The sequence below is a fragment of the Falco peregrinus genome, chromosome 3 (genome assembly GCF_023634155.1).
Source record: "Falco peregrinus isolate bFalPer1 chromosome 3, bFalPer1.pri, whole genome shotgun sequence".
Classification (NCBI taxonomy): Eukaryota; Metazoa; Chordata; class Aves; order Falconiformes; family Falconidae; genus Falco; species Falco peregrinus.
The window spans coordinates 78072169-78144257 of NC_073723.1; the positions used below are offsets into that span (position 1 = coordinate 78072169).

The 72089-nt window shown below is 38.6% G+C and overlaps 1 protein-coding gene across 3 annotated transcripts; it reads right to left on the reverse strand.

Moving 5' to 3' along the window:
- Positions 1-636: 636 nt before the first annotated feature.
- Positions 637-46594, reverse strand: RPRD1A (regulation of nuclear pre-mRNA domain containing 1A). 3 transcript variants are annotated; one of them, XM_055798330.1, is made up of 7 exons: positions 46258-46594; positions 35253-35382; positions 34457-34563; positions 34284-34378; positions 33228-33354; positions 32953-33128; positions 637-5283 (listed from the first exon to the last, which is right to left on the reverse strand). In XM_055798330.1, the coding sequence occupies exons 1-7, from the start codon at positions 46406-46408 to the stop codon at positions 5134-5136; spliced, it is 936 nt and encodes a 311-aa protein (XP_055654305.1). In that variant the 5' UTR covers positions 46409-46594; the 3' UTR covers positions 637-5133. The 3 variants fall into 3 exon arrangements, with proteins under 3 accessions (XP_055654305.1, XP_055654307.1, XP_055654306.1); XM_055798332.1 differs by lacking the exon at positions 637-5283 and adding an exon at positions 29794-29876; XM_055798331.1 differs by lacking the exon at positions 637-5283 and adding an exon at positions 29794-29888.
- Positions 46595-72089: the final 25495 nt, after the last annotated feature.

Sequence of the window (72089 nt, forward strand, 5' to 3'; positions counted from 1 at the left end):
CAGACTTCGTAAAGCCAGACCAAGAAGGTTCTCCGTTAAGCGTACACCCCTGCACACAGGCCTTGAACTACAGTGAGAGTCATTTCCCAGCTCATGCACATTCTGTTTATGCAATGGTATGTGCATCATTCACAGTAATAGCATCACACCACATACAAAGTATGTCTTAATATAACCAGCTCAACTAATGCACATTTTATTTTAAAATATCAGTTTGAGCCTGTTGTGAAATTACTCCGTTCCCCTTTAATGCAACAGAAACATTTTCCCATTTTTAAGTACTGGGAAGCTCAAGCTAGCATATTGCAACTCGTTCCCTCAGCCCTGGCCAGGCCTCTAAAGAAACGCAAACTTCGGCCAAAGCAGATGGTGTATGAACAATATTTCTTTTTAAGAAATTTACAATTCTATAGATATGACCTCAGACTTTTTAATGCACTGCTTCCTCACTTAAACTTTTCACACAAAATACAAATATGAAGAGTAATAAACTTCAAAATCAGTATTGACCGTTTCCCCAGCATTCACTATGAGATTTTGGAAGATACTGCTTCCTAAGTATACGGAGCAGTTTACAATAAAGCCATTTCACACCACACGATTGCATAGGCAAGCAACACACATTGATTTCAAAGATGTTTTTACAACAACATTTTATTCTATTAAATATGAAAGAGCGTACATACAGGTGTTATTCTGAGGACATAAATTACACAAGGATTACACGTTCTGTCAGAAAAGCACAATAATGAAACATCTTTACATTTCAAACTTGTTAGCTTTTAATAAACGAGTCTATTTCTGTTGCAAACAAATAATGAGTGCTATTGAACTTTTGCAAATTCCCACAAAAACATCATGCTTAGTAGGATACTTTAAATATTGTAAAGATGAAATCAGATTTCTAAATAACAAGATGGAAGAGATTTACTACTTAATCAAGATAAATGACACACTGAAATAGGAGCCGAGGCAAAATTGGTCATTCATTAAAAAAAAAAATAAATTCCACTTCAGACACTATACTTAGGTCTGCTTTCTTTACTTGCAGAAATAGTCACTGTGATCATATGCATGAATGAGCAGAGCTCGCCCTAAATATTTATAAATGTAACCATCAAATTTTAGACGTGCTGGTTGTCTACTTCAGTAATTTTTCCACTGAAAACCCCCCACACTTGTGAATCTATTCGCTCACATTTGAAAAGGCTGAAATCCAGCTCTTCTCTAGAGGCCCAATCCAGCCTATCCATGTCTTCCACGGTCATCTGCACAGGGGGCTACTGCATCCTATGTATGTGTTTTGGGTCATTATTGAAGTACCAGACTGAGTAACCACTGACTTGTGAGAGCAGTATTAGTCTGTGGAAGTCCTAACACATTGTCTTTTTAAGTTTCAGGTAAACAGGAATGTAATTTTATCATAATGAAAGCTCTCAGTTTGACATTCAGACTACTCAGATAAAAATACATAATCATGTGGTTTGGGTTGTGTTACTGGGGATTAACGTGGGTAGTTTAATATATTAATACAAACATTAATGGAGTGAAACAGACAAGCTAATGTCACTGCAGGCTGTAGTTTATTTTTCAAAAGGAGTAATGAAACACAATTTCTAAGAATGGTAATTTTTGTAACTAAGGACTTCACATTTATTTTTAAGACCACAGAAGTGGGGTAATATTCCTGATATCTTTCAAAACATTCTGCAAAAACAGCCTGAGCCTGCAAATGCTAGAATATACAAGCAGTCCCAGTGACCTCCAAGGTAAGCATTCTCACATGGCAAATCTCTTTGCTTTTTTCAGAGAACGTTCAATAAAAGTGCAATATAGTGAAGCAAATAATCTAATTACTAGGCTTTTATTATGAGATAAAAAAGTTCAGATATTTTATAATTGTGCCTTTTGCAGAGTGGGTATTCTGGTTTGAGTAGAGTCAGACCACATTAGAAGAGACCAGCAGGGTACACCCACACATTTTCTTTCCCAGGGTGGTAATGCCCCAAAGCAGTTCTATTGTCTAATCCCACCTACAGCTAAAACATGGTGCTGCCCAGTTTCACACTGTTAACTTCTGTTTTGACAAAAGTTGACATTTGTTTTGCTTTTCATTTCCAGCCGGGGGTGTTCTCCTCCCTTCCAGCTCCTAGGCTCCCTTCCTACCCCCACCCAGCCCCTTTTCTTCCTGAGACATCAGAAGTACGTACGTTAAATTTTGGAACCTGAGGATTTGGAGGTATTTTTTGATACTACAGGGCTGCGTTTGTATCATACCATGTTATCTCCTGCTACACTATTACAGTTACAACATAAATCTTCTAACTAGTTGATACCTGATGCCTTTCCCATATAAATAAAAAACCAATGTACCATTGAGCCACTAATATATGACACTTGCCACAAGAGTGACCGCAAGTCCTCTTTTCTAAACAAAGTTGAGGGATCATTTCCAAAAACCCAGCTATGAAATATTCCTTGAAGTAAACAATTTCACAGTAAAATAAAGTAAAATATATCCAGAAAATAGCACTCTCTCAAAATTAAAACTTATATACATCCAGAAGAAGTTGAGATTTTTCCTCATTCTTTTATCAGTTCCACATTATCTGTAGATAAGCGACATTACCACAAAGAGTTATGTATAGAAAAACAAGTCTAGTGAAGTAAGTGTTGTGTCATTTTTGATACTCTTGAGAGATCAAGGAAATTCAGCATTCAACTTTGTTATTATAATCAATTCTAATTAAGGTAGCAAAAGACTGTTTAAGCTTAATTCCCTATGGTTCTGAGTATCCAAGACTTAGATCCTTCAATGCACTCTAAACAAGTCATGCTGCTGCACTTATAATCACCTCTGGGTACAAATTTAGTTTTCCATGGGTGGGATTCAACCATGAACTACTTATCCTTCTTGTTTTACAAATGGTTCTGTAATTCTTAATAGATTAAGCTGGTTTAATATTTATCACAAATTTGGTGCTATTCTTTAGCAAGACTGAGCTTTAACTGCAGCTGTAATGCACGTACATGTCTATAAGAATTCAGGAGCTGAATGTAACCTACTAGAACAGAAATATTTTACACATTAAAATTGTACCTGAAAATTCCTTTTCTTATCAAGAACCTACACTGAAAGGATGCCAATAAGTGTTACTGAATTTTGCATATTAGACTTTAAAGAAACACTCCTCTGGATTCATTATAGTTAGCTGTTTTTTCCTACAGAGTGGAAAATTGCCACTCAAAATGTACAAATTTTTGGACAGCTAGTGAGCTGTGATGAACTATGTTCAGCATTCCTATCTGTCAGAAATTTTTGATGAAATTAGCATTTTACATTGCATGCTATGGAACGTTATGTCAACAGCTTGTATTTTTATCTTTTAGGGGATTTTCTATACTTTACTGAGGTCTAATTCATGGCAACTTCCATGAAAAAAGGTAACTGGACTGAGGTGCTTATGTCCAAGTCTGTCCATTTTAATGAGAAAGGTTATTCTCCATTCACATCCAACAAGTATTCTAGTGATTAGCACTGTAGAAGTCAGTAGCTAGTGACAGATCACCATCCAACAATTTCACTCCAGAACTGTTTTGAATTGTGGTTTTTGAAAAGGAAGAACAGATTTTCCAAAAAAAAAATGTGCTTTCATGTGAGGAGCATTAAACTTGTAAACTGTGTACTTAACTGATGTAAAAAAAAAACCCCAAAACTGACAAGTGCAAACCCAGGAGCAAAATGCAATCATTAAATACTCCGATGATATATCCGACTCAAACAATTGTAGCCCAGGTTTTTAAGGTCACCTAAATGCCAAAGGTACAGGTAGGTATCTTTTAAATCACTCAACAGTTACGTGCCTCATTCCAATTGACTGAAAAGCCTAAACTTCCTGGCAAACTGCTAGATGCCTGTATCTTTAAGTTTTTAGGTGAACTTAAAAGCTGGAGCATAATATGGTAAAAAGGACTTTTCTCAACTTCAGCTAGCGACCTGTAGACAAATACCACGTTTGTTCCATGCAAAGGACATTTTTATAAACAGACACTTGGCAATAATTTTCCACTGTTTGACTTATATGTAGGCCTGAACTGTCTCCTCCTGCTCTGTGAGAAAAAATGATCAAGATCTAGAAATGTTTGCCAGAGCAGGTCGAGGTGGGGGGCTGGAAGCCCATGCTCGCCTCTGGGGTTTCTCAGTGGAAGAGCATGTACAGCATGGCTGTATCATCCTGTTGCTGCATATATGGATGGTACATAGCATTGTCAAATTTTAATAAAGGGAATTTAACAATTGGGACAGTTTTGAGAATGACCTTTCAATTTAATTAAAGTTGTAAAATGGCTTCACATTTCTGGGATTAACCTTTTTAGATGGAGACAGAGGTTCCAGAAAGGGATTAGAGTACAAATGAATGGTCCCTCAATTTAGAAATTAAGCAGCTGTAACAAGAAAGTTAAATTTTTGAAACATAATTAAACTGGTCGACTGTATAGTTTCCTATGCTAACTTTTAAATGATACTGGAATATTGCAATGTTTTGAGTTATTAAAAGATCTGCTCAGTGTAACGTGGTTTATATCTTCCAATACAAAATTAATTACTAACATTTACTTCAAAAAAACCCACCTGACTTGTTTTGGGAGTGGGCAATTTAAATGTTAATGCGACAGGAAGATAATTTTTAATTTTGCATTAAATTGCATCAACCTTCTTGCAAGCATAAGCTTGTGATTTCCACATTTCACTCCCTCACTAGCAACTGAAATGTCTCGAGTTAGAAGTATGTGTTGAATATATGTTGATCTACATTTAATACAGGGTACATAAGAAAAATCTTAGCATGTTTTTTTACAGGGCACCCAACTAAAATCTTTACAAAAGATAAGATAATTATCCATTCTTCAATGTAATAGACACAGTGCCACTTTTATAAATGTACCCTTATCTTCACTCACCAATAAAATAGTAAACAAAGCAACTTTTTAAACCATTTTTTATAAATTATTAGAGTATTTTTACTGACAGTCTCCAACAATATACAAAAATAATACTACAAGAGTACCAATCAGTCTGACCTACCCCTCATTTCACAGAAAAGTAGAGGTTATGGAAGGATATTTTTGTAATCAATCATCGCTGTAGATGTCTCCTGCAAATGGTAGGTGTACGTGGCTGCCCGTGACATTGGGAAGTCGAGAGAGATCAGGCAGGTTCTGGATGCGTGACCTGAGTTCTTTCCGTACTTGGGACACTCTGGCTAGCTTGCGTTTGTACTCCTGTAATGCAGAAGAATTCAACATGAGGCTTTTTTGCTAATACCATCTCTACTACTTACTGCACTTGAGGTTTCCCAAAGAAAGTATTCCTTCTGCAAGTTAGATGACTAAACATCCTTTAACAGGTGAGAACGGGGTATTTTGGAGGCAGAGGCATCAGCTCTAGCATTTTCTCAGCATCTGGCTTCAGAAGCATACCTATGGGATTATTCTGTTTTGAATTGTATGTACATAAAAGCTAAACAAGGAAGACAATCCTAGTTAACACAGCTACACACATTTCTCCATGTGACTAGTAGAAAGGCATTATTCTTAGAAATTGAATTAAGGATAACTGATACACATACTCTGCTACCACTCACAAAGTATGGGACAATAAACTTACTGATGTCAAAGAAGATACTTTCAGCTCATGCTGATGAAAGAATAAAACCCAACCAAATACCACCTAACCAGAGCTGTTGATCAGTCCCACCAAGCTGATCAATTAAGTATTTAGCATTAACTTTTACAATAAAAAAATATTGCATCAGTACATTTATGGATCTCACCACGAATTTTCAGAAACTTTTTGAATTGCGGACTTACAATTTCACATTGTATTGGAATAGAGCTCACATCTCTCATAATTGATATATTTGATGATTATGAGGCACTTTTCACATGAAACATTTTACAAAATGAAGTATTCAACACTGTAAACCAGTGCACTAGAATATAGTTAGTGCTCACCTATTAAGAATACGAGACATAATAGAGAATACCAGCTTGTATAAAATGAAAAAAGTTACTCCAAAATGTAGGAAGATAAGGGTACAATTTACAGGAATATTAACATTTCAAAAACTTGGAAACACATTTCTTTGGAGAGCAGAAGAGACTTAAGCGTTAGCAGGCAAAGCAGCACTTCATGAAATTACACTGTAATTGACATGTCAAATGCAGAGACTTTCTAGTGCAGCTGCAGGTTTTGCTGCAGCCTGGGAATGGCTGGAAATAATAAAACATAGTTAACCTACAGCTTGGATAATCAGCCCATGGATAACCAAGATCTCATGATTATAACCACTTCTAAATAATAGTGGGGAAAAAATCTACATCATCTTCTAAAAGTGCCAAATATAAACACTTGAAAGTTCCAGCGAGTATAAAACCACTGTGCAAATGTCTATAAAAGGTAACAGCTTTTTACAAGGTCTAAACATAATTTTAAAAATTTTTCTGTACTGTTAATAGCAGGGAGTAAAAAGGAAGGCCAATGAAAAGAGCTTTTGGTAGTAGAACCCAACACAGAAGTACAAATGTTAAATACCTGGGGCGTGATCAAGATTATTGGACAAGGTCCAACACTCATAAAAGCAAAGTTCATGACTATTATCAGCAGCGTGGCCTTCTTCCCAAGGACGGTAAGAGAACCACAAGAAAACTTAAATTCTTAATTAGAAGGTAATCACAGAATGGTCAGCTTGGAAGGGACCTCCAGAGATCATCTAGTCCAAACCCTATTATGCATAGCTAAAAAAAGTAGTAATGAAATTTTTACATAAAAAAAGAGAAAAAAGTGTCCTTGAATTAGGATAATCAATTCCATGATATAATTTCTATTTTAAAATTAAATACTACATAAAGTTCAGAGTCTTATGAGATACTAAACACAATGAAAATACTACAGATGCCTAGTCAGCAGAACTGTAAATGCCTGGGGACAGCACACAGGGCAAAGCAGTGTTCCTTTTATGATACAGGTCACCAAAAAAGCCTTACGACTGCGGGTCCCTTGGTCCTAGGAAAACTGTCGCTTGCTCACACTTGCCCAAAATGTTCTCTCTGGTGTAAGTGACTTGAGAACATGGCTGTGGAAATGAAGGGCTGTATCCTGAATACTGTAGCCTTACAGTAAAGCCCAAAGGCCACAAATACTTTACAGCTTCATAATGAGTATTACAGCAGCATCCAGAGGCCTCAGTGAGTTGATTCTGTATGTATCATAGTCCTTTGTCAGCATGTAAAAACCCACTAAGAATACTTCTTCCCTTTTTCACTATTTTAGTCTGGATTGCAGACATATACTCCTGACAATTGTTTTAGGGAACAGATTTTAATGTCAGAGGAAAAGATAGGTTTCATTGTTTAGTAAAATAAACAATTTGGCAATTAACCAGAATGACTATTCTCAGAAGCAGGATGGCTGGAGATTGAGCACTGGGCAATGAGGCCCTTGAGCAAGCTTGAAGCTGAAAGACCAGGCATCCGTCATGAAAGACGCACTGCTGGACAGAAGAGGATGAGCAGAACTGTGAGCAGAATCAAAACACTCATAAGGCCCAAAGTCAGTAAAAGAAATTAATGATAAAATCACTCCAGCAGTTAATTCTTGCAAATGGTGTTTGATTCAGCTGAATCGTGAGAAAATTCATTCTCTGTCAATGAAGAATGCGAAGCAGAAAATGGGTATCACTTTGTTAGCTCAAAGCGTGATGCTAGGCAAATGCGTGCAGATCACACTTAGCAGCTTTATTCTCTCAAGACTTTACTCCAAAACCTGAAATGTTGTCTTGCACTAGACTGCCAGTTGCTTGACTCCATTAAAATTCCCTTTAGCTGACAATAAAGCATTTCCATAATAACATCACATTTCTGACATACAGCATTTTCCATATAAATTTTGCCTGAGACTTGTTGCCTAGTGAATATCAGCTTGATCAATATTACTGACAGTAGGTTCCTTTTTCTCACTAAGGAAAATACTCTCATAAATTCAGTCTCCCATATGACACAGCCTTCTTCCTCTCACCAATACTTTAGGATAAAGCACACTCTCAGGGAGTCAACATTTGCTCCCTGCTTCTCAGAAAGGGAGACCTCTGAGAAAGTTTGCTTAAGGTTTTTACTATAGAACCAAATAAAAAATTACATAAAGTTTTATAGTTCATTATATTATTGATGCAGTAGAGGCTACAGAATGCCATTTAAATATGATTTTGGTAATCCAAAGCATATATGAGATCTGCAACTACAGGGTCAATATTCATTATAATCCTCCCCCACAAGCAGAAACATTATTCACCTATCCACAGCACCTCATTTTCCATGACGCTCTCAAAATCATTCTAGAAATCGCTGAAAATATCTAGTTGTCATGACTGGTGAGCAAGTTCAAAAGAGGGCTGATTTTCAGGTACAGTGACTTAGCAGTTTTGAAGTACTTTCAAAGGGGCTGCTTTTCACAGTTTGGTTCTATTTAAAATCACTAGTCACTTCTGAAAGGGTTTGCTTATATATTTTTAAGTCTGCTAACACAGTCTTGGCATTACCTAAGTAGCCCTGGACTGCTGGAATACAAGTATCAAGTACTCTTTATCAACAATACTCGTATGTACACCCTTTATTATTTTAAAATAATAGCATGCACACGTACCTACAAAGTGTGACTTAAAGCCAAGAAGTGGGAATGGAGATATCTAGGTGTTATTTCTGATATTGTCACTCCATTAGAAATACTGTATATTATATAACCCAGTAACAATTTAACCATACAGTTGACACTTCTAGCTGCAGAAATCCTCATGGAGAATTTAAATTTCATTATGTTGATTCTTACATATACTTAAAATTATCCCTGCGTAAATGAGACAAGATTCAAGCTATTTACTTCAAACAGTGAAGGACAGGCAGAAGTATCGTGTTTTCTTTTGCTACACTGAGCATAATTTGCATTGCTTGCTGCCTATGGGGAACCTTACTCTTGGGATCTACGGGCAACCTGATGTATGGAATTAAAATCTCTTCAATTTCTTCAGCAGTCTAAGATAACACTACTTTCAAGCAATAATTTCTTGTAATTCCAGTCATAATAGTAGGTTTATGAGATAATTAGAAGAACTTATTTTGCGCATTAGAATCCCACTGATTACTACAGTTTCCATTACTTGACAGTGTAGAATATGGATATTTTGTGAAAAAAAAATGCTAGTAATATATGGATTCCATGGATTCCACACCTAGATTAATAGTAATTCTCTATCAAATAAGTACCAGGCAAAAAAGCCAAATAATTTTTGATTAGACACTACGATCATAATGAATAACAAAAACGTGGGCAGGCCAAACTGGCTGTGCACTGCAGAGAATATTTTCCCTTCCAACTGAAATAGGCTGAAATAATACAGAGTTTCTGCAATTACCCTAGAGTGGTGCTACAGCTGAAACAACTTGGTACTTCATGGATATGCTTTCCCTTTGCAATATGAATATGACTTTGAATCCTCATCTGATCACTAAGGCTATCGCATGCATCAAAATATTGATGGCTGAAAATGTATAGCCAAATGAAAGAAACAAAGTCTGATTCTGAAGCAAGAATAAAAGGTTTGCAGAAAACACAAATATTTAATCTGTACCCGTTAGCTACAGAAAGGAAGTTAAGGTGGAAATCAGTACTCTCAATACAGAAAAAACAAAACCCAAAAGGCTTAAAAGGCTTTTCAAGTGTTAAGGTCATGTGTGTACACCAACATCCATGGCCTCTATGTACATCATCGTATTTACAACTGAGATCTCTGACTTTCTAGGTCTGTGCCAACCTTCCAGTTTCAGGTGCAGATGTTCAAGCTGTGCCACAGAGCGAAGGCTTCTCATGTGCTCTGTCCAACAGCACAAGAAACCACCAGAAATCCCCAGAGGCTGAGATGAAGGTAAATAGCATGTGATACCCTGATATCTAGATTCTGAAGTTCAGAAACACCTTATTTGTTTACAGACTCCACCTTGCTGAAATCTCCTGCCTCACCCAGTCTAGGTATTTTTCTGCAAGGAAGACTGACAACTAGACTTGAAGGAGTCAGATGAGCCTCACTATCACTCTGGAAAACAGGTAAGTAGGGTTAAATTTTTTACTGCCTTTAGAAATTTAGCATGGCTCATGTTCTTCACCAGTATGACTAAAGGCTCAACCTATTTACTGGTGTTAAGGATGAACAAAACCTTGAAATAACTTTTATTTAAGACACTGAACAGTCTGAACACATCTATATGCTTCACACAAGCCCACAAGGTTGAAAAATCAAGGACAGTTATGACAAGCTCAGGAAAGGACTGACTTGGCTAACATTCCATTATACCTTTTGGTTAACTAGAAACTAGATTTTTGGAAGAAAGCTTCAGCTTCTCGGTGTGTTAGAATCTATCAGTTTTCCATTAGGTCTTACGACATTTAGAGCAAAATAAATAGCACTGAAGCAATGAGCACCTACCTAGTGACTGCTTTGTTTATTCCGTATTGTTCTATGCATTGCACCGAGCATTACTTACTTTATGCATTACTCTGTACACACATTACTAATCTTCTCATAGGTTTTCTAATGGCATACTTTACTGTTGCAAAATGCAGTTTATTCTTCAGAAAACTTCGAGCTGACAGATCAAAATGAAATGCATTCTCTTGAGTATCCCATTTTTCTTACTACTTAAAATTACCAAGAACTTAATGCTTCAAAGCAAATTTTCCAAATTAAGTTAAAAACTTAAGAGACTCCTCAGCTTGTCTGCAAATGAAGTAACAGGAACCAATGACTTCGGAAGTTTGAAATGCACAGACTAAATGAGTGATCACCTGAAAAAAGCTTGATTAAATGACTTTATCCACCACCAACTACTTTGCTGTTGCACAAACAAAAATACACTGTAGATCTTCAAATCAGCAGTAGTAAATAGGAACAAAGCATTTTACCAAGTCATTTCCCATCGGAAGGGTGATTATCAGAAATGTGAAGTCCTTCACAGTGGTCACATTTGTCCCATTCCTTGAAAACCCAATTCCTTGAAAACCCAGCTCCTTCCAGCCTAAACCTGGGTCTCAAATCCTGTTCACCCCAGTCTTGACTCCTGGTCTGCATCTTCATTCCTTGAACACTGTTCCTAGAACCCACCTTTGTCCAGCAAGGCTGTTCCATGCCTCTCAAGACTCCTGCCATGACTGCATTTGCATGTAATACAAACACTCACAACTGGTTTTTGCCTAACTGTTCAAATTTCCTTCCTTTCTGGCTCCATATGCGAATTCCTCCCTCTCTAATCCTTGTCTGCACTTACCACTTTCTCTATAGTTTTGGCTACATCTGGTTCCAGTTCCACCTATTTCTCCCTAGTCCTGTACTCAGTCTGTCCTTGTTCTCTGTCTATATAATATCTCCATCAGATCTACCACCTCATACCAGTTTTTGCTTCCATTCTTTTAGTCCAAAGGAATTCCAGTTCCTCCCATTTCAGTCCTACATGACATTATGCTTTTATGGCTGGTCACTCCCTTTCTTCTCAGCCACCTGATCTCCTATCCATTCTTCACTGTAATGTCTAGTCCTGGATCCCTTCTTAATCTCTGCAGCTTTTGGTGCCAAGTTCCAGTGGAACTTGTCCAAGTTTTGCATTCAAACCTATCAGCTTCCACCTCCCCATTAGTTAAGCCTCACTAGAGCCATGGACAACCCACCCATGGAAGTTCTCTGCTTTCATGTCAGGTGCTTGCCCCACGATGAGCTTAGAGAACAACTGCATACAGTTGCAATTGCAGAAGTTTTCTTCAGCCCATTCTGGTTATGTAATTTCAAAGAAAAGGTCATTTTTTAAGAGTGTTTTATTACAAACTTGTCCTTAGTTTTATTCTTGAAGATTTTGTGGGCAAAAAGTTGGTCAAAGCTTAGAGAAATTAAAGAAAACAGGGACTTACAAGCTTAATTACCAGGAGTATTACCAGGCTTACTTAGTTTATATTTACCTCCATTCAATCCTAAAAGGTACACAGTGATTAATATTAATTTATAAAATGAATTACTATTTAAAGACATTGATTTCATTAGAGAATCTCTCCAGGACAACGATTTAATTTAAAGCATTTCAGGATGGCAGATATTAGCAGCAGCTCCAATGAAAGATGCCTGCTTGAGGTTCCATTTGGTCTCCTTGTGTTTTATTATCTGATGCAGCATTTTTATCTGGTTGAAAATTTAGCCATTATAATAAACACACAGCTACACACTTCCAAGAGATGCTGAACTTACACTGAATGCTTAAGTTTCAAATCTTGGCTGACAGAATGAAGCTTTTGAGAGCTTCTGATGACAAGCAATCAGGCACTTCAGAACAATTCTGAGAAATTGTGCTCAAACATTCAAGTTAAGACAGACTTACAAGCAATAAAGTAGAACAATTTTGAAAATAAGACAATTAAAAAAGAAATGGCTGCAGGCTTAGGGATAGCTTCTTAAAAGTTTCACCTATTCACAAATGATCTGAAGGAAATCCAAATTAAAGCATATCAGGGTCTAATTTTAAAGGAATCTATGAATGAAAAAATTTGATGATCTATTAGAAGTAACATGCCTTAAGCAATGCATTGAAGAACAGTTGTCTTCAGGTTCAAATATTTACTATACCTAACAGATGAACTGTAAAAATTGTTTTATTCTGACGCACATCCCTCATTTCATGCAACCCTTGCCTGCAGGTCTACAACAGTCTCAGTTCCAATTTCAGATTCCACATGTGCAACTCATCTTTCTAAAGCTAATGCTGTGGGTGTCGAACCACAAAAACATGGACTTTGATGTTCATTATTTAACAGAGACAAACAGATATCTGAGAGTATGAAAATTCTATAAACTCAAGACTACACATAACTATTTTGAAGATGAAAAGTGAATCTGAGAATGAAAGAAACACTGCAGGTAACTAGGTAGGGGATTTATTTATAGCTAGCCAAGAGACAATTGTTTCAGATCCCTTTCTTTTGTCAAAGATCTAAATAAAGTAGAAACCTGAGACCCAGCTTTATTATAGCAAGGCTAAGTACTAGTGGCAGTCAAATCCAAGAAGGAGAGAGCTTAAAGCAGGCTAATGTGTATAGCTTTTGCAACCGCAGTGTAGAGCCACTGCCGTGTTCACCTGTGAGCACAAAGAAAATCAGTGAGAGGTGTTTGAATAAAATAGTGTTTTATTGACCTAAGGTTGAGTATTAGCTATATTTCAAGTGAAATAAAAGATCTCAACTTTCTGCTACAGGCTGTTGACCTTGTTAATTTAAGTAATATTTCTGTCTTTTATTTTTTCAGTTCATAAATGACTCCTATCCAACCTGAAGAAACAGCTGTGAAGGACAATCATCTTACAATTACAGAATAGTCTTACCTGAAGAGCATGTGACTATTTCTTAAAGAGATTTCTAAAGAATGGTTCTCAAATAACCCAAGAAATGCCAGGGGGTCATCCAATGTGTGTACAGTCTAATACATTTTATCAGCTAGACAGTTTCATATTACACTTGTCAACTCATTCTCACAATTTCATTAAGTAGGTTGAAATATCCATTTTAGAGACACGGATTCTAAAGAACAGGATTTAGTTACAGCTCAAAGAATAACCACTAACAAGCCTGATTTGCTTTAATCGTAGATGAAAGTGCTCAGCATCACTTGAGAATTGTAACTATAGTTTATGCGACCAATGAGAATAACTATCTGTGCAAGACAAACTGTTGATATGCTGCATGGTAATTTTGTTTTTCTCTCCTTTCATGACTGTGAAATAGAAACTTCAAATGCACTGTTCAGCGGTGGGGATGGGAGCATGAGACTGGTAAAGCTGGGAGAATTACACAGCAGTAGTAGATATTCTGACTTCGTTCTTGAAACTGCTCCTCATATGTCCTCTGGGAATATCTCCAATGAAAATACTACCATGCATGAAGCAAACAAGCAACCATACCACTTCTACAGCCAAGAAGAAAGGAGCAGAATCTTAATTTCCTAACAATGTGCATAGATAGAAGTTCTATCATTGAAAAAACATTGCTTAGCCTAAAGCTTTAGCATTAAAATATTATGATGAGGAAGCTTTGCAAAAGGGAAACAATACCAATACAGAGCACAGAGCAACTACAGAAGAATTCACAATGTGAAAGTCTTTCATCAAACAACCAATTTCAGGCAGGAGATTTGGCACACACACACATTTTTGGCATTATTTACCCAATTCTGAATTGCTCAAATAGCTAGTTTTATTTTATAATAAAAAGAGGTTGTCAGGGCAGAAATCATAAGCAACTAGAGAAGAAAAAGTCTAGAGAGAAAGCAGAACATAGAACAAGTAAACAAGATTAAAAAGAACAAGGAAAGACATTTACAGTGTTTTTCCTGAAGTTTTCATTCCCATTATGAACTATTTTCCTCCCAAAAGCCTACAGTTTGCAATAACCCCACTAATGCACATCTTTCTGTGATCTATTGATAAAAGAAAACATGTATCAGAGGTTAGTAATCATTTCTATTTATAATGTCTTAGCTTGTTAAAGCATCTTTCATCCATGCAGTCCACCTGTATTTCATTTAAAAAGGTCTTTAAAATCATTATATTGATTTATATAGAAGCTCTAAGAGCACCTGTGGGGTCTTCTGTTTTGTAGGTCTGTATTTCTATCCAGTTGTGGATGAAGTGACCTTGGAAGATCAGGTCATCAGGAAAGCATAGTAAGATAAATGTTGTTAAAGTAATTTATCGCTAAGATATTTACAAATTAAATCGTGACTAACGTGGTAGATATATTACAGAGGAAAAATGCAAATAATGTAAAAAATTCTTTCAATTTTCACCCAATTTTTAATAAATGTGTAATTTTGGAATGAGGGGAACACACGGAAGAATCATTGCAAAGTACAGCATTTCAGATATTCCCAATAAAGATTCTGAGATTTCTGACTATTCAATAGGGAGTAATAAAACACCTAAACACAGTTCTTCATCCATTCTAAACTCTTCTTCATTAGTTCCTTTACCGTATTTCCTAAACTAGTTATTTGGGTTTCCAGTGTTGAAAAGAAAAGAAATTACACAAAGTAGTAAATCACTTAAATTCCAGGCTTCTTGTATGTCAGTATGCAAGGCACTTAGGTACCTGTTGACCAGGTACATTACCCTTGGTTTTGTTGTATGACAGACATTCCGAATTTCTCTCTTATTTGTACAAAATCCAGTCTCACAAACTTGAGACTGTTTTAAATTTGTATCAAAGGTTCCAGGGAAAAACTCAGGCTCTACTTCCATTTATACAGGCTAAAATAGGAACCTGAGATCTTCTGAAGTGGTGTTTTTCCTTACACCACCTCAGGAAAATAGGGAAATATGTGGGGTTTTTTTCAGATTTCATGTCCAAACGGCAAAATAATTACATGTCTCATTTTGATGGTGAGCTGCTTCAAACTCCCTGAGAAAACAAGACCTGAAGTAGACATGGAGACTCTACCCTTGCTGCAGAAAAGGGCTTACCATTGTGGCAAATATTAACGGAATACAAATTTAATATATATGGCTTGTATGGCGATTTAAGAACTTTTTAGATACCTGTCCATCTCTTCCCTACTTGTTCAGTAAACCGTTAAGACTGGTCTGTCCATAAGCTCATGCTTCCAGATCTCTTGCAAACATGAAGTTTAAAAGAAAAAATAAACCAAATCTACACCTAGCATCTGACGACTGGGACTGCATTAAAGCAAAACAAAACCAGCAGGTCTGAGCCTGCAGCTGAAGGTCAGGCAAGAGCTGAATCGACTGGCTGACACAGCAAAACCAGCCTGCCAGCACGTGTGTTAAGATTTCTGGTCTGCTGGACATGATCATGTGCAGGGTAAAGAAAGTGTTTATGAAGAACAACATAAATGCCCTCTGGGTATATGTTTCCAGCCTGCTATGAGGGCTCGGCTATGCCACTTTGCTTTTACTCTGCAGTGGAACCATCATGCAAAAGGGCAACATTTCCCCCACCTAAGAGGGGAACAGCACCAAACCCAAGGTACACTTATGGTAAACGATTTATGATTTAATCGTGACTTATAATAAAACATAAAGACTTGCCAACTTCAGAGACCATCTTAAAGAGTGACTGTAGAAGTCACCATGCATTCAAATGTTTTGTTTTGTTTTTTTTTATAAGGCTCACCCTGTAAAGCAAAAGGTAATTTCTCTATTGGTACCCTGTAAACCCACCTGGAGTGAAAAAAATCAAGCTAGCAAGGCACTGCAAGTTGAAGGGGCTTAGCAGCCCAAAGGAGTCCCTCAGCGACTCCCAGCCAGCTCTCGCACATCCTTGATGTTGCAACAACACAGCAAGAGGAGCCTCCACCGAGAGAGAGCAAGCACCCAATGGTGCTGAAAGAGCACAACTGTCCCCCCTTTCACAGCCGAAAACAACAAACTGCGAAACCAAGCTTTTCCCCCGTTCAGCGTAAGTGACGCTCACAGCTACATTTTCAAGAATCAAGAGAAAGGGGCCAAGTAAAAGCAGCAATAAAACCCCTCCTCACAGTCATTCATACGTAGGTTGAAACCTGCAGCTGTGCAGGGTGCATGTTTCCAGACCAACTGAAGTTTGGAGAAAGTTCACTATGCAACATGGCAAAAGCTGTATGGCATAGCATAAAAACATGCTAGGTACTCAAACACTGGAAGAAAAAGTATTGTTAAACATACATGTGCTGTCAAAAAGTGGCAACATGCTTTAACAAAAAAGTCTGTATATAGCAGAATAAGAGAAAGCTTTTCTGCCATTAAGCATTTTGCAGGCTGAATAGAACACGTCTACTGCTGAAATTGTTTTAATGCAAGTTTGGACCTCACAGAACTGTCAGATTTGTGCAGTATCGCTCCCTCCCATGACAGCACAGCAAGCCTGCCTGCTGTTCCTCACAACAGTTCATCTCTAGTTACATTTTTCACTGATAGTGTTGTTTTTACTGGAGCTCTAATGAAATTCAGTATTTTTCAGCAACTTTCTCCTACTGAAACTTGGGCACTGGCTCACATGCAGAAAATAAATTTGCTCTAAATCTTAAATCATGTAATACAATTGATTTCTTAAATTAACAAACACATATTTAAATGCTAAGCCTTTATCAATTGCATTGAAAGATGCAAACCTGGAGTTTGTGCTCAGCATTTTATAACTGAGGATAGCTAAAACCTACATTACACATCTCAGTCTTTTTTACTTCTGGTATTTTTAAAAGTAGCTTCTGCAAACTCTCTTGCTCTTTTAGTTATTACTTAACTGGATGTTAGCTATTCAGACAACAGAAGACAATGAATACTTACAGGTAACTCCAAAACTGAAGTTCAAGTAATCAAGATTATTCCACAGCCCACATATGGAATTAGCCTCAGAAGCCCAGGAATTATTGCTTACTGTTTAACAGAAGTATAAATTTAAAACTTACAGCTGCTACTGAGTTTGTACAAGTTTTCTGATCATGCTGCATGAAAAGAACATTAATTTTCCACTGACTACAGTGGCTGTTATCCAGCATGGCTTCAAGGATCTGGGGCTAGGATATTTGCCAAGTTGTGCATGAGGACACGAATGGAATAAATGAGATGTTTCCAGTCAGCACTGACAGGAAGCTTCTCTATCTTGAATCGTGAGATCTGAAAAAACCCCATGCTAGTAATCATTTTACGTTTTGCATATATATCAAAACAACAATTTTCCACTAGCTGGTTTGAAAGCAGCTGCATGATCCTTTGGAGTCCAATCTTGGTAAAACCGATTAGCCCAACAATAAAGCAGCACTCCTCTAGGACTCAAGGATTAGCACTAAGTGTAACAGCTCTCCTGGAATGTGGATTGGGAATAAAGGAAGATCTTGGTGTTCTACAAAACTGGCTTGGATTCTTCTCTCCACACAAGGCCAAAGACACCCATCAGCCAGGAGGTAAAAAAATAAAGTTTCAAGGTGCTTCTGTCTAGAAATGCTGAGAACATGAGTACAAAGCAGCTGCAGAAGAAAGAGCCTATGACATTTTTAATGGTATTAGGATAACTTTTGCTTACAGGCATTGCAGCAAGAGAGCGCGTTGACAATCCATATAAATTACAGGTGAGAAGCTAACCAGGAAACCAAAGTGGTTTAAAGACTACTTTCTGGAGGATAGCCTAGTCACATAAAATTTCTTGCTGCTGCCTGTGTTGTAAGACAGCACTATTGCACAGGAAGAAATCCAGAAATTAGGATTTATTAGTTCTTGAGAAGAATGTGTTGTCTGAAAGAGTTCACGCAGGTTCCCTAGAACCAAGCCAGCATGTAGCGACTGTACTTTCTGCTTTAGGTTTGTACCTGCATTTCTGTTTGCACTTTATTCCACCAACTTTCAGCCTTAAGATACAAAGGCTTTGAGATAACATTGCTCAACAAGAATATCTGATTTCTTCTGTAGATAAGAAAATTATAAGTAGGGACTTTCCATTCCTGCATCTTCGGATAATACCATAGCTAAGCATGGTAATTGTGTTATGGCCAAGAGAGCAAATTAATAGGTATACACACAGACAGAATTTAATTTTCTCTACAGAGGCTACATCTAATATCACCCTATGCCAAATAATGGGTTTCTATACTGGAAATGGCACTCAATTCACTACATGACCTGTGACAGCAAACACAAGAAATGCCTGGCTTTCAAGGTGGCACGCTAAATTATTTTGCTAAACAGTCAGTGTACACACAATACTCGTTACAGTGGTACAGCTTCTAGATCTAAGCAGTTTAAAACTAAAGGTTGTTTAATGTACCACTGATTTAAAAAATAGCAGCAGCAACAAAAATCACCACCACAAAAAAATTTTCTTAGGGCAGAAGGCAGAAAATGGAGAAAGATGAACTCAGGATTTACTGCCAGCCATGCGGTCTCTGTCGCTTCCATTGGTTATTACGGAATCACAGACGAGTGAAAGACCGAAGATATGGCTGGAAGCTACCCATCAAATAACTAAACAATTTTTCTGAATGCCAAATAATTATCAGTATCTGGGAGGCCAAATACTCCAGAATAAAAGTTGCTACAATGATGGCACACCTCGTTCCGTTTATCTATCAAATATACTGACCTTACAAATGAGCCATCACTTTTTGACCACAGTTCAATATGGCTGATAGATGTAAATTATCTGCATCAGAAAATAAGTAACTTAAAATGGGAGATTTTATGATGTTTCCAGAATACATCTAGAGTTTGACCAGGTTTCACCTTGATACTCTGAACTTAGGCAACAAATTGCGCCAGATTCAGCTTCACCGTTAAGCCTTGATGTGTAGGATAGCAAAGATGAGGTAGAGGGGAGGAAAAGGAGATTCTATACAGTGTTTTCTTAAGGACCACATTTTGAGGAGAAAGCAAACTGATAACGCAGAAAGAATAAAGCAATGGGCCAGATTACCAATAGTGACTTGGGACGTGATGCAGGAAACAAGTGATTTCCTATCTATTGCCCTTGCAGAATCATTCCTCCTACTCTGGTAGTTGCTAGCAACCTAGAAATAAATTACATTAAAACGCTGTGTGTTTGAAACATTGCCAAAAATAACAGTTGGGGGAGTTATACCGTCTGCTCAGTCTTCTGCCTTCTACCATCTTCATGATCAAAGGGCTCACATTTATTGAGATCAGGATAGCTATGAGGCTTGTTTTTAAAGAAGTTTTAAGGAGCTCAGCACTCCACATAAAATCCAAGAACTTGTTTACAGGCACAACTCTGGAACAAATGAATTACATTGTCCCTTTACCTCCTTTGCTGTCTGATGAATGAAGTATGTGAGCTAGAGTAAAATGAACCTTATGCGAATGCTATTGACTGAAGAGAAACAAAGGACAGAAAGAAATACATAAGTAGGAATGGAAAGGGATAATGATAACCTAACACTTGAGGAACTAGAGCAAAGTAAGTATCTACTTGACTTTTAGGACCAGTCAGATCTAAATCTTGTTTCTCAGCCTTCTTCACGGTGTTTTATTGCTATTTTTGACATGTTATTAATGTGCCATTTTCAGAAGTGACTTCACAAAAGTCTTTTGAATGGTGGAAGTCAAAGATTAAATGCTCCAACTTTCCATTCTGTGTCTTTCAAAACCTGACCCTCATCCTCTTGCAATGTAATAACTAACAAAGCAGCCACTACACATTTCCTATCCCCAAACTCTGCATGCAGCACAGCTTTAAAATGTTTCCTGTGCTGACTGCAAAACTTAATTTCCACATCTGGTTTACAGGGCCTCAAAGATGGAGCATGATACAAAAATCTGGTTTGGATGCATAGGGAAGAGAGGGAAAAAAAAAACCCCAAACATAACCCAAAACACAGAGGGAAATGTTTAACTTGCAGGAAGATCAAAGGCTTCATTTTACAGTGATTTGTATTAGTTAACACTGGCTTACACTTAAGTAATCAGACTTGCAGAATACCTTCAAATACTTCAGGACTTGTGCTAAATCACGAAATACTGATTAACATTACAGCCCTCTAGTGCGTATCTACTATAACTTCTGCAATTATTTTAGAAAGCACGTGGCATTCTTCCTACTTCATAGCACCCTCCCTCCCCCCCACTTAGAAATGACATGTATGCTATGGCAAACCAGCCCAGCTATGGAGAGAGAACTGATGTTGTTTGCACCGAGAACCAGCCTGATTCAGGGAGAGGCAGCTTGGGCCAGATAATGCCATTACCAGTGATTTATCTCCTCAGAGTCCTTATTTTGTCCACTAATAACCATGTAAAATATATTTGTGCCTTACATTCACTGATTTTCTGCCTAAAGTCACAGTACATTCCCACCTATGCACCTCAAATATACCACTCTCATTGGCCTAAAAAAACGCTAGGGGTTTTTTTTTTATTATTTTTAATTTGGTAGTGTCCAAGTGTGGAAAAACAAGGAACTAAAATTCCTTTTTGACAGTTAGGCAAGTGTTTCAAATATTCCCATTTAAATATATACTGTCCCATTTCAAATCCTGAAGCTCTTCTTCAATTTGAAGACAGCTGATTTTTTTTTTTTTTTTAAATTTTCTAAGTGGAGCAGTGTACTTTATTTGGTAAGAATGCAAAAGGGTGTTTTTTGGTTTTTTGGGTTTTTTTTACATCAATTTGAATTCATAATATGCTTCTAAATTACCAAACCACTGTGAATTTAGAACCTGCTGTGAGGTCAATTTCACAGATGATGAAAATTGAACAGAAAGGTGCTTTTGTGAAAAGTAAGCATTTAAAGGTGAATCAGGCAAGAAAATAAAACAGTTGGAGAAAGCAGCTCAAAACACTGGCTCTTCAGACTAATACCTTCAGAGAAATAGTTTCAATCCTATTATCACATGGAAGTATTTTACGCCCTCAATGCTACTATTTCTTCAAGATGAGGTAGCACAGTGGTACAAGGATGTTCAGTGAATGGTGATGCTATTTGATCTCTGTGAAGAAATGGCCAAACATCCCAACTCCACCCACCAGCCCAATTCTCCAGCCCACAGCAAATCCATCCAGTGTGCCCCCTCCAAGTCTCCCCTCCCCATCACAGTATCCCCTGACGTCTTCTACATTGCACAGCTATTGTGGCAAAGAGCAGCGGAGGTTATGGCTGGTTCCACAGCTGACTGGATAGCAGGCTGAGGGGAGAAGAGCTACCGCAGCATCACTTTGGGCCTCCCTTCTAGCCACATATTCAGAAAACTAATTTTATCAAACTTTTAAGGAACTGAATTATATTAAGAGTGTTTCCCTGTCAAATGAAAGAAGAATTGATAGACTGGCATCATGACTGCAACAGTTAAAGTCTCTCAGGAAATCAGACTAGCACCATACCTATAAGCCTTCTCTAACAGCAATTCACTCTTTCCTCTTCCACTGATCACTGCCAGCAGTAGCTGAGAAGTGTTAGAAAAATGTGTTGAAAAATGTGTTGCCCTCTCTAATCAAGTCAGCTTAATACACTTTTTATCTGATACATCTTACTATATTAGTAGAATGAAATTCCAAGGCAACAGAGTTCATTTACAGGATCTATATCACACCAAGTTGTTCTCCTGCATTCTATTTCTCCTTATTTCCATCATTTTTAGTCCAAGCATTCCAGATTTTGGTAGTAGAAAAACTTTACCAAAAATTCCAAAGCAGAGTAATCCGGTATTCTTTTAGTTTTGGCAGAACTGCACAATATCTCAATTGTTTCAGCCTGAAAGCAGAACTAAATGTAATTTGGCCATTCCTTTACTCTCAAACTAATTTTTAAGGCAAGGCTAAGGACCACTTCACACCCTTACCAGATGATGGTGAGCACTCCTGTGACAAAACTCTTTCCGTTTCTCCCCAGCAAAGAGATTAATTCTCAGCAAGCACAACACATGTGGAATACATTCTTTCCTCACTGCTGCCCAAACAGCTCTCCCAATTGCTCTCTTACAGTTCCATTACCCCACCCACAATAACTAATACACACAGCTTCAAGAGACAAGTCAATGAGACTTGGTGTTTTCACACGGTTGAGTACAATGTTTTAATTCATAGCTTCCAAGTTGTTCTTCCCCTCTGCAGAGACCTGTATCATACCACACTCAGAGAAATCTAGGTATGAAGAAAATAATAAGATGCTGGGGGTGTGTGGTGGTGGTGAGCAACAGTTCATATATACACGCGTGTGTGTAAGCATATACACAATAATAAATCTAAATTTCTAATTCCAATCAGCACAAGCATAAACGCTTCTACCAGGTAGCTGTAGCATCACATGAAAGCCCCGCAGCTCTCTCCCTTTTCTCCCTCAGCATCTGGATTCAAGAGTACACACATTGTGCGTTTCAGTATGGAGATCAGCCTTCCAGATTGGATTCTCCAGGGAACAAGGCTACTGTTACTTCTTGGAGATTAATTTTCAGAATCAGGCCAGTATTAGCTAAACTACAGTTGCTACTAGCTGAAAGGAAATGTTAATTCACATCTATTTCACCTGCCTGCTTTAATAACTGTCTTTATCCTTCTGTTACAGACTAGATTTTTCACCAACAGCCCAGCTAACAGAAACATTATTTTCCTTAAGTTTTCATCCTTTCTCAGCTGGGGCTCCTGGAGCTTTTTTTAAGAACCAGGAGTACCCAATTTTATAAAATGTATGGGTTCCTTTTTTTTTAAAAAAAAAAAATTATATGTAAAACTCCCCAGGTTTACTACACTGACTTAGACATTGCTGTGATGTTTTTGATCTATAAAACTCAGTTTCACTTTAAGGCCTACTAAACAGTATTTCTTCTCTCTGCATTTAACTGAAGCTGAAAAGATAATGAAGTTACTAACTTCCATGATCTGCTTATTTGTAGAACTACTGGTCAAGTAAAAAGACCTCACTAACATGATGTGTTAAAATTCTACCTGTGGCTAACGTTTGTCTACTTACTTGTACCTTTATTAAGAACTGCAAATGGAGAATTTGTAATTAATAGAAAAGTTGAAGGTGTGTTTCAGATCATCAGTAGCTACGTGAAAGGAGCACAGAGACCACAGAAGATGTATGAAATGGTCACAGTAAATGTTGTGACTACTTTAGTAGTACCACTACATAATATCATCATGAATTTAAAGTAGGGAAACAAAATAGTTTTGGTGCCTGATTGAAGAAGCACAACCATGAACTTACTCAATTTTGATTCATATGAACTCACATCATTCTGATTCAATAGAATAATTATTAAAACTAAAAATGATCCTTATCTCAGTCATGCAAGATTCATATGAATTCTTCAATGTTCTTATTTCCAGTGATGTTTTACCCACAACTGATGGACCTTGTAATAGATGAATTTCTGTTCAAACGGGGATTAAAAACCCAAAACAACAAAAAACCAAACCAACCACCATGGAAATTGCACCGTCCTTACAAACCACAAAATGTTGATGTGTTCTAAAAATATTTCATCAATACTTTTTTTTAAATGTAAACAGGTTTTCATATCACCTATACTTATTAGTTTGCACAAGTTAACATTTCTTCCAGCAAAACCTTTATTTTCCCCTATGCTGACATTAAAATACAACTAATAACAAAGGGTAATAAATTACTTCATTATGGGCTCTGAAAATATTTGCTGCCTCAGACTATAACGGAAGCTGAAGAATTATTTTCCTATGTGTATGTGAGGACATAGGTAAATATGAGCACTCTGTCCAAGATCTACAGTAACTACACTGGATGCAAATTTTCTTTAAATGCAGTCTCAAACAACTAGTTGTTGCCAGTTGGTAGACTTTTAACTTGCTGTGCATATTCAAATTCTTCAGAAAGGTATCAGCCCTGTCCACAAATCATCAGATTTTATGCCACTGTGTTACACTACACTGGTTTTAAGTAGAAACACTGAAAATTCATAAATGAGATAGAATGAAATTTGCTTCGTTTTGTTTCAGCAAGGCTGAGAGTAAAAGCAAGCTGATGTTCTAGCCATTTATCTTCTTTCTTCTGTCAGATTCTCGCCAGCCTTTCCAACCAACCAGCCAAATTATCATCAAAAATGCAACAAAAGTATTTAACTACCAGTATATGTCAAAGTAAAGAATAACTTGAGTGTGGTGTGACCTTCTGACTTCATATAGAAGCTTGGTGGACCAAAAATTTTATTAAGATTTCTAGACCTTAACGGTGGCAAAAAAAAAAATTCCAAGTACATTTTGAGTATCAGCCTAACAACACAGGCTGTAGTTAGGACAATTTAAAGAGAACACTAAAGAGCACAGCATTTGAGCTGAACACAATTATCTTTGAATCCACATGGGCTTATTTTCCTGTTAAATGAAACTACCAGAAGACATTAGATAAACCAACAGATTTCTATTCGGTTTATACAATTAATCTCAAATTGTGCCACAGAGCTGATAGCTTCCTTTCCCTTCTCTCTTCCATGCAACGTTCAGTTTCTTTTTTGAAACTAGATTACAAATGTTTCTTTTGTAACTCTCAGAGTGAGAAAGCCCAATGTTTTAGTCTGTGTAGTTACTACCTGTCATTCCAGCGTAGCCTTACATTTCTATTTAGAATTTACAGTTGCTTCAAGAAATAATTCCAAAAGCAAGTTTCCAGTTGCAGGAGGGATACAAGCAACGTTTACAGTTCTGCTGACTTTGTATTCACAATACAGATTAAAAAAAAAAAAAGTTCTTAAAATTTAATAAGACTAGCAACACAAGCATCAGGATTTTAAGAAGTCTGACAGCAACAAATTTACTCTTGGAAATTAAAGGCTGTAGAAAAGGGATAGTCTTAACTTGAAAAACTACATTGCTACTACTGGCATAAATAGGCCCTACAGTTTCAGTATTTCTTACATCCAGTTCTTACATCAATTTCTTATATCCAGTTGTTTGGGGTGTTGGTTTTTTTTCTTTCAACAAACATCTGATCAAAGCAAAGGGAACATCTGCTGCAGAAAGTGTCTGATGAAGTCAACTGCCAATCTAGAGCTGTCCAAAAGCTTAAGACGTTCTAGACAGACACCTATTATTCTGCTTCCAATTTCCCACCATCTCAGATGTTTGTTTGCACAAAACCCAAATCCATTACATACCTGCAAAACTCGTTCTTCCGGGATGACACAAATAGGTCCATTTGTTTTGGTTAACAGTATGAAGTTTTTGGCTTGCAACAAGACAGAAAAATTCTGTCTAAAAGTCTCACAAACAACAGAAGTCCTACCTAGACAAGACCAGTATCTTCTCTCAGTATTTTTAGAACTAGGAATTCAAAAAGGTACCCTCAAGGCTATTGGATTAAAGTACCCAGTATCTTGTTGGGTGGTTTTTTATTTCCTCTTTTCAAATAAAATGTAATGGGTAAGTTGCAGAGTGAAGGTTAAAAACCCCCACCCTTCACAGAGCAGGGTAAAAATGATAAAAAATGTATAAATACAAAAGTTGTAACATTTTTATTACCCTGTTTCAAAACCAAAGCATTTTCAGTGTGACAAATAATGCTTTAAAACATGATGAACTGAAGCAAAAGGTTATCCTTATTTTACAAGGATGAGCAAAATACAACCTACAACGTGCCCAATCTATTAGAAAAGCCAGGTTTTATACTGAAATATCCAGTAATTCAATTTAGAAAGCAGTATTCAAGTGTTTCTGTTGCTCTGAATGACAACAAGAGCTCTGAAGTCTAATACTCCCAGATACAAGCTGAGAAACTGTATTGTATCTGAAGCTGCAGTTGTTAAGTCACAATATAAAAAAGGGGTATTTATTGCTCAAATAAAAAGAGCTTTTAAGCTTGTTAAAAGAAATGGGGCAAATAAGCATTATTCTCATATAAAACTGGTACGGCGCAGAGGAACAAAATGCACTGACCATCTGACTTTGCTGTCTTCGACATAAGGTCTGCTGTTCTCCACTAATTCAGCAAATAACTTCTACAAAACTTAACCTTTACAACTGTATCTCCTGTCACTGACAAAAATACTCATAGAAACAAAAGAACAACCACATTTTAAAAGATGGGTTAGCAACCTGTAAGCATGCTTAGCAAGACTACTTTATTGCAGATAAGAGAAGCAACCTGCGTCTCATTTTAAACACCCCTCCCACATTCTCTAACTTCTACCTTAATAAACCTTAAGGAAAGAGGAGTACTGCAGTGATTGCTTAATTCTCTCCAGTCCTCTTCAGGTAGATAATGCAAACTACTGAGCTTACTGAAGTTCAGTTCATTTGGCGTTTTTTTGGGGGTGGGGGCTGGTTTTGTTTGGGTTTTATTTTTTAAAAACACAAACCCGCCAGTAACTATTCACTAAAGGACTTGCACCGTGCAACTCAACCTTCAGATGAAAAGTGTATTTACACTACACAATGCATCTCAAATGGTCATTCAAAGCCAACCTATGAGCAAGAGCTTTGAACCTATGTAAAGAAATCTCTACGCTTGACAGCCCGTTTCTGAATTATATTCCATTTCGTACAGGGTAGGATGGGGAGAACTACAATGAAGAAAAATCGTTCATTAGAGATCCTTAGCCTACATTTCCCTCCCAACACTTAAAACCTAAATACATTTTTCTCAAAAACAGTGAAAGTTACTTGAAACTGGCCCACAAAAGAAAAAAAAAAATCTGGCAAAGGCTCTCCCCTCCCTTTTGAAAAGACGTACAGTCATTATTCCCTCAGCTCAAGAATATCTGGATCAATTCAAACACCTCTTTGACTAGAAGTCATATAGTCCCTGAAATGGAAGCACCATCAACCCAGCTTGAATTTCTGAAGCTGTAATCCTGAACAGAAATGAATGTGGTGGTTCATAATGTCGAGGCTGCACAACAGGGTCTGTTTGGCATCACTGCTTACAGGGAGTCTTTTGCTGCAAAGCACCTATCAGACGATCTTAAATACTTAACAGTCTTCATGAGTACAGATGAAGCTTATTGCATACTTCCTGATATTTCCCAGCTACTGGTTCTGTAATCATTACACTGTTAGTAGCAGGCAGCACAGTTCTAAGTCAAGATTAACTTGAGTTAATGTGGGGCTGCCCCATTTAGGGAGTTGTAGATAACCTACAATGCTGCAAACTCCACCCAGAACAAAAAGCAGCATAGGATTCACGCTACAAATCAACCTTCCTCAACTTCAACCAAAGCTCAGTAAAACATTTCAGCTGCTCAGCTGTAAGGTTATGAAGAAATTAATCCCAATTATTTTAAATGGACTTGAAGAAAAGTATGAGGCATGACTAAATGTATTACCTTAAGTTCATCTGGCACTGAAAGAAGCTGGCATACAAAGGTGCTAGGTAAGTATAAGGCATCTAAAGAAAAGAGAAAACCAGCAAGGAAAGCACTACACCCTGTGATAACACAAAGGGCATAGTGGAGGGAAACAGCAGACAATAGTATCAATGCAGTCTTGCATTAAGAAACAAAACCTAAACACAAGAGGCCTGTTATACCACTGTCATCCTTAAATTCTCTGCTTGACATTTTTGCCTGCATTTGAAAACATGTAAGCTGTAACTTGGAGGGGGAGGGGGGGCCCGAAGCCTTTGACTCCAGAGCCACAGACCAGGATAACTAACTGCTCGCTGTTTACCCATAAAATCCCATGACAAAACAAAACCCTTTAGGAGGACAAGTCAAGCTATATTGAGCTATAAAGCTCAATAACAAAATAAAAGTACACTGAACATACAATACTCTCGCAACATGCTAAGAAACCACAAGCAATTATAACCAGATGTCTGAGTGTAAGGATATGAATACTGTTCATAAAACTGTAGAAAATAAGGAATACAACACAGCAACATCAATAAAAGTGTCTTAATTAAATGAAAGCTGCTAAAACACAGCACACCTCCCAGAGTAACATTTCCTTCATAAAAATTTGGATTTAGTGACAAGATGTTCCCCAATCTACAGTGGTAAGTTGACAGAAACACTACGTAAGAAACTAGGCCATCTAAGTGTAGCAATGCTGTTTTTCCCTAGCATCAAAATGAAGGTGAGGAGGCCATCTTGCTTTTCTGGAAGAAGGTCATGTTCCCCTGCCCACACTCGTTAATAAGTCCTTAAGATTTCAAACTATCAAAGCTTTTATTTGAGATTCAGTAAGAGTCTGTTTACTCTGTAGTCAATGAAACTGCAGAACAGGCAAAAGCAAAGCAATATAAAAAAAAAAAACAGTAAATGAAGTATTTCTCTTGTTCATGTCATCCTTATACTTTTAAGGCCATGTTAGTTCTAGAACGTCTACAGGACAGTCTTTATCAAAAGGAGATAAGCGCAGCTGAATATAAATTTATGTATACCTGATTCTCTGTTCCTGCATAACAAAAAGCTCTTTTTATAAGCCGTCAGCGAGATCAACATTTCTGTTCCAAAACTAGGGGATGGGCAGGATGGTAGGAGGTGGACACAATGAGGAAGCAGGGAGGGAAGAGTCAGCCAAAGTAGCAGAAAACAGGGAATTATATTAGTCCTCAAAGTTCTGAGAAAAAAGGATTCCTACAATAATCTTTCTGCAAAAATTTGCATTTTCTCTACAGATAGAATAATATCTGCCTATAAAACCTATACAAGTTTCCAGATACAGCTACAGTACACTGAACCTTAACTATTTATACTACTTTAAAACTTACAAAGATTAAGGGAAAAAATTCTTCGGGATGACCCTAAATTTGAGGGGGGGCTTTAAAGGGGCATATGAGCAATTATAAGATACATTCGCTCTGTTACCTACGTAAAATGTAAAATAGATGTATATTTATTAATAAAGTTCTTTATTGTGCTTGTGAAGGACAAGTTCTACATCCATCACTTCTCATTTCTGATGTTCATGTAAACCCAATAGCTAGAGTGTAAGTTAAAAAGCAAAGTCTGTAAGTCTTGTTTGCACAGCTCTTTCCTTTTGGTAATGGCAGCTTCAATGCAAGTAGCACCCAAACTTCTGCATTTGGAATTTCAAATGATTTAACCAAAAGGACTTGTGAGTTTTAGGAACAATCTTGTGAAATTTTTAATCTTCACGAAAAAGGAATGACACTGGATAAATACTTATGCATCTCAGGCATAAACTCAGTAACATTTGTGAGAATATAGATGAAAATAGCAGAGGTTTGGTATGAGTAGTTACAGAATTCCTCTTCAGTTTTCAAAAACAACAGACAATACAAGATTTTGATTCTTAAATTTATTTTTAGCAGGATGTGTGTACTAATGGATGGTGACATCATTAGAAGATAGGTCCATGTCCACCACCTGCAACAGAAGCTAGACAGATGTTAAAGAAAACAATTTAAGAGTTAAAGATGACACTACTTACCCAGAGCAGACTTATGAAAGCCACCTAATAAACAATATGTTAGCTTTTGGTGCAGACATGATAGCTCATATTTTTCTGTTGACAAAATTGTCAAGATTTAATGCGTACATTACCTTGATTTTGATGGGAATCATGCACTTCTGTTTAGAAATAACTATTAGAGAAACTCTTATTCTTAAAAACCTACTCATGGAAAGATTGGTTATTCAAAGTTACTTACCTGTAAATTTTCCTCAGAAGATAAATGATCTGCACATTTTGGTCTAAAGCTCCCATCTAAAGTTTAAAGTTAGCAAGAATTATCTGAGAATTCAAATACTAATACTATTAAACCAGGTCAACAGCAGGTAACTTTTCCAGATTCCACTAAGACTACAACTTGCTTCTTACTATATCTGGGTGTTTGACAGATCATTAATGTAGGATCTCAGCAATATACTCAGATTGATGATGCTAATTCGAGAAGAAATGAAGACTCTGTATGTTACAACACAGAGACCATGTTATACTCAAAAATGTGGATAGCCAGAAGTCTAACAAAGGCAACAAGCTTGTCTCAAACAAATTTCACCAGAAATTAAGCTTGAGCAGCAAAACCTAGGGACAGACAGTTTAGGAAATACAATCTCAAAGAACTGGGTGACAAGCTCTTTCCCAGTGCTGTTTCAAATGAGAAGTCAAGAAGCAAGGCTCAACTTGAGGTATGCTATTCCCTAAGACTGTCCCAACGGAGGATTAGCAGAGTCCTTGCTTCAGAAAAAAAATGCATCCGGCTACAGGTATTTGATATTTACATTAGAAGACAGCTGTTTGTTAAAAACAGCCAACCAACCTACCTACCTAAGTCAGCTGACCCTACAAGTATCATGAAAATGTCCTCAACTTACATGTCAAAATTTCAGAATGTTTATCAGCCTAGACCTCCCAAACCAAAAGGCACTACTGGTAGTAAGCATAAAGTCACTTCACTCATCTTAATACAACTTCAGAAACTTGGATTTAAGGTTCTTGCTCTTTACAACCTCTTGACTCATAGAACTTTTAGTACCCTGGGTTGACACCATCTTGGCTTGTAATTTCCTTTACTAGTAACCTGCATTTATACCCATACTGATCAGCCTAAAAACATTCCTAAAACCAGCATACCTCAACATCCTAGGACTTCATCTGTTTAAAACACTGCTACAGACACTGTAGACCACCTCCTGCTTTCTAAAGACCAGCCTCTGAAACTAGTCTGAAACTGGAAGCGTGCTGTATTAGAATGATATTCTTTAACAGTTTAAATAATTCAGCCAAGAAATCCAGTTTTAAGAATCATGACAGCCTGGGAATAAGCAATGCTTTCTCTTGCAGTCATGAACTCTTAAACCTAGTAATATTAGGAAATCAAAATGATTTGTATTTGTTGAAAGCAATCAACAAAGGTAGAACCTGTTCACAGCTGCACTTCATTTGTAATTTCTGAAAATTTTAGCTCTCTTGTTTGTACATAAGTATAAATCTGTCTTAAGGACTAAGTCACTGGCTTCCGAGCAACCCACTATCCCAGTGGTCTACTACACTTGAACAGGGTCTAATTGCTGGTAATTCTCAACATAAAGAAGTGTCTCAATCAGTCCTACAGTGGTAGGGAATTGTCCTTCAAACACATTACACACACACACAGAGGGAAGGTAGGACAGGTGACAAAAAGCTTAAGGCTTCCTGTTCTTTAATCTTCCAGGTTCCATTGTGCAGTTGGATCAGTTGCTACTGCACTCTGCACTACCATGCATACCATCTATCTTAATGAAGATGGCTGATATTCTTCCCACAGGATAAACACAGTGAAGCTGATAGGAAGAACCTTCATCAAATATTTTTCTGTGAGGCATAGGGCAAAAGAAGGAAGTCAGGAAATATTGCACAACTGATTTGAGTGATCACCTCAGATACATTGTGAACAGCATTTTCTGGAACAAAGACCACAAAATCTGTAACTGAAGTTACAGAAGGGTAAAGAAACAACTGAATGAAGACAATATTCTTGATAGGCCTACATGGTGAAAACCTGAAAAGCAATTAATTTATGCACCCTGTATGCATATGCTGCAGTTACAGGGCATTGCAACTGCTCAGCTATCAGTCCTTGCAAAAGGATGCAGCTTCAGTTCTATTACTGTAATACCCAAGTTATTGCTGGCACCTCTGTCTCAAAGCTGAGACAAGGGATTTGGGAAGCAATGTACATGAAATTATGGACCTATTTAGAATATATGGGATGTTCAACAGGAGGTTTGACAGTATTACATGGCAGGAAGGGAAAACAGATTACTGGTAATAGCAAAGAACAGAATAACTTAGGGGATCATTTGCTCACAATGAGCTGTTTGCTCCACATCCTTCTTTTATTAATCATTTGTCCTGTCCTAATGGTGCCTGTACTGCTAACCAGCTGCGTTAGAGGCTGTAGAAGCTAAAACTACATTGTATTGGGTTTAATGAATGCTTGAATCAGGTTAAAAACTTGTACTGAAACCAGTAATGAAATTCTTATCCTTTAAATGGCTTCACAAACCTATGACTTCCAGAAAGATCATCCTATTCACTAACAGGATTATTACTAAACAATGTAATAGGTAGCTAAGACTTACAACAATGAATGAACGAGAAAAAAAAAAAAAAAAAAAAATCACCCCATGAAGAATTAAGTTTGTACCATTCAAGGTAAGACTTGCTACCTGCACTACTAAAACTAAGTCTGTACATATAATGAAGACTGAATAGGCTAAAAACCAGAAAGACACACACTGAAGTGATTACAGTTGCGACATTACCTAATGTTGAGCTGGTTTAATAGATTTAGAGCACTAGAACCAAAAGAAATTTTGTTAATAGCGTGCTGGAAGCAAAGACTTAACAGTGGCAATTAAATATTTACCTTTGGAGAGAAAAGTTGTTTAGGCAAACTAAAAACATATGCAAGAACAAGCTTTAGTGAAGAATGGACTAAAACAAAAAATTACGCACTTCCAGCTTATGTTCTTTCTCTGCAAGGAATTCTTTTTGACAACGGAGAAAGTCTGACAACATTCGAGTTAGCTGTTTTCTATCATCTATTTCAGCTGCCAACCTGCCATTGTAATCCGCCAGCAACATACATGCATCATCTACCATTTTGGAAAGTTGCTCTCCAGATTCCTTATCTAAAAAAGCAAGCAGAGAAAAACAAGTAAAGCATGATTTCATTATATATTGTTAATTTCTCAGAACAGCATTTCAGTTACTGGGTCCCCAACCCTCACCTGTTATTCTGTCTAACAGGGACACATCTTGGACCTCTATAGGCAAAGAAGCTATTCTCTGATGAACTGCTGCATCCCCAGAGGCAGCGTTTTCTAGTTCTTGTAATGCTCTAATGAGATCTGTGGTCTGAAAAAAGCATGCAAGATTGAGAACTAGTTTAATTCTAGTACAAAACAGTATTTCACAATAAGCTTATGGAAACAATTTGATGGTAACTTTAACATAATTTATGCTATCAGCATTATAGCAACATTCTACCCCTCTCAGACTGAAAGCAAAAGAAAACCAAGCCATTAATTCTCAGAACAACATTGCAGCGTTCCCAGTTTTAAAGGTCACCTTCCTAAAATAGATTTTTCATTTAATTTCTTGATATAGGACTACTTATAAATCTTTTATTTTTGACAGTAGTGAATATTTTACAGTACCTTTCATTTTACTATACATTTTTGAAATTATTTTACTTGTAGTTTTGCTTCACTATTGCATCAGACTAGATCACTGCACTTCTTTTGGAAGTAGGGCTGACGTTCATAGAAGCCCAGATGTCTGTTACAGAGAAACATACTAAATTATGATTATTTGAGGACAGTCATCCCTTGCCATAATAAAAAGCCTTTTGAGATGGGGCAATACCATAACAAAACCCCCACAAGAATTATAAAAGCCATAACAACACAAAGTAGTAAGAACTTTTCCCAACCACCAGGATTGCAATACTGAGAAATATTTTACTGATAAATTGATAACAATCTTATTCTAATACATGTGTTATTTGTTACCACCCTGGAAACAAATGAGAACCTAAAACATAGAAACTAATGCTGAAAGTCTGATGTGGACAAAGCTGGATATATAGTTCATACAGTGTCAAACAAAGTTACAACATGTTCCATTTGTAACCTAAAGTGCTGCGAGAAAGGTTTCGGGTTTCATCCTTGCTCAGAAACAGTACCTCATTAAAAAGAAAAACAGGGAACATTCAAAACCAAGAGTAACTGAAAATTTCTATATCAAAACATATGCAAATAGAGAATTTTATAAACTGCTTCTACCTGTGGAGGGTCAGTGGGAGAACTTCGAGGTGAACAGTTATTTTCATCAACTTTTATCTGTTCATATGTGCGCTTCCTCACCTTCCTCTCTCCATCTAAATGAAAACAGAGGAGTCAGGGAAATAGTATTTCAAACGAGAGACTGAATCTTCATACACACACAAAATACTTACACAACGCTTGCCTAAGTTGTTCTAATACATCATTTTCATAAACAGACCTTTCTTCCCAGATAGAGAGCACTCGGCCAAGGTGTTTCTTACAACTCTCATCAGACTCACTGTTAACAAGGAAAAAAGCAAAAAATCAGCAGTAGGTAGAAGTACAGCACAGCCATATGGTTATCTTTTGTGGAAGAACCTCGGCATACCTTAGCGATATCAAAGTATCCAGAAGTCCAATAATCTCATAAAATAACAAAATCATCATGTTTTAAGAAAAGAAAGCAAAGGCCAGTTCAAGATGAGTTAGCAAGCACATAAAAAGAAAAAAAGGCCAACAACCAATTCTTTTTTTCTGTTTGCTTGCTCAACCTGTAAATCTGTAGGTCTGTAACCCTGTTATGCAAACACTGCAAATAGGTTTGTGTTGCTTCAACACCTGCATCCCATGTAAAAATAAGGATCTAATGGCTGCTGGGGAAAAGCAGATCATGCAACACCAGTAATGAAACATATTAACCTGTTATAGCATATAAACACAGACTAAAAGCAAGTCTTAATTTAAGGTATAGCTAAGTTTTCTAAGGCAACAGGGACTGCATGCAGATGAGTTTACTATTTAACTTCATCAAACAGCATTAAGAATACCCAAGATCAAAGGAACACTGAATTAAATTAAATTAACAAGACCTGAAGTACAGAAATAGCATACAAGGACTGTCTGGGTCAGAAGAGATGAACTGAGGACTTCTCTAAACACCCCTTGAATACAGTATGATGAAGGACACTGCACATAAGTTTACTGTACCTTGAAACATGCTTAAAAGCCTCCACTATTACTGGAGCAAAGTCTTTTGTAAATTCTGGTCCTTTCCTTTTGCTGTTCTGTATGACATCATTGGCCAAGTACAGGAATGTCAGCTTCCTATTTGGTTTTGCTAATAAAAAGAGTGATACACAAGAATAATTAGAAAATTTAGTTCCTCCATCTAACACTTATTTATGCACATTTACACTAAACACAAAACCTCAAATAAAATATGTTTTTCCTATTCTCATTACTGCTTACAACTTTTCACTCAAATTTTCTATTTAAAACCATGAACAGACTCCAGTCACCTACTGGCTTTCTCTCCTTTCTGCTGTAACTTTGCTTAGATTCTTCCTCCTTCATAACATGACACTAGTTTCCTCTAGCACACTCTCAAAAAATAAAACAGAGAAAACCATGATATTCCAAAATATTCCTCAGCCCCAGCTATTTTCAGGTGTCTTCCTGAGCCTTATGTGATCTACGGGTTTGGTAGCCTTCAACGATTTCTTCCAAGTGCTTCAGCTTCCCTTTGAGCCTGCACAAATTTCTTACACCCATGAAGTTCTCCGAGACAAGGAGCTTCACAGATCCACAATCACTCACGTGAAGAACCTCCTCCTTTTGGTTTGAATTTCACTAAGTCATATAACCACCCTTCATTCTCGTATGTGAGCAAAATGAGCAGTCGATCCCCAGTCAATCTTCCTATATCATGGTGACACTCCCCTGCTTTATCTCCTAAAAATTAAATCATTCATGTGCCTGCAGCCATAATATCAAGAAAACATTTCAAAAAAACACTTTCAGGCTGCTGTGATATCTCTCTTCTCCAAGCATCTTACACATTCTGCACCATTCCCACTAACATACAATAGATTACAAGCTTTCAATTTACAAGATGTTTTTAAAAATCTATTTCATGTTTTCTAAGTGTTCCTACTCAGGTATTTTCATTTAACATCACATTTCATCTAATCTTCATTAGTCTACAGGTTTTTTAGAGCTGCAACTCTTGTAACACTTCTAACCCTGTGTTAACACCAGGAAAAACTTTCAATATCAATTACAACCACACAACCTCAGTATGTATGCTCTGACTTTAAAAAGAGGTTTCTCTTGAAAGACAGGATTTAAATGTTTTCTGCCCTCTCAAGGACAGCAACACTGTGGTAAAGCCAACCTAAGATTTCTTAAAACTTGTGCTTAGTTGCCAATATGATTTAGCTTTGTTAATATCTACTCCAAGCTCTCAAACATGCAGAACCACCACCCTCACATACATACAGAAAATTAAATGTTGATATACTTCCATTCAAAGCAAATGTTTTTGAGAATAAAATGTGCGCTACAGAAAAGACTCCTCTGAAGGATTTTCCCCTTCAAGTATTGAATTTTTCCCATCCTCTCGGACAGATATATCCAACAAGTTGAGAGTTCTGGATTAAGCAGGGGGAAAAAAAGAAACAAGACACTGCATTAAAAGTAAAAATGCACCTATCTCTTAGAGTCAAAGCAAACTAAAAAGTGGCAAAAAAGAATTAGTTTGCAAGTGCTGGACACAAGATGGATCTATTAAAAGTCTGCTCCAAACAGTGAAGTCATTACATGCAAACACCCAGGAAATTCATCTATTTGGGTCAAAATCTGGCTAGACTAAAACGTAGATTTTATAAACTTATCCTACTTTATTTCTATATTAAAAACTGACTGACAATATAGCAACACATCCACTCATGTTTCAAGTAAATCATAGTTCTGACACATAGAAAGCTTTGATTTAAAGAGACAATCTCAGAAAACACACCTTGTCTCATATGTGCATGAAAATTACTTAGTATTTACCAAAGATGACTCTGTTCCCCTCTCCCATTTCCTAAATGAGCCCAGAATTAGGATTCAAAAATCTAATGAGCAGGCTGTTCCCCATACTACACCCCCTGAACTGCATGCAGGATAGATCCTTGTCCATCCACCTCACAGAAAAAGCGCCATGTTTTAATCCTCAGCGTTGTAACTCATTTATGACATACCTCAACTTCTGTACTTCCAACAAGTAACCAAATCAGCAGAACAAGTAACCAAATCAGCAGAGCTGGTAAAGACAGGAGATGTATGCAGCGTCATGAAGTCACATGATATTGACTCTCACAAAGGCTAGACTTTATATATTCACTACAGTTAACAGATCAATATACCATGTTTGGAAAAAGCATGCTAAAACCCAGAAAATCACTTTCAAGCTTATTTCCTCTAGTATTACCTTTTCAGCTTCCTACTACAGTTCAACAGAAACAATGCTGCATATAACGAAAAAAAAAATCCTCAAAATACTATTAAGCTATCTGTTGGCTTTAGTTAAAAATTCAACTCATATTCTACCCTTATGTTCACAAAGAATACTGTGAAGTAGCATTTCACTCCTCTTGCTGCAATCAGGCTCTATAAAATCCCAAAGCTAAAAATTATGCCTAGCCTGAAGAAGTGTTCCCTTTCACTTCACAAATCTTCAGGAGTTACATGCTGGCCTACTACTGCCTGCCTTACACATCAGACTAAAGTGCAACGTAACCTTTAGCAACCGAGGTTGACAACTCAGCTACAAAAACCCTCAGTGTTTTATTGCTACTATGGCTGTAAATTAACTATTGAAGCCTAAAATACAAAATTAAATTTTAGAACAGATAGATCTATTCTGAAAAAACTTACATGTTTACAGTATCTCTTTTCAGTATCGGTGACATTAACTTTTCAGCCCTGGACTTTGATATATCTTAGAGCACCAAAATGGATCAAAGAACAGTTTAACTATTTAAAACATCTCCTCAACATATGGCAAGGCTATTAGTAAAAGCACTCAAAGTCAGAAAAAAAAATGAAAGAAAAAAATGTAAGATCTCAAGTTAAAGCAGGATCTGAAAGGCACATGCTGCCAGAGTATATAGTGTTAGAAGCAGCTAACCCACAGCATCTCTGGCACACTAACAATACAGTCTACAAACAAAAAACTGCTAAGAAAGCATCCATGTTGGACCGAGTCATCTTTTCAGAAGCTCTGTGCAGCATTCACGTAACTCTTCTGCTTGTTACAGTTAGATTTACCATTTACCCACCACAGCAGTCACCAAAGCAGCTCCCTGAAGTGCTGGATTCTGAAATATTTTAACAGGTCAACAATGCTGCTCGGTATAAGGTAAGCAGGTTACTCTTAAAGCATCCACAATGTGGGGTTTTTTTCCGACGAGACTAACTGGGATTGGCATCTTGCAACGGAAACTAAGTCTGTCCCAAAAATGTATCTGACATATTTAAATACCAGTGAATACACTGCAGATATTCATGGAATTTCACCCTCTCTCAGGCATACAGGAAGAAAGCAGAGAAACATATATTTCTTACATCCCACTCTAAGATTACAGACTATTGACCCATCTGAAAACATGTATCAGCCTTTAATCTTCTACAGGCCTGCTCTGCTACACTAGCTGACCTTGAATGAGAATATAATTTAACAGGAGATTTCGAGAAAATGGTTATCAGTAGGTTAAAATCCTACAACAGTTATTAGCACTGAACAGTTCCTTTTTTACTGAAGCTCTCTAATATGGATTCAAATAAAGATTTGGCTCAATTGCGTTCAAATTACGTTAGTTTACCTACTCAAATAAAGATTTGGCTCAATTGCGTTCAAATTACGTTAGTTTACCTACATGCAGCAGAATGTCGACACTTCTCCCACAATCCCTGGGACACTTCCTGTGTGATAGCATGCTTCGTGTCTTTGCAAGAGAAGTTACAGGACAACTTTGTAAACACCTGACAAGATTTCAAGCTCCTTATTACAAGACACAACTCATCTTTTTTAAGTCAAGCAGCACTGAAACTTGACTGCAAGATCACTGATCCTTCACACTGAGAGGCAACCTCAATTTTTATGCAAGCTGATTAAGTGCAGCATCTTTGCTAACATAACTGAAAGTGTATCTGTAAAAAGTTACTTGAGAGGCTACCACCAGAAAGGACAATTCAAAGATAATATAATCCATAAAAGGCATGTTGTACAACAAGCAATTAAGAATCTTAACATTTATTAACCTCCTATTATGAAAAAGTTAAGCTAAGCGTTCAACATTGCTGTCAACTGATTCTCCTGGGGAATTTTACCAAGGTTTGAGAACTGATGTTATTTCCTTTTCAAAGAGGAGAATAAGATTACCTATAGAATGTTTGAGGGTCCAAGTATCTTGACTTTGAGTTTGGAGGCTAGTAGACAAAGGGAACACAGCACACAGCCACTGCTGGGAAAGAGGCCATCAGTATTAAATTGCCATCGGGATGCAAGAAAGTTGGTCACAAACCAAGGAAACCATTCCAACACAATTACTCTGCAGAAGCTTCCCACTGCACTTAGCGTATCTTGAATTACGTTAACAGAAAAAAACAATTTCTTTCACTGCCTCACCTGGCTGGTACAATGCCAAAATAGATACGAGTTGACAACAACAACAGTTTCACAATAGAAAAGACACTAAAGTATTCAAAAACAGAATGGTGAAAGACACACAGGTACTGGTAAGATACCAGGACATGAGTAGTACAGCAATAAATGAATAAGGATTTGTACACGCTGCATTCTTTCAAGACTAGTATTAGAGAGTCAACTAGTCAGGCTAGATTATGCAGCCCAAATGTGACTATTTTAAGTGAAAGATTCTTGTATTGCTAATATGTTGCTCCTGACTGCAGGTCAAATCATGTATGTAGCAAATACATTTCTCTAACTTGAGTCAACTTCAAAACTGAAGTTTTGCCTGCTGTTGGCTGATCTCCAAATGTTTTTGCACAAATGAGAAGATTCATGGGCATAAGCAGGAAGGTATCCACAATCACATCTGTCTTAAGTATCTTACTGGCCTCCTCAAGAACACCTACTAACCAGTAAGCCATAGTTTTGTTTCTTTTAAATAAAATAGAGCATTTATTCTCTCAAGTATTATCACACTGGCCAATGACACTATACCACGTAAGTAAAATAATCTTACAACTACCAGTAGAGAAAGGCTCCTTCTCTTGGCAAAAAAATTATACTACATCGTACAGAAAATAATTGCTTTAAATCAGGGACTAGTTTCCTGAAATTCACTTCACATCTGCAGGGCAATGTATTTCTACCACTTTTGGCTGCGGTTCTGCTCCAAAACAGCTGAGTGAGTATCAGAGTAATTCACATATAGTACTGCTTTCAAATTTGGTTTCAACATTGCTAGGCCTTCTCAATTTGCCTACTAAGATATATTCCAATTTGCAGCAGCATTGAGCAACTGCCACCACAAGCACTAGCTTCAGAAAACTGTATTGCATCAACGCCAACAGCTATGAGGACTCAAACACTAGCATATGACCCAGCAGTAGAAGCTGTAGATAGACAGCCATAAATAAGCAAAAATATCCACTTCTTGTGCGGCTGAATGACTTCAACACACCAAAATAAACAAAAAAGTTCACACACAATAAACTGGAACAGCAGGTAAACTGGCAGAGTTGTGCTACAAATATGTCACTCTGTAGCAGCCCAGATGTACTTACACAATTGCAGCTGTCTAAAAGACAATACACAATGGTTCTGCTAACTTGTATAAACTTTGCAGTGATGACACTCATCAGTGCAACATGGGTGGGGTGACAGATGAGAGTCGAACCAAGAGGTCAAGTGATTAAGGGGGGTGGAGTGTGTGTTCAGCATCAGTTTCTAGGACTGACTATCTATGAGATGCCATGTCAGGCCCTGAGGAAACAGATACCTGAATTTGAAATTAGGTTTAAAGATACAACACAACAACTACTAAAACATCACTGGGATGTAAATACCTAACAAGTGCCCGAGCAGACCTGGAAAAGCTAGCAGAAAATGAGCTGACAGGAAAAGAAGGTATTACAGACAACTAACTGGAGCTTAAATTAAGAAGTCCCATATTACCAAACTCAAATATTTAGCAATTTCACTTTATTTTAAGTCAGTACAGCAAGAATCAGATGGAGCCTACTGAACAAGCACTTACTATTCATTCTAGATGGCTGGCTGATACTTTGAATTACAGAACTGAAGTTTTTCATTTCTAAACAGCACACACAAACAACAAACCCCTAGAGCTGCAAAGAATCCTGCAACTAGGGAGCAAGAGATGTATGCGAGAGAACATAACCAATTTGCAAACAAAATTAAGTCAACAGCCTCCATCTCAGAAGACCCTCTTCAAGCAGGTTCCTTGGTTCCTTCAAAGGTTTCTCTTACACAGGCTTACACAACAAAACTGCATGTATAATGCCACTACTTAATTTAAAAAAACACTCACCTGTAAGGCAATCCCTTTATGGACAGACAAAATTAAATAGTTTTAATGGGCCCACCAGCTGCATTTTGGGAATGACTGATATATCCCCATTAATGAATTAGTTGTACTAAACTACTTAAATACTGAGTAAGCTTATGACTGCTAAGTAATTAAATATTTAACTTTGAGTGTTACATTTCATACATCCAAAATCTAGCCGAAGCAGTATCATTTCCCTCTGCGCACACTTTTCAAGGCTTTACAAAATTCTCCCTAACACCATTCGAAAGGTCTCTGTAAAATACTTACGTGATGTGGCAACATTATCGCAAAAGTTAATGCACACAAGTTACTTTGAAGCAATTATGAAACTGCCACAAGTACCACAGTAAAAAAGCCACACTTTTCTAGAATAAAAATCCAACCTGTGCTAAGTTTTTCACGTAAGACATTTACCACAAATGAAGTACTGAAAGAGTACCCCCCCAATTATTTATTCCATAAATCAACTATGAAATTAAAAAAATGCAGACTCATGATCATCTTCAGCCAATGCTAACACAGGCTGTGGCCTAAAGGGGTGATGATACTATTGTCAGTCTCCTTTGTACCAGCACCAGCTTTCCATCAGGGAACTCATATATTTCAAAACTAACTATTGGTTTTGCTGATTTTCAGCAGCAGCACAGCACAAGATACTGCCAGCAAAAAAACATCAAAAATATTTAAAGACATATTTAACCAACAACAGAGTGGAAAAGAAACTGTTCTGTTGTCATTGTAGACCTCTGCTTATCTGTCAAAACAGAAGTCTTTTGTTATTTCATTGCAGTTGTCACTTAAGTTAAAGGTATTCTATTAATCTTTTCTCATCGTTTTACTTATCAATGAACAAAAGATCAGTGAACTACAGAATCTGTTTTCCAATAATCATAACAATAGATAGTAAAAAAAAAACCACTACAGACACTGAAATGTGAAGTACCTTGAGTGACACCCAAGTGGTTTGGCACAACTGCAGCATCAGGAATACTTAACACCCCAGGCAGAGACACCTCAGCACCGATCACCCCACCCCAGCAGCATAATTCATCCATACACTTGCTATTAGCACATATTTGAGGTCAGTCATTAAACAGCCTGTCTCCACACTGAGTCTTTTGAAGCATGTAATATACAACTCCTTATCGTAATTTCATCAAACTACTGGTTGTATAAGACAACATCCTTTCCTTTGAGTATTTGTGACAGTTACTAAGTCACAAATGTTACTAAGTGTCTGGACAATTATCAGTATCAGTACTTTCACAATACAGTAAATTCTAGAATACATCATACAAGCTTTCTTCCAATTTTTTATTATTTCTAAGAATGACCCGATTAATTCTACATGCCAGTACTCTAAGAACTATGTATAAAAGTTATGGTAGTACTAGGAAAAAAAAATACACATGAATATTCCTTCAGGAATCAGTTCCATCAACTGACTTGATGTAATTTTAGCTAAACACGAGTTCAGCAAGACAAATCCAATGTTACGTAACTGCTCCAAGTATGACAAAGACATGCAAGTTTTGCCTGTGCTCCAAGTTTATATTAAGTACAAGAATTCATCAAGGGAATTAATGAAAGTTCAACCACAGAAAACCTGTAGATGAAGGTGCATAGAACTGATGATTTGTAGAGATGCCCTAATACGGGACCTGAACACTACCCAAGTAAACCAAGTAAACAGAAAGGGACTAAAATCTTATGTTGCCTAAGTTATATGCACATTTGAAAAGCTGCCTTTTCACCTCTACTCCAACAGGATATAAGACAATGACTATTTTAAAAATAAAAACAATCTGAACCAAACATTAATGAACAAAAGAGCTGTGATCCTAGTACTTGTTTTCATGAATAACTAAAGACTGATCTGACACAAGACACAAGGGATCTTTTACCAAAACAAAGCATCCAGAAAAAAAATATAGTATCACACTGTACTGTGTTCAACTCTGTTATACAATGTTCTATGGGCCTGAGAGAAACCAGGCTGGAAGGAAGGTCTGGAAACCGGGTTGACAATAGAAAAAGGGTACAATGAACAGAAACTAAACTGAGAAAGGCTAGGTTCACTTCTCAGTCCCAGGACACTACTGGCTAGCAACAGAGGCAGACCATGCCAATAATTTTTGTGCCCATATTCGCCAAATAGAGATCATTTTCCTCTCGGGTAGGAGGAAAATCATATTTCTATGGTTTGGATGGCGGGCAAGTCAGGAGCCTTAAACTTACACTATTTATGGACTCATTGCCAGCATTCTGCTTTGTGATGTTTTATGCAAGTCACTTCACCGCAGCATACCGGTTTTTCTTCTCATCTGCCCCATGCTGTCTGCTTAAGACCACTATACCTTTGGGGATCAGAGACCATCTTAGAATTCTGTGCTGCAATTAGCAAAAAGTTAGTACTAAGGCAAACGTAAGCTGATCTATGAAGCTCAAGTACTACTATCAGAGGTGGAAAATTAAAATACATCCTGTGTATATTAACTATGCCTGCTTCAATGAAGTGGTTGAGGAACAAAGGAAAGAAGCAGCACTTAACACAAGGCCTAAAAAGCCCAGAAGAAAAGGTGCAGGACCTTGAAAGCAACTAAGCTACTCCTACCACAGACAGACTACCACATGCTTTCCACAGACCCTTGAAGGTTTGCTTCCAAAAAGAAGTCACCAGAAATATCTTCTTTGAAGCAGTAAAAGCTGGACGAATTTAACAAACTGAAGATAAAACCAATTATAGCAGGTATACTCATCTGAAGCTCAAAACAGGCTTAAAAGTGGAAGCCAGACACAGAAAGCATATCCATGAGTTCTTAAGATCATTATCCTGAACTCTCAATGCCATCTTCAAACACGTAGCCTGTGTTTCGAACACAGGAAAATTACGCTAATACTAAAACTCTGGCTCTGTGTCAATTAGTTTAAAGATACTTTTCTGATACCATTCAGAATACCAAACATTTAAGTTGGTTGCTTAGAAGGCGCAGATAACATGAAGTGTTTCAGATGCTGATGGAAGATCCACCCATTTGTTCTCGGAACAGGAAAGAAACAGCTTGCAAACATATAGTGAAAATGTTTTGTTCATGAGATGAAATATGCAACCAAATAAGTCTTTCTTTAGGCAACATAAAAAAGAATTTAACTCATCTTTTAAGAGTTAAAAAATAAAACTGCACACAAAAGGCGTATTTTAAACAAAAACACAGTAGCCATGTGAAAACCTACAGAGTTTAATTTCCATACTATACTGTAAAGTTCAGCACTACTTCATACTCAAGATTTTTATTTTAATGATAGTTTGGTCCATTTGCTATGAAGTTATACCCCCTAGCCAAGATGTAGTTCTGATCCAGCCACGCACTCTTTGTATTCCATTACACGTAATTTCTGCAAGTTGACTGTTCCTCTTTGTTGTGTGAAACTAAGGGAGTGTCTCCTCTTTTGTGAAATCAGAATTACTTAGGCTAGAAAAGACCTTTAAGATCAAGTCTAACTGTTAATCTAGCACTGCCATAAATCATGTAATGGTTTAGTGCTATTCTTCCTCTCCACCTGAAAATCTAGCCTTCTACTTTTCCCACTAAAGATCTACATATTAATGGGGCTCCAAAGGAAGCCACTGGAAGACAGCAACATTTCCTAGAGCAAAGCAGAATTCTAGCAAGTGATTCTGCTTTTACTTAAATGAGTTCACTTAAGATCAAATTACTTTCCAGTCAGCTCAAACAAACTTTTATATGCCATTTCCTCCTTTCAGTCCCTGAACCACTCACTGCCTATAGATGCAAGTTCTTTCCTGTTAAAAGGTAAGCCAAGTAAGTCTGCACACTCAACATCAAATTACTCAATACATTTAAAGAAAAACACATTTTTATTATGCTGACATCGGCATTCGCCACCTGACAAAAACAGAAAGTGAAAATCACTTTGGACACACTACATTGCTCTTCCCCCAGAATATTCCCATCCTCAGCTGCCCTACAACAATAATTGCTGGTATGAGTGGGCAAAGCCACCGTGTCCTCAAACTCAAACAATATTACAGCTAACTAGCCATCATTGTAGATGATGACAGGCAATGCCTAAAAGGGGTCGTCTTGGAAAAGCCTTAACTACCAGTATTAAAACAAAAAGCACTGAACCCAGTGCTCTCTGCCTTCCTTCCATTTTCCCACCTTCCTCTCTCCTTCCACAAAAAAGGGAAGATAAAACACAACAAGCCTACTCAGAGATCTTACTGAGGGGGGATAGTGGGATGGGATGACGACAAAAGAGCAAAGAGGAAAAAAAAAAAAAAAAAAGAGGAGAAGCATCTCCCAAGCCACAGTCATCAAAAAACTGAGACCAGGGGTGTAACACTTGCCCCAATAGCTCTATTCTCCGCAGGCGCTAGGCCAGGGCAGGCCAGGCCGCCCGCCCTCTCTTCTTCTCTTCCTCCTTGCCCGGCCCGGCCGGCCGGGGAGCCCCACCATCAGCCTCAGCAGCCACGCACCCGAGGGCGGCCCCCTCCCACCGCGGCCACGCCGGCCGCCGCCTCCCCCACGCCCGCCGCCCCCGAGCAAGGCCCCACCCGGCACCGAGTGCGGCGCAAGGCCCGGCGGCGGCCGTGCCTGCCTCACCTTTTCGCAGCTCCCGCTCCCACACGCTGACGATGAGCGCCGAGTGTTTGCGGTGGTGGATGAGCCACAGGCTCAGGGTCTGCACGCTCTGCTGCGAGTTGCTCAGCTCCGACAGCTTCCGCTCCAGCGCCGCCTCCGAGAACGCCGACATTGCTGGGCCGCGCTCGGCCCCGCCGCCAGCCCTGCTCGGCCGCGCTCAGTCCCCGCCTCTCCGCCCCAGCGGGGGAGGAGCCGGCTGAGCCCCGTCCCTTCCCGCCTCGCCGGCCGCCACTTCCGCGCGCCCCGGCAGCCCGGCGCTAACAAAATGGCGGCGGCCGAGCCTCCCGGAGAGTCGCCCGGCCCCGCCCCCCTTCTCCTCCCTTCCTCACTTCCGGCAGCGGCCCGCCGCGGGGGGGTACGGGAGCCGCTCGTGCCCCAGGAGCGCGCGCGCCGGCCTCGCGTCTCTCCCAGCAGCCTGCGCGCGGCCCCCGGGCGCCACCGTCAGGGCGGGCGGGACGGACCTGGCCCGGGTGGCGGGAGGCTTGCCAGCGCGCGCCAGCCGTGCCTTACCCGGTGACTGCGGAGAGTTCCTGGCGGGCTCCGGGAGGCTGAGGGATGTGGCGCGCCGGAGCAGCTGGGGCCGTAACTAGAAAAGGAGGGGTACGTCAGCGTTTTGCCCTGGGAAATAACGAAAAACCAGACACGAGTAAGGGCCCAGGGCAGCCCAGGCCTGCCCGCGGCCTACCCCTAGCCTGTGAAGGAGCTGCCTGTCACACAGGGTGTGTGGCATTTCACACTTGCAGGTGGACACTTGCTCCGCAAATATGGCTGAGCCTCATTTTTAAAAGCTGCCCCGTTTTAATTTTCACCCCCCTCTTTTTTTCTTTTTTTCCCCAATTTATGGCATTGACAGTATTGTGTAACAGACTTCCACTGTTCAATGGCAATATGAAGCCAAAAGCATTGCCTTTATTGTTTCAAACCTCTCCCTAAAGCTTTATTGAATTCTTGCTAATTCTGCTGTTTTCAAAATGGTGAATAAACATGATTCTCTGCTCACCTTTGCATTCTCTCATATATTTTTATATGGTTTCATCAGTTACTTTTCAAGCTGAAAGATCTAAGTCAGTGCTTACATGGAAGGTGCCCTACGCTGCTGAACATGATGTGAGCATTTCTAGCCTTCCTACTGCTCTTTTAAAAAACACCTGACATCACTTCTTATTTTAAACATTGCCAACTAACACATTTTCAGAAAACTATCTACCTTAACTCCTGTGGGTCTGTCCTGAATCCTGTTTCTGTACCTAATAATTATGACTGCAGTTCATGTCTTTCTCAGATATGTTAGTATTTCTATAAAATTGTCTGTATTAATTAGAAAAATATGTGTATTTGTTACTCTTGGGACAGCCTGGCAATGGTTAAGTATTCACCCTTAAAATGGAGTATTCTTATAATATTTCACACATCCAGTTTGTCCTCACCAAACAACGGAAAGCTAGTTATGAAAAAAAGTTCTTTACAGAATTTTTTAAACTTTAGAAAGTTTTCTCCCTGATTTATGTCTGACATTGAGATGTCCCAGAGGCTTCTTTTCAGGCCATTTTTCCTGATGTTGATTCTTAGTGAAATCTGCCCTTTAAACATAAAACATTGGAAAGGGTGAGAGGGGAGTGTTCGGTTTTCATGTGAATTCTATTTACAAAATAATCTGTAGCATGAATGATTTTTGGGGAAATAGAAAGGATTTTGCAAAAATGCTTTTGACAGAAATTTAAGTGAGGAGCTGCACAGATCGCTACAGAGTCTCTTTTTCTATCATTTCACTGCATTTTGATCATCATGAGTGAAAGAACCTGTAACATATTGCTGTTTTTGCTACGTACAACAGAGGACACTCTGGCATTAAGTAGACTGGCCAGTGAAGTAAAATTAAGACATAGCTAGCTAACATGGATGCAAGCATTAGAAAAATGAAGTATGAATGGTAATCTAGTAACTAAAATTCAAATACCGTTTTCTGGAGGCATATCTTCTGATGTTAGGAGAAGCTTTTGGGCAATTATGGAAAAAGAAACATATCTCTCACATACAAGACTAGATTAAAAAATATGTAGCAACAAAAGGTGATATTTAGATGTTAAAGCAAAAAAGGAAAAAAGAGCAGGAAATCAGTAGAGAATTTTAGTAATGATTGTAGAAATGTTTATTACTGCTTCCTCTGCGTGAGTCATCAAGGATTATCAGAACATTTTACAAACAGAATAAAACCTCTCAGTTAGGTATTTGTTGTGTAAATAAATATATTTAAATTCCGAGTGATTTATCATCTTTGCGTAATATAATATATAGTAAAATTGAGATTTTACTTCACCGATAAATCTTTATATTGCATTTTAAATTTGTAGTCATAAATGTTTGCATCAGTAATCTAATTCTAAAATCTCTGCTTATCAAGTCAGTGAATGGAAATTTCCCACTTTACTTACTCAAAGTGAAGGGACTCTCAGGAAGTATGCACAATGGCGGGTTTGTTTGCTGTGGAGCTTTGAAAACCTCAGCTTTCATTCAGAAACAATTCATACATTATTCACCTGCCTTTAGAAAATTCGCCCACAGCCACAGGGGCGCAGTTGCCAACAAATGGCAAGTTTTCTTCCACCCATTCCTCTGTTCAAACTGCAGTAACATCTTTCCTCTGATAGCCTAAGAACAAAATTCTGCAGTGCTTCCCTTCTGTCTGATCACCGTGGGTTAATGGTAGTCACCTGTATTCACCCACTCCTGGAGAAATGAGCCCCATGAAATGTACAACAATGACTGTGAATAAATTCCTCGGTTGATGTTTTTGTAGAATATGGGACTGGGAAGCTCTAGGTAATTCAAAGATGCAATTACATTTCAGACTGCAGTCACCAAGAGGCCATACGGCATCCTTTCACTTCATGTGCTGGTCGCAGATTTTTTGCTTCTCTTTTCCCCACACCCAAGGACATCCACATAAAACCTTTTGTAAGAGGGGAATGTAACCCTTGTAACAATTGGAAGTTTTATGTTCTGTTACCTTGAGGGAATCCTAGGAAGTGTTTAAGCACTAGAAGGCTTGATCCTGTGTCTAAAATAGCAATGCTTATGGTGCCTTGTGGGAAAGGTAAAAAACCCAGAACACATCAGTCCACATCTTTGCTTTTTTTTTCTTCTTTTTTTTCTTACACCACCCCCACTCCCCAAATATCTGAGCTTATCTATTATCCAGTCTTAATTCAAAGAGAAGGCTTGCTGCTACTGAAGTGGTGGGGCACACATCTTTACTATAGGGCTCTCTCAAAAGCAACTACCCCAAGGCACAAACCTATATGCACGCTCTTTCTCTGCCTGAACCGCTCCAGCTAATCATCACAACACTGAACTGAGTTTCTTGGACTGCCCTTCAGCAAATACATCTGGGCTTAGCTCCTGGTTCTCCTGGAGGCATGATCAAAAGGAAACTGCCACGAGACAAGAGCATTTTTTTTAATCACTAAGCATTTTAAAGGTAAGATAAAAAAAGATAACAGAGGTTAGGTATTTTCTCTGAAACTGGCAAGAAAAGGCAAAATTTAAAATGACATCAGCATTAAGAAAGATAAGGCAGATTGTCTATACTGTGTATCTCTTGTATCTCTCATCTTTCAGACGGGGCCAAAGGGATGGCAAAGGTGGCAGTCTGTGTTGGTTGACAGAGCGTCCAGAGACCCAAAACGGGCAAAGCCCCAGTGAAACTGGCCGTTGTCTGTGCTCCAGTGATCATCTAGTTTAGTGCCAATTGGCTGCTACTGCTCTACAGAACAGCATTCTACCTGCCAGATCCCAGAGGTACAGACAATGTTAAAAATACGCACCACCGGACTCCTTTGCTGTTCACTGAGCCTATGTATCTCGTTGCATGATTTGTTGATATGAACATGTCTTAGTCTCAGAGTCAATTTTAACTTTAATTGTTTCCTCCAGGGCACTCCCCTCAAACAGCTGTCATCTTTAGAAATCGTTCTTTTTTGAAGCCCAGAGATGTAACTAGATGATTTATTTACCCTTAGTAATGTTGCATGCTTTACTGGAATTGCTTAGGAACCCTTACTCTACACCACTACATAGAGCAGCAGAACAATCTATGTATATACTGGTTTACTAAACATTGCTCATCAGCCATGTGGGATTTGAGCTCAAACCAGCTTTTGCACCAGAACAGACCAGATCTTTCTCTGTATGAGGCTGGCCTTTTGTAATGTTTACCTTTCTTTTGTAACTCATTCTTAAATAGTCCCACCCAGGAGATGCGATAATATTAAAAGACAAATGAGGTTTCTCTAGTCTTGTTTCCTGTTTAAGAATTTGTGTTAATCGGCATACCAGTTGCTGCCTGGATCTCAAAAATGCAGCACTGGCTTATCAGTTCTTTTTTATTATTACAAGTGTGTGGTCTATCCGGTATAACAGTTTCTGAAGTGTCATACTTAAAAATATTTTTCCATCTTTCACAGTACGTTTGTGCATCTCACAATCCAGTTCTGTGTAAGTGATCCTACTTCCATATCCCAGTAAGGGCATGAAAAATGCAGAAACACAAAAAGATGACCCTCAAATATAGCTGTAAAGTGATTCCTGACTGAGAGATGGTAATTCGTCTAGGTAATTTCTTCAGAAAGATTAAACCCCATTTGTTACAGGGCATATCCCTGGCAGAAATTACAAATTAATAAATAAACCCCTAAATAAATAAAAATTGAGTTGAATTACTGTGAAGTCCTACGGGCAGAGAACAAAAGAAAGCTTAAATGGAAGGAAGAAGCCCACTGAAGTAATTTACAGGAGCTGCCTACTGGAGCCAAAAACCTTGGGATGAATAATTGTTCTTTTACATGAGTTTTTGCCACTAAGCACTTCACTTTTTAATGTAATTCATTAAAAGCAGAAATTATTTGCTACTTAGAAGATTAAAAAAACCCACTTACCGAGATATATAAATATGATCCAACAAGGCATTCCCATATTTTATGGAGAAAGATAGACTATACAATCTAAAAAAATATCTCTAGGATTTCTGTGATTTCTTTGGCCCTCTGTGGAGATGTAAAGATGTTTGTAGAAAACCTTCCCTTTTTTTCGAAGTCAGGCATTTAGCCAAACAGCTATGTACATCCGGCTTCTTCATCATTATGCTATTAAGTGAAGTCATACTATGTAAACACACACTGTGATTAATATATGGATGCAATCAAGTTCCAGTTTTCCTTAGCAGAGACAGTGTTGTAACTATGCAAGAAAGCACTCTAGGGTATGTACTAACTCAGGTGTGTAGAAAAGCATGAAACATTAGGCTGAGTAATTTTAAACATCTGAGCAATATATTAATGGATCATTAATATGTGCCCTAGAGTGTATATAGCTCATAGTCACAGCATAAAAGTAATAAAGCACATTCTTAACAATAAATAATGTTATCTTTGCAAGGAAAAGGAAAACTCGCAATGTATTGATACACTGTGTGAAGAACCTTCTTGAAATTTCTGAAAATGAAAATTTAAATTTTGCTTTAAATCAAAGGAAATGGGGTGATTCACCTTTGTGATCCAATAGAGGACATGGTCCCCCAGAAACCATTCAGCTGTAGAAAGCAGATACTGTTTTTGTTACGGTGTACTCAACTCATGGTTTTGGAGATGGTGGCTGCCAGCATACTGTAGTGTACTATCACAAGCATACCCAGAGGGCTGAGGCTTCGAAGCGCTTACTTACCTTTACTCAGCACTCATTAAACCACATCTGGAATAGTGCGCTCAGGTTTGGTCTCCCCTAGCATATGAAAAATATTTATAAGCTTAAATAAGTCCAGCAGAAGGCCACCAAGATGGTCAGATGTTTGGAGCATGGAACCCAGAAGAGTCAGAGGAAACAGGGCTTGTTTAACCTGGAGAAGTGAAGGCTTTGGGGCAACATAATGGGAGCTTTCCAGTACCTACGAGGAGGTTACTGAGAAAATGGAGCAATTCGTAGACATGCATGATGACAGGCTGACAAACAGTGGTGGTAAACTGAAATGGAAGGTTCCAACCAGATATAAAGAACAAGGGTTTGTGGTTTGTTTGTTTTTTGTTTTTTTTTTTTTCACAAGGACAGTCAGATGATGGAACAGGTTACCCAGAAAGGTTTTGCAGTCTCCATCCTTGAAGATTTTCAAGACTTGGCTGGATAAAGCCCTGACCACCCTGGTCTGACTTCATATGTGACGCAGCTTTGAGCAGGAGGATGGTGGAGTAATGCTCTAAACTATGCCTATATACTATAATATTCACATTTGCTCAGTGATGTACTTGTACAACTTGGTTTGTGCTTGTGCAAGCTCAGGTACAAATCCACACTGTGGGGCTTGGCTTGCTAGGCTTGTGTCAGTTGGCTCCTTGTAGCACAATAGGTTGTCCAGCTACACAACACTACTCTCCTATCATGCAGAGTGATTCAGATTAACTTGCATGTCAGCATGATCCTTCAGGACAGAGGATATTTGTTGTCTTCTGGAGTGTGTGCACCCCTCAATTCCTACAGATCAGTGATTAGGCAGAGTGACATGGGTAAGTCTGCTATTAAGAATTGTTACTACTCAGCCATCAGCCATATCTTCTGCGTGATAGCCGTCAGTTAAGTTGTCAAAAACATAAATTACTTCATTAGCCACAGTTCCCCCAAATGTAGGGGGGGAGTGTCCATGAATAAAATCCAGGTGGTTTTTGATGCATACTAGCTCTTCCCTCTTCCTTACACTGAAAACACACCTGAGAATTGCCAGAGTGGTAGGTGGCTATTCCCAAGGGATGTTTATTTGTTCACCCCAGAACTATTTTTGAGCCCGCTTTTTGATGAAAGAACAATAAATGAGGAGAGGTTATGTAGCAAGGAAGATTGTGCAGACAATAGGGGTTCTTAATTTGCTCTTGCAACATCTTGAGGAACATGGTTCAAGCACACTGACTTTGCCAGTATTTGTTAGTGACATAGTCTTCTGCTGTACTTGTTTTCTGTGCCATTGTTTTGTCATATTCATTGCAAAACATAGCCAAGAGTTGGTGATGGATAAGCAGTTGTGTGCAGGAGTCAGCTGTGAATGCAATGGAAAGTCCATGTTTCTTCAGACATCTGTGTTTTACGAAGTGGTGATCAGACATGCTGTCATTGTCTGGTAGTGGTCCAGACCACTATATGCTTTATTGCTACGTGACTCTCCTGTCCTGTAACATCTGGGCACAGCCACTGCCCAGGTGGAGTAAAAGCCCCTCATTTCTATGGAAGTGGGATTCTTATTTCTCTTGGGAAGTGATGAGCAGGGGACAGAAAAGTTTGGAAGGAAGGTAAGGATGAGAGTGCTGTAGCAATGCTGGCAGACTTCTGGCGGTCAGAACCTGTACACTGTGTCACATACTTCTGACCTTCTGTCCCTAACAAACAGAATTTCCAAACCAACATGCTTGTCAGAGATTTGCTCTTGTCCCAAAAAGGAGAATATGACCTTTTCCTGGACAGTCCTCCAGGTCCCAAAGTGGCCATTTGCTTTGCTTTTGTCTTAACTTGAACTGGGGCCACTGTGAGGGAATGGAGGCTCACAGCCTTCCCAGTACTCTAGTGTCTTCTGAGCACTGTAAGCAGAGCAGCTAAAGTCAGGTCCAGCTGAACTGCATCTCTGTGGTCTGTGAAAATAGAACTTGCACAGGAATAAGCAGCTTCCACTTCAGGATTTCCTACCTGAGGAGCCAGGCCGTAGCACCCCCAAAGGTTGTCTCAGTGCACATCAATATGTGCAGTGTGTGGATAACCAGTGAGTCAGTACTTAATGAGAAATGAGTGATTTAGCCTGACAGCAGACACAGACATGGAAATGTCTCTGATACGTCACAGCCTTCTACTGAGAGACCACACTTGCAAACCCTGTGTCCCTTATTGGAACCAAGATTCAATGCACATATTTTTATTATCAAGGTCTATTAGTTTGAGGTTATGCTATCCAGAACCTTCAAATTACTGAACCTGTAGCATCATAAATGCAATCTGATGCCTTTTTCCAAGTTGCAGAGCTGATGTAGCTACTGCTATTGTTCTTGGAAACTAGGTGTCACTGGTGGTTTAGAAATAGCAGAAACAGTTTCACTATCTTCTTTTTTCCTGCAACTCATTTATAGCCTCTCAGTCTCTCCCTGTGTGCCTCCAAAAAAGCGTGGAGCTGCCTTCTCTGTAACTGAAGGCTGAAGTTGGATCCTTCTGTAGCCTTCTTTTCATCAAACCAAATAAACTCAGGTCCCTTGAATGTTTGTATGTCATCTTAACTGTTCTGGTGTCCCTTTGTGAGACGTTCCCAGTTTTTTTGCTTTTCTCTCCGTACTGAGGAACCCAAAGCCAGACATGGTTGTCCAGGCATGGTCTTGCTAAGCAGGGCGCAAGAACCCCTTCGCTTGACCTGGCGATGGTGCAATAACACTGCCCAGTACAGCATGATCCTCCATCATCACACGGGTTTACTATTCATGCCTGTTCCACTTTTTACCAGTAGGACCTGAAAATCCTTTCCTGCAGAGCTTCTCCTCAGCCAGCTTAGCCCCAGACCCAGAACTCTGCAGCACCCAGGACTCTGCACTTTTCTCTCTAGAGCTTCATGATGTTTCTGGCAGCCTGCTGAGGCTCATCCTAACGGCTGCCCTGCCCTCCAGTGCATTGACTGCCTTCCCCAATGTCTCCACCTGCCCACCAACGTGCTGTTAGCTGCAAACTTGCTGAGGCTACGTGCTGTCTCCTTGCCTAGGTCAATTAGCAATGAGGATTAGTAGGCAATCACCAGTATTGATACCAATACCGACCTCAGGTCCCTCCTGTGGGACACACCTTGTGACTGCCCATCAGTTGGACTTTGTACCACTGATCAGAAGCCTTGGAGCTTGGTGATCCAGTCATTGCTCACCACCTAGTAGTCCACTTTTCTCATCTATGTCTCACTGAGTTCCTAGAAAGATACTGTCGGATACTGTGTGGCAGACTTTCATGTGCCTGGATGTGGTTTCCAGGAGGATTTGATCCATATTTTCCTGGAGACTGAGGTTAGGCTGACTAGAAGGTAGCCCCTGGATTCCCCCTTCTTGCCGCTTTTGAAGGCATCTTAAGCTCTGTCCTTTTTCATGGTAATCACAGCCAAGACTGTTTTTGAGTATCACATCTTCAACCAGTATTTCCTTATCCATGAGCAGGGAGTCCATCAGAGGCACCTCCAGTGCTTGACCCATCTAGCATCTGTATTAAAGAATTGTATCTAAACTCCAGAAATTTCCTGGATTCTTGCACCCTGCTGTGTTGCCCTTTTAGTGCATACCCAGTAATAACAGTACTGTACAGTGCTGAAAATAAAAAATGTTATATAAAGCATTCTTATTTTCAAGGTAGGTTATCAAAGATCACTTAAAAGTCAGAAAGTGGAAGAAATCCAAGACCTCCATAGTCCTTTTAAGTAAGGAACTTATAATGTAAAGATTATGTAGTAGAATTCCTTCACTAAGTTTCATAGTGTAGGTAGATATCTAGTTTTTAACACTCCTCACAGATTCAATAAAATGTGTGTAACAGTGCTATGGACTGGAGTATTCCGTATGATCAGGGGATAGGTGCGCACTAATGATTTACACTGTTAAGATACATATAATCTATTTTTTCTTTGCAGAAAGGAACTCCACTGCCATGAAGTGCCCAACGTAAACTTCTGTACCTCACAACAACCTCTGCTATCACCAAGCTGTAGTAGTACCCTTCTTATTGTGGTCCAGGCAGAAAATGGCAGAATGTCCCCCAGTGGAACTGAGTATCAGTGATGCAAATTTAAGCAGTTCCTCACATTTTCATCTTGCACAGAGTGATGGTACTGATCATCAACAGCTCAGAACTAATTTCTGGATAGTCCTCCCGTCTCTGTTCAGGACTGAGGTAAAAAAAAAATACTAAGATTTTAAAGCATATTTAAATAATGCAGAAGCAATTCCTCATTGTATAGTTCTTGGTTACTGTCTGATATATTGAATCAGACCTATTTAGCTGTCATCAAAGTCATTCTTGTTTCATGAATAAATGAATGAACTAATCCGGCTGTCTGACCTAGGAATAACTTAAAGAATTTTAAGGAGGAAGAATCATCAGTTGTATGTTTGAACACAGTCCTCATGGCACAGGTAGATAAAATTTCCTGTAGATAAATACATATTCTAATAAGACAGAACAAAACTTTAGAGTCATATTGTTTTCAAAACACAACAATTGATCACATAAAGCCAGTAATTTCTCCATGTTAAGACAGATCTCAGTTTGCCTGTACACAACAGACCGTCTTTTCGACATCCCTTCGTACCCTGGATATTCTAAAAAGCTGGAGAAAGTCATCTGGGCATTAAGAACATGAAATGGCGTCAGAATAACTTGGCAGGACAGAGAGCTATTGATTGCCAGAACTGCCTGTTTTGCTTCTTTTATAAGAAAGGAACTCTAGCAGCCTTGAGCTGTGTCAGTTCTATTGGTCTCATAAGGTACCAGGACTGATGATATCACCAAGAATTTTGGCTCACCCCAAACAATCAATGCTTGTTTCCAGTTAGTGTATGATTTGTACTGAAAATGACCTGAAATCCCACCCTGCCAATGACTTCAAGCTTATTTTTTTTTAAATCTGAAGCTTGTTATGTGCACTGAGTGTAACCACACACCGTAGACAATTGTCCTGAGTCAACGTCTCCTGTATCTGTATGGTAAGCACCTCATTTTACTGCATAATAGCTCTCAGGATTCAATGCATGGCTGCCAGATGTCCTCACTCTGATGCGTTTGCCTTTGCCATCATGGTTTTTACTCCTTACCATTCTCTACCTGTCAGCTATACGCTGGCATAACTTCAAGACTTAAAAGGGCCTGCTAGAAATTCCTAAGGATCATCTCCCATTCAGCATGAAAAATACCAGAAAGTTGATGCTGCCCTCTCTACCTTCAAACTTTGACCTTTTAGAGTAGAAAATTTGCCAGCCTAAGACGAACTTGCTGCTTGGAGTGGGAAACATAGGAGTTAGATTAACAGTTGAAAAAGGCTGGAAATTTTATAGATCCCTGTGATGTTCAGATGCATAGCCAAATGCTTTCAGTCTTAGTACACTTTGAGGGTTGATAAAGCACTGAAAACAGTATTTGGCATCAAGTGGCCATCGGACTTGTGTCAGAATGGGCAAGATCTGCATTGTAACTGAAATTTTAATCCATTCTCAGCATGACAAGGACAAACTGAGGCCTCCAGTCCTTTTTGCTCCTTTTTTTAAACTCGTAAACTCATGGTCTGAGTTTCTTTTTTATGGCAAAATTGATTCCCATCTTTCTTACACTGGCACCAAAGAGGATATATACCATCACTGACCTCAACAGAATGCCACCAGTGTATAGCAGCTCTACAGTGGGGTTTGGAGTTCACCTCCAGTTTGCACAGCCCATTCCACGCTCACTGATAACACTGTGCACTCAGTCACTGGCAAGTGTACGTCTTAAATGCATATCCTTTCCCACCAGATTTAAGATAAAATGGAATTCAACCAATGCTGCTGGAGGTATCTCTGCATTCAAGATTATAATTCTGATCTGCATGTGGATAAGCATGTGATGCTGTGAGCACTGCAGTGCGGTGCATTGCACATTGAGGCACACTGGGTCCTGCTTTTGCACTGCACACTGATGGCAGTGATGCCAAGCGAGTAGGAACAAGCTTTTCATATAAATGTTTATTGATTTGAGTGATTGTCTCTACTATTTTGCAATTGCATTGTGCATAATCTAAGAAATACTTCCCAGAGGTTCAAATTACATACAGCTAATATTCACTGATTTTTTACATTTACCTTTGGTCTTGATTACAAACTACTCTCAGTTTAAAATTCAGCTTTAATATTACAGTATATGTATTGTCACAGTAACATTGCTAGCAATATGTTTCTTCCAGTCTGCTGTAAAAAGATTCACTTAACTCCATATTCTCTGGACTGCAAGATTCTTCTGATAGAATACTAAAAAAAAGGAACAGCAGTCAACATGCCATTAACGGCATTGGTGCCACAGAACAGATTTTAATGTCATCTTGACATAAAGGTAGCTGCCAGTGAAAGAATTTCTGAAAAAAATGACTGTGAAACAAATAAGTTGCACAGAAGCCAGAGCTGGTATCATCTTAAAACTAAAAAGAAAGAGAGCAAAATGCAAGCCAGGCAAAACAAGATTATATTTTGCGATTGTTTTCCCAGCTGATAAGAATAAAATCTGCTTTCCTGTTAGGCTTTCAACAGTCTCCAGGATAAATCTTCCAATTTCTACTCTTATTTATTTAACAGATGCTTTTTACTCTGTCTGTGTGTGTGTGTGATAATGAGGGGTTCTGATGACACATCTCAGATAAATGCTTTGTGTGCCACCAGGTGCTACTCGTGTAGAACCTCTGATTGTAGCTCCAAGTTACCATTTGATAAGTGAGATGTGGCCACTGGATTTTATTTTTATTAAGGGGTGCTGGATGGAAAGTTGATGTCTATAGTAAGACTGGTTGGTATTTCACTTTGTTCTGCAAATACAGGTTTATAGATTGTAATTCTTGCCTTTTTATCAATTATTTACCTTTTTCCATTAATAAGAAAATTGATCTTCTCTGGGTTGTAAGTGCTTTTCTATGCTGCTAGAAAAAAATAGCGTAGAAGAAAAAGCCATTGCTTTATTCTGTTGCAAACAAGTATAATAAACCAATGAGCCTGAGATTAAATCAATCCCAAACTGTAATTACCTTCACTAGTAAATTCCAGACCCTATCACAGCTCTCCCAAAGTGCAGGCAGATCTTGCAGCATGCCTGGAAAGTCACTCCTGAATGCATGTTTGGTCCAAGGAGAAAGCAGGTGCCAAAACAAAGCATCTACCCCAAAGCAGCAGAGAAATGAGCAGCTCCCGTATAACTGTAGTCAGATCATCTCTGCTGCCTGCAGCTACCTCTGTTTACAGCTTCGCTAGGGTTACAGTCTTCCCGTTAACACCCTCTGGGATGACCATTTGGTCACACCTTCTGGCAGAGCAGTGCTTTGTTTCCTCCACCCCATTCCACCTGTAGCCAACCCCACTGGCAGAGCGACTGGGTGTTTCTTCTGGGATCAGACCTCAGAGATTCTCTTAACCCTTGTGTCTTGGGCAGAGCAATGCAAAATTATGCTTTAAGAAAGGTGAGGCTATCCTAGAGAAGATCTTTCATGGTGAAACAGTAGAATAGGGACCCTGATAGCAATCTTTGGACAAAATTTCCCAGAAGAAAACCAAGAGCTTCCAAGCAAACCCCTTTGAAGACAGCAGATTCAGAAGCAAGTTTTTTCTTTATTCTTTAACCAGGGCTGCAATAGCTGAAGATACGTAATGAATAACCATTCAGTTGAAAGCTTAAGTTATTGACTAACTCTTCTGCATCTAGATTGTTTTTAGAATATTTTAGAGCTTGCTGTGTTAAAGTTTTTCACTGGAATTGCACCTTGTGGTGGTGGGAGCTCCAAGAGCTAGGGTACAGAAATATAAAAATGACTCCCTATTGGAGGGCTGTGTGATAGGGCTATCGATTTATTCTTCCAAAAGGAACTACCCAGATACCTTAAAATTACAGTGAAATAGCCATGCTGGCAAAGATCATGACAGGACAACAACAAAGTTTGTTTTCTGTCATGAACACCAGCTGTCAACAACACTCTTGGTGGCACATGACTGCCAAAAAGACAGCAAAAATGTGAGGTTTTTTTATGTTTTTGGTTTTGGGGAAGGGGACATGTAAATGTAAAACTAAGCCTTTTTACTCTTTCTCCCAACCCTGGGGCAGCAAACAAGAACAAGACCTTGCCCCTACCAAGCACCACAGCAGGGTTCTTGTGGTTTGCTCTCAGGAGAGTAGGTCTGCTGGCTGGGGATCAGGAGAACATCTCAGGTTCTGCCCTGCCACTCCTAGCTTTACCCTTCACACTTACCTCAGAAGAAAACTTTGCTCTTACGAGAGGCAAATTTTCTCTGGCAGGAGGGTGGCCTCCTTACACAGGGCAGGTGTGAAGTTCTTTCATTTCTCTACTCTAGCAATTCAAGTGGTGCAGCTGGCTCCAGCGTGACATTTAGTCTTTGTTCCAGATGGACCCTTCTCCTCCACCTCTTCTCCAGCCATTTTGCTCAAAGTTATTTCTGTCTTTCCACAGGACGAGCTTCACTGCTTAGTTCACTCTGGTCTGGATACAAGGTTTACCAGGAATTTTAATACAGAATGATTTTAGAAGAAGAGCCGTGTGCCATATGCCAGGAGAACAATTAAGGAATCGTTAGACTGCAGCTGAGTTTGATGCTGTGAACATGGAGTGCCTTTGCTTTTGCATGTCTGCAGAACATCATTAATCATGGTGTTTCTGGCTCCCGCAGCCCAGTTCTTGTCGTGTTCCTCTTCTGCCTCTTCTGAGCAATCTGTTTACTAATGACTAGCTACAGTGTGAGAGGTTTGAAGGCCAAGAGGCTGAGATCAAGACCCTGTCAGGCCACATGCTTTTATCAGCTTCTCTGGGGATTGTTTTTTGACTGTGTCTGTCTCCTCTCTCTTCCTCTGTCAATACTGATTGAGTTACAATTTCGGCATCTCTCTTTTGACTGCAGTTAGGAATGGTTGGCTAGGACTTTCCCCTGACATCAGTACCATTATATTTCTTTTCCACTGTGATTTTCTTCAGTTTTCTAAAAAAAATCCCATCCTTGTTTTTGTGCCTTGTGGTAGCTTTAACCCAGTCACAAATTTTTGGAAAAAACAAATTGCCAAAAAAATCCACCCCAAAACCCAAAGCAAACCAAAACCAAGAAAACAGGGAATAAAATGGTACAAATCAGGGGGAAGAGAGAATAAGAAATATTCTCCTCTTTGCATTCAGTAGCAAAGATGAAAAAAGATGAAAGAAAAAAAACCCTGTCCCCAGAAGGCAATTTTAAGAAATATATTCTATTAGATATTAGAAATGTATGTAATTATAGAAATGTATGATACAAAAAGATCTATACCTAGTGTGAAGCAGTTTTAGGAGCAGCTATACTCTAGTCACAAATAGAATATTATTTTTTTTTTTATTAAAATAGTGTGTGCAAATACCATTTCAATAACAAAATATTTCCTGTCTGAAGTTATATCCTTGTGTTCTATGGATTTTCTTCCTTGAATTTTTCTGATTCCTTTCTAAATGTGATTTTACTTTGATGTACAGAATTATGCTATAGTAATGGATTCCAGAGTTTAATTTTACTCTTGAAGACTTAATTCCTTTTGTGTGTTTTTAAGTTGCTGATGATTTCAGTTAATTCCCTTTATTTTTTTGTATTGCAAGAAACCATAAATAATCACTTCCTACTAATTTTCCTTCTTCCTACTGCTGCTCACAGAATTGTTATCACCACTCTGTCATCAGTTTTCCAGGCTGGCTCAGTTTTCCAGGCTGGCAAATCTTGGCCTTGTCAGTTTTTGTCATAAAAACTAAAATTATACTAAACCCCTGTAACCTAAATATCTCACACAACACAAACCACCTGGAAGACTAATTCCAATTCATTTACGCTTGAGACCCTAAGTTATTTTAGGTAAGTCACTCTCTTTAACAACTGCAGTTATTTTACCCCTCAGAATATGACCTCTTACATGTCAAAAGTTGCTGATGCCAACATTATCTAAGGCCCTTAGTTCATTCCCAAACAATAACATAATTTTAGATGCTCACACTTGCCTCTGTGTTGCTACTGCTGGTACTCAAGTTGGTGTGATGTACAGTACAAGATATGTCTGTCAGCTTGAAACCTGAAGGCACAGAGTGTGTGCTACTGTTATTCCAGACCAGTCAATTTGAGAGATATATCCTGTCCTCGATCCTAAGACTTCACGTACCTGAGTGGATAAAAGTGTGACACAAAGAGCTTTTGCAGGATTACCATCACTAGGAAAACTATCTTGTTCTTGGTAAACAAATTCTGCATTAGCTCTTCACTAAAAACATACAATTTGGTAACAATGTGTTGAGTAATCATTCTTATAAACATCCTTAGCTGGATTTTTCTCTAGAAAACCAACAAGGAAAAATGTCACTTTTAAATGAACAAGGACACCCCCACCCCACCTCCCAACTTTAACATACTTTAAAATTGTGACTGCTGTAAATTAAATACTGTGTTTTGACTGGGAGAGTTAATCCTCTTCCACTCTCATTCACAAGTTGTTCCTCCTTGTGATGCTGTAGTCAAAATATTCTATCATTTGCATGTGTGCAATTTCATTAATTTCAGCAAGACTACATGGAAATGAAAAAGAACTACCTTTTATGGAGGAAATTTTCTACTACATGCTCTACTTTAAGTGAACACATCCCATCTTAGTCAAAGGCAGACATATGCACAGGGTAGTTGCAGAATGTGTTCTGCCAAACCACATTACTCACATATGAATTTGGTTTTATCTGCATAGAAGATGGAGTGCCAGATCCTGCTAAGCTTACTTATGTGAATTGTACTATTGATTTCATACCTAGCTATACAAGGAAAACTGGATTTAGCCCACTGTACTTTTAATACAGAAAGAAAAATATTTCTCCATTCCCTACTAGTTTTATTTCAATGTAAGAATACACAACCAAAAAGGAATTTATTTTCATGAGTGTGAAAGAGCAGATAGTCTTTAGCTATATTTTGCAGCCAGCGTTTCTTTGATGTTTGAAGGAGAAGAATAATTAGTAGAAGAGGAGGAAGATGAAGTACTTTTAATTCTACATATCACACTACCCAGTTCTCCCAGCACACACCTAAGCCATTGGAGAGGGCAGTGTAGGTCAGGTCTCATTTAGACGTGTTTTCAGGTAGGACCCCCCATATGGTAACTATGCTCCCTTTTTCTTGCAGTGCAAACCAGAAATGTCTAACCAGTTAGAGCTGGGCAGATACCATTCAGGCCTCCTTTCATCTGAACGGTGCTTTTGGGCAGAGATCAGGCAGTGACATACCTTCCACACTAACACTGGCCGAGTCGGGGTCCCATGACATGCTGCTGACAGCAGCTGCGGTTCTGCATGGTGTTAATACTGGTTGTTAGCTATTACATTGAGCTAGGTAAATAGGATGAATCATTGTGTTCCTGAAAAATGCTCTGGCACAACATGTGTTGTCACAAAATATTGTTAAATGGATGCTCAGACAGTTTGGAGCTGTCTTCCAGGTTCACTAACTCTGACTGATTTCAAAACATCACATCGATTAGCATCACAAAGTAATTTGCAGAAGGCATTACTCAAAATAAACAGGAATGTGTCAAATTTACTGAGACGTGTAATGCTTTTTATATAGTATACCATTTAAAAATAAACATGCTTTCAGCTCATCTGCCTTCCAATAGCTCCAAAGTATTATAATTCTTTTTGGATGGTTGGCCTACCAACTGGGATAGGACATTTCAAACAACTTTTCTCTTTAAAAGAATCACATTATTTTCATGCCTTGGCATGATTTCTCACATAGTGACTGAGCCAGGTATTTCCAGTACAAAGGTCCAACTGATGAGCTGACAGAATATTATCATGTCTTATTGGAGTCACACATGGCTTGCTTTATATAGAGTTCTATATCAACAGGAATCCAAATCCTACAAGTATTAGAAATCCGTATTATTTACAAGACGGAAAGAAGATTACAAAGTTATTTGCACCAAAAGCCAGACTTGGTTTGTTTGGATTTCTAAGCTGTTCTTTCTGCATTTTTCCATGGTTTTTTTGTGTTATACATTGTAATCAAAATTGTTTTGCTGTGAATTCCTAACAGGAATAATGATAAATAACTGCTAACATATTATTATAATTCAGTTATATGAGTTTTCAGTTTGTCCTTATGGATACTACTGCCTGATGACCCTTCTGAAATGGCAGAACTCCAAAATCCTTTTGGCAAAGAAAATGCATGATTAGAGGCATTCCTGCCATCAGATATACATGTAGCTTTCTGAAATGTAGCTTGATTTAATCCTGGTGTTCATTCATCTAGAAAAGCCTGGGTGTAACAGATGCAGTCTACGCCCATATTCTTTGGACTTCAGTGGCAAAGTTAATAGGACCTTTCATTCTTCATCCATTTCTCTGATTGTCGACCAATTCACAGTCATGCACAGTTGTATTTTTTGTGTAACTTTAATACAATGAGGCTCCCCAATTCCAAGTGAATCTTGGAGTGAAATTCTTTCTCCATTGGAGCACATAATAAAACTTCCACTGATTTCTGTAAGGTTCATGGACTTCACCTGTGTTTATTTTATTAGGCTTGAGCTGTGTAATTCAGATCTGGTTCTGGATTTCAAACACTGCAATATTTGAGGAAATCTAAATCCCAGGTTTAACAGTTGCCCATCTTGCATGAATCTGTACTCATTAAAAAAGGACGTTTCGGGACTGAACACGCACAATACTATTTTTTCATTGATATCTGGTTGGGCTGGGGTTTTTTTCGGATAGGGACTATTCAACTTACTGCTGTGTCTCTATGATTTAGAGTATTTTAACACAACATCCAAACTCTTAAGTCCTGCTGGCAGGCTACACAAAAGATATCATACCAGTTACCTCACAATTGCCCCAGCATTCTATTAACTTCTCTGCACGTAATAAGGTATAAATCATAATATGATTCATACAAGTTTTCTGACCATTAAACATTACTACAGTGGTTGATGTGAGTTTTGTTCAGAATTGAACATTCAGTCCTGACCTGGTTCAAATCATGGAAAATTAATTTTGCAAAATGTATTGCTGTTCTGAAGTTTCTTTGATTCTGAAGGCTTAAGAATTGAGACTTCAGTTTTTCCACCCACATGTTTGTGACCTTTCAGAAAAGAATATTCATATAGTTATTTTTTCCTGTTTCTGCTTCTTTCCATTGAGTGGAAAAAATGAACAAGTTCAAGGTTTATTTTGGGTTATTTGTGTTCCCCCCCCCCCCCCCCCAACTACTTTTCTTCTTTGCTATTCTACAACTATTCAGACTTGCTCCAGTTCTGAAACAGTTATCAGATCTGCACTGACATATTTTTCCAAAGATATGGAAGTGCTGAAAAATTCCCAGTGCAACAAAGTAGTGTTTATAAAAATAAAGGAACATAGGGAAGATGGGAGGCAAAAATTTCTTATATGAGGAGGCAAAAAAGAGGAGAAAAAAGAGAGAAAAAAAATCTGTTTGACATGCAAATTAAGTTTATTTCTGTGAAAAATAAAAAAAATGAGGAAAATGCAAAGTAAATTTTTCATTAAAAAAAGACTTTGTAATGAAAAGCTTGATAGCATTGCTCTTGAGATGATAGAATCAGTCTCACTAGAGAGCTACCAGAACCCAAACCAAGCTTTACACCAGTGAATTGCCTTAGCTAATTTGCATAAACCAAAATAAATTGTAATAATAATTTTGAGATAAAGTCTTTTCTATTAAAACAAAGCAAAATTTGGCACCTACTGAAAGGTAAAGCATCCAGCAATGATTGCCCTGTTAGGAAACAGAAGGCATCTGACCACACCATCTCTCTAGGATTCCTTGTCCCTTGGGAGAGAGATGGAGCTGGGAGGGTGATCCTCACTTGCCTCCTCGAGGCACCTGTCATTCTACTTTGCCACAATGGGGATCTGAGAACACAGAAGATCTGTTTCAACGTTTAGTGGTTGTACTGGGAATCAGGAAAACTAACATCACTTTTGGCTACAAATTGACCTCTCTGTATCTTGGATTCACGGATCATAAGACACGTTCGGTAGCGTCCACCTGTGGTTACATCCATTATTGTGCTAAAAGAAATCTGGAAAGTTCAAAATTACATTTTTATTATTTTGCTAACATAAATATAGGTCATCAATAATAACAACAATCTTCCAAGCATTATTGTTCGAATAGTTTATAAATTCTTATTGGATTGCATTGGAAGGATTAGGCAATGCAATATTTACGTTAGTCATTCTTCACACCTCTCTGTATAAGCCCTTTCCAGGTGTACCTTGCTGTAACTTTTTCCAGATCCACCTGGATATGGTGAGGAAGTTTACCTTCTCACTCCTGCTTCAGAACATCATCTTGGAGATGAGTCATTTGTTATTTAGACAATGATAGAGAAGAATGATTTATGATACTCACTCAGCAGCAGTGAAGTTAGCATGGAGTAATGTGGGTTGTACTAACTGAGTAAACCTATTAACTACCTAGGATAACTGCATAATACTCCTGTCAATTAATTGCTTAGTGATACATTTGTAAAAGAAGCTGTCCCAGATGTCTGCATCTTAAAAATTATGCTCAAATATCAGATTTAAGATTTTTTTCTGGTTTTATGCAAGGATAAAAGCAAGCAGTGTGTCAATTTAGTGGCTTAAAGTCTTAATTTACCAAGATACTCAAGCATGTGCCCCGCATAAGTATAAATAGCTCTGCCAAAATCAATGTGACTTAGCAATCATTGCAGAATTGCTCTTACTCTGCAACAACATGGATGCATCTTGCAACAATGTCATCAGAATTCAGAAAGGAGGAGAGATGGAACGAATAAGATAAGTAGTATAAGCCTGCTGTAACAGTACCCATTACTTGGGATGAAGTATATCAATGAACAACAAGTAAACCATATCACTCAGCAAGTAAGCTGTTTGCAAGCACATGCAAATCCAAGTAAGATGATTGATGGTCTCAGATGCCCTCCGGAATATAATGTGAGACATTAATTTGTTTCTGTTGCACACTAATGATAGGCTTGCACTACAGACATGAATGCTATGTGACAGAATGTCCATGTGTCTTGCTTAGGCTGTTTCAGAGCCCATAAAAGAAAGAACAGAGTCAGAGATTACTAAGATTGTTGGTTAAATTCCTCTATCCCTATCCTTAATAATTAGGCTCCTCTGAAGTTTCTTTAAATCAGAAAGTAAACTCTTTCCCCAAATTTTGAAACTAGACTTTACAGGAATCATCCTTCTTCCCAAAAATTAGCAGTAAAATTCTCCCTTAATTATAGTCTGAACAAGAGCAGATCCTAGAATGGCTGTTCCTGAAGTGTTTAAGCAGAGAGTTCAGTTATACATCTATTTTTTCAGAGATGGTCTTCAGTCACAGCATTCACATTCTTTTCAGCTGACCCCAGAAGCTGGCACTGTACGGGAAATTTTTGTTGCAAAGATGTGATACCAGCTGAAAAGGGCATTAGAAGGACTTTCACACAAACAAGGAAAGGATCAAAAGGTAAAATCAGATATCAGTCCTGGAGAAATAAAACTCACAATAATATCTGGATCCTGCATCTGCCCAGCATATGTAATTTCTGGCAATGAGTAACTACTGTTGGAGAAGTAAATAAAGAAGGATGACAAAAGATTCAAGCTCAACACCATGGCTGTAAAAATCAGACAGGGCCAAGTTAATAATGAAATAACATTGATGGGCAAAGACTGTTACAGTTTTTTTGACTCTTCCTGTTTTTTAGAAAAAGATTCAGTCCTGAACACGATGCAGACAAAGAAATGCTGATATGCCATATGTTCAAAAGCAAAGTCATATTTTGGTCTATCAGAGCTAATTTAGCATAGATATACATATGTCAGAATAACACAGGTGACAATCTCACTCTGCTTAGCAAGTTGACATTTTAGGCTGTTCTTTTCATTCTGCAAAAGGAAAAAATGTTCTCTAAACTAAAAGGCATATGGAAGCCAGACAGTGCCAGAGAAGTGTTTGTATTTAACATGGAAATGCAGTTCTTTGTCATGGGTGGATTGTGAACATTCAGTTCAAAAAGAAATGGAGTAGAGAAACGATGTCCTCATGATTTATCGTTTTATAAAATTCTTCTAAGGTTGATCTCAAAGATATTTTTCAGAGTATGTCTTTTATTCTTTAAAGGCCCAGAAAAAGCATTATGGGATACTGTAGAAAAGTCACACCATATTCTTCTAATGACATTGGGTCGTTTTGGCAATTTAATACAAAGTCTTGTGTTGGCAGAAGGAAGAATTGCTTCATCCCAGTGGAACAGTATCTGCTACCCAGTGCAGTCCTAACTCTGAGATTGCAAGAAGAGTACTCAAGCCTTTTCCAGAACACTTTCCAGGTGTCCGAAGCAGAGTCCTTTCTGAGAGAAAATCAAATTAACAGAGTGAGGATATGATAGATAGCCCAGATTATAATGACCTCTTTCTTTTTTATGGGAATAAACTGCAGAAAGTAGCTTCAGCACTTACTTTCTGGGGTGCATAACAAGCCAAATGGCTTTGTAATTTTAGGGGAGCACAACTACCTTGGTAACTGATAGTCATACAAGGAGATACAGTACCTGAAGCATCTGCATCTCAGCTGATAGCTTTATTTTGGTGTTTAGGACCAACATCTTAAATGTGAGTATGTTACACTGGGAGCTTCATATGGGAGGAAGCAGTAATATGATATTATCCAAGCAACCTCTTCTTCTAGCAAGTTGGCTGCCATATCTCGTAGAGCACATGCGTCTTCCTGAGCTCCTATGGCTTCATAGTAACCATGAATCATTATCGCTAGTTCTGACCTCAATAGGAAATGATGCAATGTCTGGCTCTTTTGTAAAATATTACCATTATTTTTGCCTCTCCACGAGATGTGAATCCACATGACAGTTAAAGGAGTCCAGCAGGTCAAAAGTCTGTACAATGACCCGATCTAAGGACCAGTGCTGGATATAGATGAGGTTTTATATGAGAAAAGTCCCTCTTTTGACCAGTATTGTCCATTAGGTGTTGTATTTCACTAACCACAGAGAAAGCCGGAAGGCAATGCTGCTCATGTTTGAAGTAAAAAAGATGTTGAGTAGTAGATCCTGCCGACACTGGACCTGCTCTGCTCCTCCTGCTTGACTGATGTGGATCTGGACCTGTGTGGGTACAGTCACTGCCTCTGCTTGCCTTGATGTGACTCTTGGCTTCTAGCTCATCTTCTCTTATCTCACAGAGCAGGCCTGCAATGATGGCCAGCTTCAGCTAACAGTCCAGATCACCAGGCAAGTCCATAGGGATGGGGCAGGCTCAAGTCAAGCCAGAAAGTCAAGTCAGTGGGTAATGATCAGGGCCAGAATTAGGGAGGTACAAGAGTGGGCACAGGTGAACCAGCAACAGACAGACAGCAAGGCCCTGAGTCCTTGAGCAAATACCACTTGAAGGAGGGGGGCCCCCACTGCAGCTTTTCAGAGCACTGATTTAAAGCTGGACATCTCTGTTAACAAAATTGGCCCTGAGCCCAGGGTGCCAAACCCCAGGAGGGAGGATGTGGGCTCAGCTCTGTGACAGTACAATTACTGAAAATGTGAAAATTATCAATTGTTGTAAACAAAGATGAAACAAAGGATGCTAATATTCTTAAAATAACTCATGCTTATTTCATTTCAGATACTTTTAGGCTGTCTTTCTAAACACTGAGAATGTCACGTGGACACCTGTTGTAAATTTAGAGAGGGTGTGCTGTATTCTTCCCATTCAGTTTTACCTTAAGTATAGATGCAACAAAGCATTCTCATAATAAAGGTTTATTAAGACTATTCCAGTGCTCTGGGTGTCTGAGCATTTCACTGCCAAGCATCTGTTTGTTTTTCAGTCCCATGCACAAGCTTCTACCAGCTAGCTACTTATCAAAGAGGCTGTTCTCCAATACACTAAGTAATGAAGTGATTAAAAGAAGTCACTAAGACCTAGGGATGAAGTCCACTTACACTTGCAGCTGTTCTTCTACTCCAGAGTCTTCACTGTGGCTCTCCCCGTGTATGCCCTGTACCACAGTGCTGAAGATCAGTCAGTGAGTCTAGGTTAAGGTTTAATAGTTCCGTCTTCTGAAATGAAACATACAGTGCACAGCAAGGATGCCAAATGATCATCTATATTCTTCTGTGGTTATGTTTTAGGACCTTCACATCTTTCTAGGGTGTCTTACAGAACAATCTTAGGTGCCTGAACAACATAAGAGATGACAGTAGCTAGCCAGGCACTTTGTAATGTTACAAGCCCTCATTCATCTCACCAAGCAGGCTCAGAGATCCCCCCCCAAAATAATCAAACTTCAGATAGACTTGCTATCAAATTCCCTCAGCAACCACGTGGTTTTGACATTTGTTTTTGCCTTTTGCACCACCTTTTCCAAGATCAGCAGATACTGATTATAAAAAGTCTGATGTTGCCCTAAATGTGTAATGCTTCCAGAAACCCGGATCTGTCTTAATTTTTGTCATGTGAAACCTGTAGAACGTGTTTCTAGCCAACATGCAGTCCCCAGCATCCTAGGAACCCTTTCTTTTTCTCCCATGTTATTTCTAGCCATCAACTTATCCTTGCTGGGTCTTTCTGAAACCTAACCCCCCAGGCACCTGGGAGTAGAGCCAGCATAGAACATATCATATTTGCCACCTACCCAACTGAGAAAGGCTCATTAAATGCTTGGAAATTAAGAAGGCAGATGAAAAGATAATATAATGTTATTTTTTTAGAAGTATTTTGATTTTAAACCAATCTGAGGGAGTTTTAAGAGATCTGGGGGAGAAAAAGGTCTAAACTATGAATTTGGGACTGACAAAGCAGGATACAGCACTTTTTTGTTCTAAATAAAACCAATGCTAAAGCAAAGCAAAGACTGCTAAATCAAGCAGGCAGGAAATGCAGAGTGAAGTTTGAAAACTCTGCTTTAATTCCAATCTGTGTATTTATGCCTTAAATTAAAGCTATGTTTTATGTATTTAAAAATGATTTATCAAATAATAAGACTCACAATTCACTGCAACCTGGAATTGTTTATAGAACCTCACAAACAGCAGTTCTGAGTCCTACAGGCAACAGCTGCAGTCAGCTGTGAGCGAAAGCTCTTAAGTCTGAAAAAGTGACATTTGGAGAAATCCCTGCATTTCCCATCCCAAGGCCTGCAAAAGAAGGTGTTAAGTCAGGACAGTCTGTTGGAAGAGAAACATTTATCTGCTTTCCTTAACAAAAAAAAAAAAAAAAAAGAAAAAAAGAGAAAAGCCTACCAGAATACCCTTGAGAAATTGAAGGTTGGGGAGGGAAGGTGTTAAGTGTGTGGAAATGTTTATGAAACTGCATATTGATTTTTCTCTCTCAGTTGTTGTTTCTTTCAGTCTTCATCGCACAGAACAGCAGTAGAAGAAAAGTTAGACTGAGTTGAGTAGAAATCAATAAACTCATCATCTATGATCCTTCTGTAGTCAACAGAGAAAGGTGAAAGGTCTTCCAAAGCAAGTCAGTGGAGGGGCTAATTTGATGCACTCTGGGAACCTCTCTTTCCTCGTTGACTGTAGACACCAGGGAGGTCCCTGGAGTGCTAATTTTGGCATCTGAGATGATTACCTGAAGCAGCGAGGTGTGATTATCGCCACAGAAAGATTTCTCTCCTGGAGGCTGGGGAAGGTTAATGAGGCTGCATCTTTTAGTAGTGCCCCATGTGGCCCTTCCTTGCTGTGTTTCAAAGAACTGCTGTTTGACCTAGGAAGACAGCGTTACATTTTTCCCTTTTTGAATTGATTGATTGACATAGTCTGGATGGGTGCCACAGGATGAGCCCTGCTGTCTGGAACCAGTCACTGGCTCCCAGAAGTCTCTCCCCATTTCCCTCATACGCAGGAGAACATGAAGGAGCTTTACCCCACCGAACTCAGCTCTTATTCTAATTCTTATTTGCAAACTCTCAGACATCAAGAAAGCAGGAGCCTGAGGTGTT

Excerpts from the sequence above, each read along its gene's own strand:
- RPRD1A (XM_055798330.1), bottom strand. The coding sequence starts at position 46,408 with ATGTCGGCGTTCTCGGAGGCGGCGCTGGAGCGGAAGCTGTCGGAGCTG. Across the intron at positions 33,129-33,227 it reads CCTGTTAGACAGAATAACAG|ATAAGGAATCTGGAGAGCAA; the intron begins GTGAGGGTTGGG and ends TTGCTTTTTTAG. Across the intron at positions 5,284-32,952 it reads AGAAAGAACATAAGCTGGAA|GAGTACAAACGCAAGCTAGC; the intron begins GTGCGTAATTTT and ends TCTGCATTACAG.